This window comes from Brachypodium distachyon, chromosome 2 (assembly GCF_000005505.3).
Source record: "Brachypodium distachyon strain Bd21 chromosome 2, Brachypodium_distachyon_v3.0, whole genome shotgun sequence".
NCBI lineage: Eukaryota > Viridiplantae > Streptophyta > Magnoliopsida > Poales > Poaceae > Brachypodium > Brachypodium distachyon.
The window spans coordinates 2,107,707-2,173,555 of NC_016132.3; the positions used below are offsets into that span (position 1 = coordinate 2,107,707).

General features: G+C 45.1%; 12 protein-coding genes, 2 long non-coding RNA genes and 1 other non-coding gene across 18 annotated transcripts; 8 read left to right on the forward strand and 7 right to left on the reverse strand.

The window, feature by feature from the left end:
* The first annotated feature begins 6,465 nt into the window (after positions 1-6,465).
* Positions 6,466-9,163, forward strand: LOC100822228 (uncharacterized protein At2g39795, mitochondrial). Its single transcript, XM_003568448.4, has 3 exons — positions 6,466-6,759; positions 8,257-8,636; positions 8,743-9,163. Exons 1-3 carry the CDS (start codon positions 6,529-6,531, stop codon positions 8,900-8,902), a joined length of 771 nt encoding a protein of 256 aa, XP_003568496.1. The 5' UTR covers positions 6,466-6,528; the 3' UTR covers positions 8,903-9,163.
* A 704-nt stretch (positions 9,164-9,867) lies between these two features.
* Positions 9,868-12,844, forward strand: LOC100824595 (mitochondrial substrate carrier family protein B). Of its 2 annotated transcripts, none has more exons than XM_003568455.4 (7): positions 9,868-10,306; positions 11,139-11,315; positions 11,413-11,550; positions 11,641-11,742; positions 11,810-11,880; positions 11,981-12,048; positions 12,294-12,844. In XM_003568455.4, the coding sequence occupies exons 1-7, from the start codon at positions 10,124-10,126 to the stop codon at positions 12,539-12,541; spliced, it is 987 nt and encodes a 328-aa protein (XP_003568503.1). In that variant the 5' UTR covers positions 9,868-10,123; the 3' UTR covers positions 12,542-12,844. The 2 variants fall into 2 exon arrangements, with proteins under 2 accessions (XP_003568503.1, XP_010230446.1); XM_010232144.3 differs by having other exon boundaries at positions 10,123-10,306; positions 11,146-11,315.
* A 459-nt stretch (positions 12,845-13,303) lies between these two features.
* On the reverse strand, positions 13,304-15,348 carry LOC100824906 (uncharacterized protein At2g39795, mitochondrial). The gene is made up of 3 exons (XM_003568456.4): positions 14,894-15,348; positions 13,777-14,153; positions 13,304-13,679 (listed from the first exon to the last, which is right to left on the reverse strand). The coding sequence occupies exons 1-3, from the start codon at positions 15,176-15,178 to the stop codon at positions 13,523-13,525; spliced, it is 819 nt and encodes a 272-aa protein (XP_003568504.1). The 5' UTR covers positions 15,179-15,348; the 3' UTR covers positions 13,304-13,522.
* A 1,152-nt stretch (positions 15,349-16,500) lies between these two features.
* Positions 16,501-20,663, reverse strand: LOC100827884 (uncharacterized protein At3g49720). Its single transcript, XM_003568465.4, has 7 exons — positions 20,505-20,663; positions 20,132-20,347; positions 20,002-20,041; positions 19,498-19,539; positions 18,322-18,690; positions 17,327-17,382; positions 16,501-17,015 (listed from the first exon to the last, which is right to left on the reverse strand). Exons 2-7 carry the CDS (start codon positions 20,252-20,254, stop codon positions 16,869-16,871), a joined length of 777 nt encoding a protein of 258 aa, XP_003568513.1. The 5' UTR covers positions 20,255-20,347; positions 20,505-20,663; the 3' UTR covers positions 16,501-16,868.
* Positions 20,664-21,754: 1,091 nt separating this feature from the next.
* Positions 21,755-26,049, forward strand: LOC100842024. Its single transcript, XR_002964114.1, has 3 exons — positions 21,755-22,987; positions 23,379-25,085; positions 25,667-26,049. It is a non-coding gene; the product is annotated as an uncharacterized LOC100842024 (long non-coding RNA).
* Positions 26,050-27,506: 1,457 nt separating this feature from the next.
* Positions 27,507-30,758, forward strand: LOC112271167. 2 transcript variants are annotated; one of them, XM_024460238.1, is made up of 2 exons: positions 27,507-29,028; positions 29,865-30,758. In XM_024460238.1, the coding sequence occupies exon 1, from the start codon at positions 27,698-27,700 to the stop codon at positions 28,544-28,546; it is 849 nt and encodes a 282-aa protein (XP_024316006.1). In that variant the 5' UTR covers positions 27,507-27,697; the 3' UTR covers positions 28,547-29,028; positions 29,865-30,758. The 2 variants fall into 2 exon arrangements, with proteins under 2 accessions (XP_024316006.1, XP_024316005.1); XM_024460237.1 differs by having other exon boundaries at positions 27,843-29,028; positions 30,541-30,758.
* A 1,717-nt stretch (positions 30,759-32,475) lies between these two features.
* On the reverse strand, positions 32,476-34,390 carry LOC100832450 (thylakoid lumenal 15 kDa protein 1, chloroplastic). Its single transcript, XM_003568480.4, has 7 exons — positions 34,082-34,390; positions 33,911-34,006; positions 33,648-33,720; positions 33,459-33,520; positions 33,051-33,132; positions 32,855-32,915; positions 32,476-32,734 (listed from the first exon to the last, which is right to left on the reverse strand). The coding sequence occupies exons 1-7, from the start codon at positions 34,256-34,258 to the stop codon at positions 32,683-32,685; spliced, it is 603 nt and encodes a 200-aa protein (XP_003568528.1). The 5' UTR covers positions 34,259-34,390; the 3' UTR covers positions 32,476-32,682.
* Positions 34,391-34,546: 156 nt separating this feature from the next.
* On the forward strand, positions 34,547-37,947 carry LOC100834309 (glucose-induced degradation protein 4 homolog). The gene is made up of 8 exons (XM_003568486.3): positions 34,547-34,704; positions 35,752-35,813; positions 36,311-36,454; positions 36,922-36,995; positions 37,115-37,169; positions 37,246-37,308; positions 37,406-37,533; positions 37,632-37,947. Exons 1-8 carry the CDS (start codon positions 34,653-34,655, stop codon positions 37,708-37,710), a joined length of 657 nt encoding a protein of 218 aa, XP_003568534.1. The 5' UTR covers positions 34,547-34,652; the 3' UTR covers positions 37,711-37,947.
* On the reverse strand, positions 37,802-40,096 carry LOC100835532. The gene is made up of 4 exons (XM_010232147.3): positions 39,960-40,096; positions 39,340-39,738; positions 38,555-39,178; positions 37,802-38,463 (listed from the first exon to the last, which is right to left on the reverse strand). Exons 1-4 carry the CDS (start codon positions 40,030-40,032, stop codon positions 38,432-38,434), a joined length of 1,128 nt encoding a protein of 375 aa, XP_010230449.1. The 5' UTR covers positions 40,033-40,096; the 3' UTR covers positions 37,802-38,431.
* LOC112271168 lies at positions 39,652-42,265 on the forward strand. Of its 2 annotated transcripts, none has more exons than XM_024460239.1 (3): positions 39,652-39,794; positions 40,043-40,132; positions 40,634-42,265. In XM_024460239.1, the coding sequence occupies exon 3, from the start codon at positions 41,258-41,260 to the stop codon at positions 42,008-42,010; it is 753 nt and encodes a 250-aa protein (XP_024316007.1). In that variant the 5' UTR covers positions 39,652-39,794; positions 40,043-40,132; positions 40,634-41,257; the 3' UTR covers positions 42,011-42,265. The 2 variants fall into 2 exon arrangements, with proteins under 2 accessions (XP_024316007.1, XP_024316008.1); XM_024460240.1 differs by having other exon boundaries at positions 40,043-40,122.
* Positions 42,266-42,446: 181 nt separating this feature from the next.
* Positions 42,447-42,527, reverse strand: TRNAL-CAG. The gene has a single exon. It is a non-coding gene; the product is annotated as a tRNA-Leu (tRNA).
* Positions 42,528-42,552: 25 nt separating this feature from the next.
* Positions 42,553-49,066, reverse strand: LOC100842636 (actin-related protein 5). Its single transcript, XM_003565280.4, has 12 exons — positions 48,863-49,066; positions 48,689-48,759; positions 48,077-48,204; positions 47,469-47,510; positions 46,499-46,601; positions 46,080-46,189; positions 45,309-45,418; positions 45,122-45,212; positions 44,494-44,925; positions 44,221-44,339; positions 43,402-43,729; positions 42,553-43,294 (listed from the first exon to the last, which is right to left on the reverse strand). The coding sequence occupies exons 1-12, from the start codon at positions 48,967-48,969 to the stop codon at positions 42,797-42,799; spliced, it is 2,139 nt and encodes a 712-aa protein (XP_003565328.1). The 5' UTR covers positions 48,970-49,066; the 3' UTR covers positions 42,553-42,796.
* Positions 49,067-49,828: 762 nt separating this feature from the next.
* On the forward strand, positions 49,829-50,744 carry LOC112270978. The gene is made up of 2 exons (XR_002963713.1): positions 49,829-50,292; positions 50,448-50,744. It is a non-coding gene; the product is annotated as an uncharacterized LOC112270978 (long non-coding RNA).
* Positions 50,745-52,031: 1,287 nt separating this feature from the next.
* Positions 52,032-53,430, reverse strand: LOC104583017 (ubiquitin recognition factor in ER-associated degradation protein 1). The gene is made up of 3 exons (XM_024459867.1): positions 53,310-53,430; positions 52,708-53,165; positions 52,032-52,617 (listed from the first exon to the last, which is right to left on the reverse strand). The coding sequence occupies exons 1-3, from the start codon at positions 53,310-53,312 to the stop codon at positions 52,110-52,112; spliced, it is 969 nt and encodes a 322-aa protein (XP_024315635.1). The 5' UTR covers positions 53,313-53,430; the 3' UTR covers positions 52,032-52,109.
* Positions 53,431-53,809: 379 nt separating this feature from the next.
* On the forward strand, positions 53,810-56,388 carry LOC100838897. The gene is made up of 5 exons (XM_003568501.4): positions 53,810-53,984; positions 54,077-54,207; positions 54,922-55,003; positions 55,095-55,177; positions 55,806-56,388. Exons 1-5 carry the CDS (start codon positions 53,940-53,942, stop codon positions 56,056-56,058), a joined length of 594 nt encoding a protein of 197 aa, XP_003568549.1. The 5' UTR covers positions 53,810-53,939; the 3' UTR covers positions 56,059-56,388.
* Positions 56,389-65,849: the final 9,461 nt, after the last annotated feature.

Genomic DNA, 65,849 nt, shown 5'->3' on the forward strand with positions numbered 1-65,849 from the left:
AGCGAACGAGCTTCTAGCGTAATGCGTAGAGGCTCTGACAGCACCCTTTTGGTTTTAGTGCTGTCGTGGAGGATTTAGGGCGTTTTTCAAGCCGATTAGAATTTTGTTTACCACATTTTTTACCAGATGACATGGCAGGGGCGGTTAAATGCCTGACCTGTTTACTTCCTTGGCAAAAATTAAGTCCCCTTTCTACAAATCGAAATCCACGCGCGGCCCCTGTTTCCCCAATCTGCATTCGTGGAGAGGCGTCTGCTGCACTCTGTCGAGTAGCCATTGTGGTGATCCCGCCACAGCCAAGGAGAGACAGTAATGGGGGAAGAAAGTTGGTCGTGCTTTTGCACGAAGGGGCCTGATTGATGATTGCAGAACAGTCCGTGATTCAAATTAGCCAGAACTGAATCTTTATCGGTACTACCCCATTCCTTTTTGTGTTGTAGTAAACAATGGTGTTAAGAGTGCTTACTAAGATAATGTTAATTATCACTTAACTAGAAAGTAATTACATAATTTGGTAAGTAAAAGAAACTACATAACGATGTGGGGATGTAATATCTCCCCATTACTTGTAAGCATTCAGCTGCTGTTGCATGCATATGTTTGGAGGGAGATCCAGGAAGAATAAGAAGAACAGAGTGATTTAGCACCGGTTGAACCTCTCATCCAACTCAACACAGAGCACACGCACACGCTGGGCAAAATGTGCAAACATAGCAACGATCAGACTTTTTAGACCGGTTTCTCCTAAAAGCTGTCCTCACCTAGCTTCCTGAATAAGCCGCACCAAAAATTTAGCTAGACTTCCAAAATAGTTTAGACCAAACTAGTTTGGTAGCCTAATAAAATTTAGATGGCGGCTTTTATAAGAAGCTAGGAAAAGTCAGCTTCTCAGAAAAGCCGGTTCAAGAAGCCGAAATGAAGTGGCCTTAGTTTAGCTAGTCTTTAACACAGGGTTTGAGAGCCAACTGGCACGCCAAGATCGAATATATTGTTACCGATGAACAAATACGGGGCAAGTGGTGGTATGCTTTGATAGTTTTCTCCCATTTCCCAGTGCCTCCTTTTCCTATACACATACGATTGGTTGTATGTGCATACAGTTCAATATTCATCCGCTCTCATGCGTATGGATGGTAGCTAGCAGTTGTCACTGTGCGTACTAACTTGGATGAGTTTTTTATATGCCGTCTTCTGCTTATTGCTGTAGCGCGCCAGTTAGCGTGTTTGTGTATATATATATGTAGCTAACAAGTGTGCTAAATAAAGTAGCTAGGGAGTAGTGTGGAACTGTGAATGCCATGCATGTGCAAAATAACTCTTCCTAAACCAATTGTATTTAAATATTGAATAAATTCACCTTCGCGGAATATTTGTTGCTAGTCGCCTATATTAGCAGCACCATTAACATCACAAATGAGGATTAAGTCTAAGGATGGAAGTATGATCCCACCTATGTCCCGCTTTTAGGTTATTGAAAATTTTGTACAGTAGGTAAAAATTTCGGTCTTAACGCATTCTAGCTGGTCATTAAACTTGAAGGCATTGATTCTTTGTCTATCTATAGTCTATATCCTTAGAAACTAAGTTTTTTTTTTGTCATCCTAATCAAAGTAGGTTGAGTTGATTCCGGATGACTTCCCTTAATTTCAAAAGCATCAAACTGATGTCACCACACACCATGCCTTATTCGTGGATGCACACGTAGTGTTTAACAAATTCACCTTCTGGAATCTACTCCTCCAATAATCCTCGATTTTCCATAACCAGTCGTTGTCCTACTTAATTGCACCTGAACCAACTGTATTTTTAATCTCCGTTAATTTGCATGTTCACAACTTTTTGTGGAGAGGGTACCGACGTATGGTAGTTAAATAAGACACATCTCCAGTGTGAATAGATCGCGTCGGAGTCCTGAAATCATGCTAACTTCTTTAGACATGTGGAAAATAAACATGTTGCAGATAAATGTGCATATCCATCAGCTGAACCATTTTGATCTTTTACTTTGAGTTGTTTTGTACTAGAGTAAACATTAGTGCCAGGACTGCTTAATAAGATAGTGTTAATTCCCTCAAAAAACATGGCAGCAGCAGTGGCGAAGTTAGAGAATTAGGCTATTGGGTTCGATCCCTTTGATTACAGTGTAATTTTTCACTAAATAAACAAAGGAAAGACTAAATTAGTGAAGGGATTACTTTTTTCAATGGGAATGGATCTACAGCACCTCCACCACTGGGCAGCAGAAGAAACAATGGGTGCTTGTCTCAACAACCCGGTAGCCGGATTCGAACTTATGGTTTGAGACTCATGTGGTGCGCCAAGATGGAATGTCGTCACTGATGAACAAACACGGGGCGGCAACGCTCTCCAAAACTATCTGGCTTTGTCCCATTTCCTGGTGCCTCCTTTTCCTAAGTATACGTAGGATTGTTGTATGTGGATACATACAGATCGTCCACCCAATCTGACGCGTATGTACGGCCGATTTTTGCCGCTGATCTCTAACAAATTTACGTGCAGTCGTATACTAACTTGGATCGGATGTGTATGTCTTGTTCTGTTTCCTTCGCTATAGCCAGCTTGTGTGCTAGATAAACTGGGAAATGGTACTAAGAAGAACAGAGTGATTTAGCACCGGTTTCGCGGTTTTGCTTGATTTTTTACCCGTGGATCCCTCCTGTCGGACGCCATTTCGGTCCTGAAAACTTGCGAGGGTGAGAAGAAGGCTTGAGGTTTAATCGCGGGCTAACGGGTCAGCTCGGGTTGGGGCCTTGATTTAGGTTTTCTAAAGTAATCGCACGTTTCTCGACTATCTTTGCCTTTAGTAACAAGATAGTTTCCGGTCACGTCCTAATGGTTCCTGACCTGACAATCGGCGGCCAGCAAGATGGCCTTGGCCGGCGCACCAACCAATTAAGCGGCGGATTGGCCACTGACCATGGACATACAATCACTTAAATGCATCCGTGCAGTGTATAAGGGCATTTAGAATGCATAATATCTTATGTTGTATCATATGCATTAAATACATGTTTTAGACACAACCGCTCTAATGTTTTGTATCTAATACTACTCATAGTGCAAGTAACTTAGATAGTAATGTGCATGCCAACTAGGCATTTTGGTGACATGGCATAGTAATAAATGAAAAAAAAGAGTAAGTTGGTAACTAGATATGTTACCATAACATCATACAAATCAAGACAAAATGAATCTACACCATAATAGATGACACAATGCATGACATCACATGTAAGTTACTTCCCACTATGAAGGTAGTAATTTAGACTAATAACAAAGACATGTTATTAGTCTAAGTTATTATGCACTATGACCATCCTAATAGGCTCTCATTTATTATGTTTTGTGAGAGAGAAATTATGATTTTTCTTGGGTTTAGCGCTAAGAGTTATATCTAGATTAACATACCATGTCAATCTCTCTCCTCTTTAAATAACCTTCCACCTCAGCATTTTGATTACGTGGCAATTTTAGATACAGTACACGTCACTATATTGTAAGTGCCCTAACTACTGTGTATATAATCGTCGATTAGTTAGTGACGCAATTGGTATGTCTAAGAAGAGAGCTGCAATCATTCATGGTTATAAAAGCCTAAAATCCATCAATCAATCACACTCTAGAACGGATTCCGATATCTCACATGAATTATCAAGATTAATTGCTTAAACATGTTTTGGACAAGACCAACAAATTAAATTAAAGCTGCATGCATGTGGTGGGGTGCGTTGGCGTCCTTGCGAGCATAGAGTTCCTTGCGCTACCGAGCTGTGGACTCGCACAATCTTGGCGCCAAACATTGATCCTTGGCATCCCCGCGGGCAGATTCTCGCTCAAGCTCTCCCAGGGACTGGTATTGAGCGGGCCTCTATAGTAGAGGAGTTCAGCTATGCACCTAATCAGAGACCGAAAGGGAGATGTGCGATAGTGAACTCTATCGAGGGCTCATGGGATTGAAATTATCATGCTACCCTTGCTGCCCGGTTATTCTCCTCAGTCGCTCGGATGGACGCGACGGTACCCGAAGGGCAACCTAGCATCACACTTTTGATATATGCTCTATATCTAAAAGAGCAAGAATCAATGCTACCGATTTCCCCCGAATTCCCCAATTTCCTGCTGCCTCCTTTTCCTAGGTATACTTGCGTACGACTGAAGTCATGCAATCTCGTACGTACATATACAGTAGGTGTTCTTAATTTGCATTGGTATATATTTGGCTATGGAATACTCTTGGTTCTATTTATAACCGGCACAAGCGAACCAGCTCCAATTAATATATTTACTGGTAGGATGGCATGAGGTGGGTACGTAGGTAGCAATGCATGTACTTGCATCCGAATAGATAGAAGTGTAAAAGATATTGGTTCCTTTGCATCTGAATTTTAAAAACTGACGCAAGAAAAAAGAGAAAAGGGCCAAATTAAAACATGTCCATGTACGGAAAAAATAATCCTACAAGTCCTGCGCGGATGGTTTGTTTTTGAGGATGTATCAATTTTTTTTTTTTGCAGAGACACTGTGGTCAATTAGAAATGAAATGTCTTTGGAAAGCATATGCAAAGGCATCAAGATGTCACCACACCATGCCTTAGTCATGGATGCACACGTAGTGTTTAACACAAATTCACCTTCTGGAATCTACTCCTCCAATTATCCCCATTTAGTTTCCTTGGCTAGCCTTTTTTTTTTTTCCACACAGAAGCAACTAGCTTGGTCCTACTTTACTTAATTGCAACTGAACCAATTGTATTTTTTAAATCTCCATTTTGTATGTTCATGACTTTTTGTGGGGAGGATACGGTAATTAAATCGGGGTCCCTGCAATCATGCTGACTTCACTTTGACATGTGAAAAACGCATATGTTGCAAGTTTGCAATACAAATGTGCATATCGATCACGTGGACCATATCGAGCACCACCGCCCACCACATCTGTGCATATGAAGTGTGTAAACCTGACAGCAGCAGTGGCGAAGTTAGAGAATTAGGCTATTGGGTTCAGTCCCTTTAATTACGGTGTAATATTTCGCTAAACAAGCAAAGCAAAGACTAAAAGTGAAGGAATTACTATTTTCAGTGGGAATGGATCTACAGCATCTCCACCACTCGGCAGCAGAAGAAACAATATGGGTGCTTGTCTCAACAACCCGGTAGCCGGATTCGAACTTATGGTTTGAGACTCATGTGGTGCGCCAAGATGGAATGTTGTCACCGATGAACAAACACGGGGCTGCAAAGCTCTCCAAAACTATCTGGTTTTGTCCCATTTTCTGGTGCCTCCTTTTCCTACTTATACGTAGGATTGTTGTATATGTGGATACATACAGATCATCCACGTATGTACGGCAGTTTTTGCCACTCTCTAACACATTTACATTTTATATACGGAGTATGTAAGTTTGTATAAGAACTTGGTTCGGATGTGTATATGTCTTTTTCTGGTTCCTTCGCTATAGCCAGCATATATATACCCAGCTTGTGTGCAAGATAAACTGGGAAATGGTATTGATGCCATGTGCAAAATAACATGATTCATAAAAAAGAACGTCCTTCCTTCTAATTTTTCTACTAGTGCAAACTGCAAGGATGGTACTATATATTTATATGCTATATTTTTGCTTAGCTTCAGTTTAGTCATGTGCTGCTGTCAAATTGTACGAATCAGGTAAGTTGCTTAAAATTCGATGCTCAACTTTATGCATGCCAACGTAAATGGACTTTAAACTGCGAAAATCTAGTGCAAATATCCATCCTTAGGGCAACTCCAGCCACACGACCCATTTGGGACGGATCAGACAAAACGCGTCCTCCAGTGATGCAATCCATTTCGGCCACCATACGCTTTTCTGTCCGCCCCGCCCTACTGTCGGGACAGATTAGAGGATAACATCTTTACATTGCGGTTGTCTTCTCTTTGTTCCTTTTTCCTTCCGTGACTCGCATGTCTAATAAAACCGACCAAATGGGTGGCCGCATTAGGGACACTGGCATATCCAAATAGACGAATCTTCTAATCTCTTCAGACCGCGACCCAAACGGATCAAATTTGCGTCGGGACGCTGGAGTTGCCCTTTCAAAAGCAGGGAAAGTACCACTTCCATTTCCTCTCTCTCCGGAATCTGAAGTGTCGGATTATGGGCAAAGGTGTCTTTTTTCTCTTTCCATTTTGATTTTGGTTTGCTTAGGAAGAAGGATCAAATTAATTAAAGCGGCTGCAATTCTGTCAAGACGATTACTTGGATGACAATCAAGCAAAGAATGCGAACTTTTGTTTGAGAGTCATTCCAATGAATTTTAATTACCAGGAATATATCTAAAGGGTTATCTGAATGGATTTTAGCGATCAATTCCGAGTTAATTCGAACGATTTTCAATATACTCCAGTTCAGAGTACACGTGTCAGCTGCCTATAAACCCCGTCGCTCCCATCTCCAAAAATCCTGAAACCCCGAAAACCTAACTAAACCCTCTTCTCTCGCCGCCGCCAGCTCAACTCCAGCTGCCATGGCCCTCTTCGCCGCCGCCGCCGCGCGCCGCGCAGCCTCCTCCGCCCTCCCGCTGCTCCGCGCCTCCCGCGGCGCGGCGCTGCTCCGGCCCCTGGCGGCCGCCGCGGCGCGGCCGATGCCGTTCTCCTCGTCCTCGGCCAACGCGGTCAAGCCCAGCTCCGACGAAGAGCTCCTCCGCGTCATCAAGTCCGAGATCAAGTTCGCCGAGGACTGCGACGACCACGACCGGGTGCGTTTCCGCCGACTCCCCCACTGAATCTCACAGCCTTTTCTCGATCTGTCGTGGAACTGTCATTGCCATGCGCCTCGAATCCCTTTACATGTGTAGGCTTAGGATATACTGTACTATTCTCTAGGAGGAAGCTATTTTGCGTAATCTATCGCTGTGAGGTAGTTGAAAGTAGTTGAGCTTTCGATTGGTCTTAACCTGAAGCGGCAGGATTGGGAATGGGGGTATGATATTTTCCATCCAAAATGAGGGATTTTTTGCAGTGTAGTTCTTCTGGTCCTGCCTGTATCTTCCTGCCGCAATTAATAGTGTAGTTCTGTTTACTCTACACCCGAAGCTGCCCATTGATCTGTTTCGGGATAGTCTCCTCGCCAATTTAGTGTATTCTCTTGTTATTTCATTTCCTCCCTGTCCATGTTAAACTGCGACTTTTTCTGAAGGTTATCATGGACTTGAGTCTAGGTGCTTCTGCAGGTGCTACAGAACAGTTGTAACCGTCGATTAGTTTTCATGCTTAACTTTTACTACGTAAGGATTTGGATGTGCCTTCTCTCTGGCATGAGAACTCTATGCTTTCTGGGCCTCTTGAATTCTGTTAGTTTTGCTGGTTTTGTTTATGGTGGAGTGGCTGTTACTTGTTGACTCTTAGGTTATTGTATCTCAGTAAGATTTGTTGGCTGGAATGTGATTTGTTTCTCAATTAAAAACTCTTTCTTTTTATCTTATGGCTTCACAGTTCACATGCTTATCGTAACAATAATGTATCATCTGCTGTTCAAAATGATGTGTTGTTGAACATACTGCTTAGTCTTATATTTTTCTCTGAATTGTGTTTAAGTATTATATCATATATTCCGTATGTAAGATATATTTTCTGCATAAGTATTATGTCATATATATCTGTGCAGTTTTGGCCAACCTAGTGTCGAGTATATGGGCAAAAATTTGTGCTTTACTGCTTTAGTGATTTTCTGGTCATTTGATCAAGGTTCCAACCTAAAAGAATTTATAATTATGCCATCATGCTTCAGGATTTCTAGCTGGTCAGAAGGGGTTAAGAGTTACTACCTCCGATCCTAAATTGCAATGCAGTAGATGCTAACATACCAAGATTTACTTGCTTTACTCATACCTTAAATCCTAATTTGGAAACTAAGTTGCCACCTCAGGCTGTGTCAAATGTAATTTTGTCGGTCATGTAGAGTATTGCCATTTTGTAATGTAATCTTTGGACTTTGAGGCATTTCCAAAGGTGTAGTACATCGAACAGTTTGTTCTGATTATGCATCTAATCTATAATTTTGTACAAAATGACGCACACATGATGCAAGAGGGTAAACATGAAGGTTGGAAAAGAATTGAGTTGCCTGATCTCTTTTCTTGCAGCACAACTTTTTTTTTTACTTTTGAATTTACAGTGAGCAAGCTTCTTATAAATATTGTAGGAGTGTTGAGTTGTGTTATTGAGGCCCTCCTTTTCTTGCCATCTTGAAACAGGTTGAGGAGATTCCAGACAGCTTCCCTTTCAAAATCACCGACAAGAAGGGCCTTAATGATATTACTCTTACAAGAACATACCAGGGTGAGAAGATTGAGGTTGTGGTTTCCATGCCCAGCCTTGTCACTGGAGATGAGGCAGAGGATGACCAGGATGAGGATGACAAAGAGGGAGATGAGGACAAGGATGACGATGGTGAGAAGCCCCCCAAATCTACTATCCCTCTCACTGTCACGATCTCCAAGAGTGGTGGCCCAAGCCTTGAATTCTGCTGCACTGCCTATCCTGATGAGATCATGATCGACACCTTGTCCGTGAAGCAGCAGCCATCAGGCGAAGAAGATGAAGATCTGATTGCATACGAGGGTCCTGAATTCAAGTAAGAATTCAAAACATAGCCTGGCCAATGAATTTTGAGTAACTGAAAAAAAATTCATTATCCACTGCTTGCTGATGTTCTATACTTGCTCTTTTGTCTTGGGCAGTGACCTCGATGAGAATCTGCAAAGGGCATTCCACAAGTATCTGGAGCTACGTGGGATCACCCCCATGACCACAAACTTCTTGCATGAGTACATGATCAACAAGGACAGCCGGGAGTATCTCTTCTGGCTGACGAAGCTGAAGGATTTCGTCAAGCAATAAAGATATAACCATTCCTAGCATAAGATCAGCCAATGTGCTTTGCAAATTCTATTTTGAGAGCTCCGAGCCTCTGAACTGCCCTCTGTTCTGGAGAGTATCAGAGCAATACAATGACTAGTGTGCTTGTTAGCATGTTTATGATCGTTTTCGGCGTGATGATAACAACTTGTGGCAGTAGAGTTGCAACCAATTTAGGGCTTTCAATAGATACTTCAGTCAGTATTACTATTTTCGGAGAAATAAATTTTCTTCCTGCTGACATGTGTTCTCTATTATTGCTTTGCTTACTCCTGGTGCACTGTTGTCTAGTGTGTAGATGTATGCTTGTTTTTTGTTTGTTTATTTACATCGTTTCTCTCCATAAATTCCAGTGAAATTTCTATTGGCGCCATATGCGATGGATAATCAAATTTACAACTGTTTTTGAAATTCATTTGTCTATGGACTTTCTCTCCAAGTTGCAGGAATATAATAGAAAAGCCCGCATATGGTTTCTTGCATGAAATCTGAAATGAAATTACACGTGCAAATGCTCTAGTGCCTCATATTCTTTTTTCTTTTTTGTAAAAATAGAGAATTCCTGCGCCCTAGGAAAACATATTCGCTGCTCTCCTTAATTTCTCAACAACACAAATACTCTATTTTCGTAAAAAAATTACAAGCATACATGAGAGTAGAAGAGAGTATATACATTTGTAAAAATAAATAAAAAATACTTCTATTTAACTGTTTATTTATCTCATGCATACCTTGTTTCTTGTGAATGAAAAACCCATAAACAAGTTCAATGAGGAGAACTACAACACCAGCAAACTCTCAATTGTTTTGTTATGCAAACCCATAATTTCTTCCTAATTTCTTGCAATTAAGCTAGTGTCCCAATCATCCCTGTCATTCTATAAAAACGAGGTAGTAAGATGTTTAATCAAAACTATAATTTCCAAGCTTTCTCTAAAAACTTTCCAATGTTTTCGTTTCCAAATCGAATTTGGCCAATTTTGCAGACGCAAAGATTACAAAAAGAACAACTGCAAATACCAATTATTTAATATACTAGTAAAATAATAAATCTGTAGATTAAGGTGAGGCGAGTGGAGCAGAGAGCAGGCGTACGCGCCCCTCGCGGCTTCGAATTCCGAGGGAGCGGACGACCGGCCGCCCACGAACCCTAGCCGCAATCCCTCCCACCTATCCCATCCCAAACCTACTGATACTGTGCCGATGCAGACGGAGGCGCGGGTGGGCGTCGTCGTCGACAGCCGCGCCGGCGCTGCCACCATGGCCCGCCGCCAGGAGCAGCAGCGCCACATCGGCACGGCGGCGCACCTCGCCGCCGGCGGGATCGCTGGCGCCGTCAGCAAGACCTGCACCGCTCCCCTCGCCCGCCTCACCATCCTCTTCCAGGTAAAGATTTTTCTATTTTAGATTTTTCTAGTAGCTTTTCTTGTACGGGCGGCGAGGTGGGGATTGGGAAGCTCAGGGGAGGGGGAGGGTGAAAGAGCATTTTTTTTACTTTTGCGCTGACGGGAGAGGGAATTGTAGGATGCAGGAGCACCAGGGTAGTACTAATTAAGAAGGAAAAAATTGTTTTGGAAGTCTTAAGAGATTATTTGACCAGAAAGGGCAGGAATCTCCCTTCATATGTTCTGGAACTTGTGAGTTCTGTTTCGGCTGGTTTCAAGCGCATGTGTTGCTTTGGGATTTTGCGTGTCCTGGTCGAATTGGGACCTAAGAGTGCATGGGAGAAACAAGAATTTTTGGGGGTGTAGGGATTGATGCCACTTTCACTATATGAGTGAAGGAAGAATTTCTTCATTTTTGGGACGTCGCCGTGCTTTGTCCTGCTTTTGCATGAAGACTCTTGAAAGGGATTGGATGCTGATAATAGATTCACATTTGTGTTCTACTTACTGATTTTATACTCAATTTAGTTCCAAACTGATTGTTCCATACTATCTATCCCTGGTTGACAATAATGGGCAACTATTGTTGTTACTTTAGAATACGTTGCACAACTAGTCTCCCGTCACTCCTTTTCTTGAGTTCCGTAGGGCTCTGTTTGGCACTCAAGTTAAACTTGACCATAAATTCCTTGTACAACACTAAGTAGTTACAAAATCACAACCACATGAAAATGTGTTTGATTATGAATCCAACAGTATTAGTTTTGGGTCACATAGCCCGCATATCGATGATAAATTGTGTTATACGAGCTTGTGACCTACTGATCCGACAGGTGGCAGGTATGCATTCAGATGTCGCAGCTCTAAAGAAGTATAGCGTATGGCATGAGGCTTCACGTATTGTTCGAGAAGAAGGGTTTGGGGCATTTTGGAAAGGCAATCTTGTGACAATTGTACATCGATTACCTTATTCTGCCATCAGCTTCTATTCATACGAGCGCTACAAAAAGGTCAGCACTAAATTTTAGTATGTTAACTTTTAAGATCGGTTGTGACTTTCTGCGTTTGAATATTGTTATAATCTGATGATTTCAGTAATCATTGCAGTTTCTCAGAATGGTGCCTGTCCTCGATGACCCAAATTATGTTAGTGTTGTACGCTTGCTTGGCGGTGGTTTGGCGGGAGTGACAGCTGCATCTGTGACTTACCCGTTGGATGTTGTGCGAACTCGTTTGGCAACACAGGTATTGTTTTTTCTTCCCTGTCATGCTGATTTAGTCTGTAAGCATGTGTGATTTTGAGTTGCTTGTCTTTTCCCTTTCTAATTTCTGCAGAAAACAACTAGGTACTATAAGGGCATCTTTCATGCATTGTCTACAATTTGTAAAGATGAGGGTGGCAAAGGATTGTATAAAGGCCTTGGGGCCACATTATTGGTAAGCCGTGCACTTGTATTGAGATTTGTTTTAAAGTTGGGTTGCCAGTAACTTTTAGGAGTTCCAGGGAGTTGGACCTAGTATAGCAATCAGCTTTTGTGTATATGAATCACTGAGGTCTCATTGGCAAATGGAAAGGTGACCATCATTATTTCTCTATGTTGAATGTTATCATTTCGTTCGAGCTTTCATTTTTTTGTCTGATTCTGCTCGGTTGCTTTGGCCATCTGTGCATCAGGCCCAATGATTCCACTGCCGTTGTAAGCTTGTTTTCTGGGAGTCTATCTGGTATTGCATCTTCGACGGGTAAGTGGTCTTTGACACTTAATTTCCTTCATCTTTGTTTATCTTACGTGACTGAATAAACAAAACCATAGCATGTGTTGAAAATAATTAGCTGTTATCATATTTCTTGCATAAAATAGTTAGAAAGATCTATAGTGAAGGAGCAGCAAAAAATAATATAATATAAACAAGTCAAAATCATGTATTTTGATTACTAAATTGATCTGATGCCTCCAATGGTAAATGGTATATCTTCAATATTGCAGCTACGTTTCCTCTTGATCTTGTAAAACGGCGGATGCAACTACATGGGGCAGCTGGGACAGTGCCTATCGACAAATCAAGCATAGCTGGAACCATACGCCAAATTCTTCAGAAGGAAGGTCCTCGTGGCTTCTATAGAGGCATTGTCCCTGAATACCTAAAGGTTGTTCCTAGTGTTGGAATCGCCTTCATGACTTTCGAGGTGTTGAAAAGCTTGCTCTCCGGCATTGACAAGGATGATGATAACTAAGGTTTTCGATGTTGCAAGCCACGGTTAAACATGAGTTAGTTTTTCTTTAGGTTACTACTGTAAGTCTAAAGTGTATGAGAGTGGTTACATGCCCTTCCAGGCAGTTTTGTAGGTGTTGGTAGGATAAAGATTTACCTGAGATTATGTTGTACAATAGGTTAAGAGCAAACGATCGAATGATCACCATCTTTTGTTTTCCTCTGAGCATTATGCTCTGATTCCTTGTGTCACTGAGATGTAATGCCCTTATTGCAAGAAAAAAACTCTGAAGGTTTAATGGATCAAGTGTAGTTTTCACTGCCAGATTATGTTTTTTTTTTCTACTGAAGTTGCAAATGTTGGATACTGTTGACAATCTTTTTTAGTCAACTTGCAGGCAGCGCACATGCTTACATTAGCTATTTGCTAGCCGTGTTCATTGGTTCAAAGCTATGCAAAGATAGAATGAATATGTAATATACTCCTTTTTCAATGCCATATTCTCAGGTAAAGCTTTATCCTACCAAGCCTGAGATTATGTTCTAATGTTGTACCATCGGCTATGGAGCAAATGGTCGAATCTGTCTTCTTCTCTCAGCATTATGGTCTGGTTCGTCGTGAAAAGGAAAGAGATAATAATAACATAACACCTGAGTTTACATGAAGATGCTATTGAGTAGTACAAGTTGGTGCTTTCTCATGATCACTTGCTTTCACACTATTCAAAGCAACAAAATCATCAGAACGTATGTGTTCCAGATAAGCAGCAGGGTAACAGCAACATAAACTATTATCAAGCACTAAACTTTGTCATTCGTGTTACATTGCCAGCTCCAGCAAAGACAGGAGAAACTCACAGTGGCTGCTGATACAGAACTACAGATACACTCCTGATTTCCTGACGAGTTCACATAGTTCAGGTGCTCTTGTCGCACATGCTAAAAGGCTAAGCTACCAAAATTTGCTGCCAAAACGCGCAGCCAGGCCATCTCTCAGATCGCATTACCGAACCAAGTCCTTGAGCTTGGTCATCCACCGGACATACTCCTTGGTCTGCTTGGTCACCATGTAATCGTGCATGAAGTTGGTGGTCGTCAGCGTCACCCCTCTTAGCTCCAGGAACTTGAACAGGCCCTTCTGCACATTCACAGGAAGCTCACTGCAGTAGAAAAATGATCAAATTGATCAGCAATAGGTTGTCAGACCGTTATAAGATCTAACTGTGCAGAAGTGAGGATGTGAAGTGATATTCTTACGTGAATTCCGGGCCCTCGAAGGGGAATTTTTCTTCTTTGGATTCTGTTTCCTCCGCTATCATCATGTCGTCAATGGTGATCTCCTCGCGAAAGGCTGTGCAGGTGAACTCGAGTTTCGGGCTAGATCCCTTGGAGACTATGACCTTCATAGACAGGCTACTATCTTCGTCGCCCTCATCGTCATCTTCATCGTCATCGTTGGCAGCAGCATCACCGTCGGCCTCATCATCTTCTTCATCAAACTCAGGATCCCCTTCCATGTTAGGCATGCTCACAATGACCTCAATCTTCTCATCCTTGTACTCCCTTTTCAGAATGACCACGCTCATCCCCTCTTCGTCAACGATTTCAAAGGGAAAGTTGTCCGGAGCAGGTTCCTGTGAAAAGAATGAAAATTAAATCCAGCTAAACAGTCTAAATTTGAATTACCAAACCCTACAAAACTGAACCATCCTCTGCACTCATGTAAATCCATACTCAACAAGATCATTAGATGATCAGCCAACACACAGCAGCTGCTGAGAGAGAAAAAACAGTCTAGATATTCAGACTTGGTTTTTAGCACAATACAAGATCATGCTAAACCGTGATATATAAACAGATAGTTGTGCACCTTATACGCCGGCATGCTTAATTGATTACATTACATATGCGAATCAACACTAAACCAAGCTAAATCACAGTGCAAAAGGAACGGATGATTGTCCACCCAACCTGTATGCAAAGAATCACTACCACGGCATGCTTGCTTAACACATTATATATGCATTCAAAACAATTAAAAATCCCCCCCTTAGAAATGGGCAGCTCCAGGTTCATTTCCATGAACAGTTACCACTAAGAACCTATCTATCATCCATTCCACGCAAGATATATCACCAGAATTCGAAACGAAGATTCAGCAGAACCCGTATCCCCAACGACAAAAGACAAACCCCCTCTCTAATTCCGGCAAGACAAGGATTCTTGCATTCTAGCACCATGCGCCAAATCCATCAAGCTCAACGACGACATTGCCATCTCCAAACCCGACCGTACATACAAAGCGGCCGCATAACTAAAGCACGGCGCGTCCCCGTCCCGTCCCCCGTGCGTCATCTCTCAATCACTGACTCACCTCCCCGTCGGTGGCGAGGTACGCCTCGGCCTCCCTGATCTCGAGGTCGATGGCGGCGGGTAGCCCCCCTCCGCCGGACCCCTTTTTGTTCCTCTTCTTCACTTTGCTCTCCATCATCACCGGCGCCGAGTTGGCCGACCCCTTCGCCGCAGCGCGCAGGGGAGCCGCGAGCGGGCGCCGGGCCGGGGCCGTGGCCGCGCACGCGCCTCCTCGTACGGCGGACGGCACGGAGCGGAGCACGGAAGCGGCGGCGGCGGAGGAGGTGGAGGAGACGAAGGTCGCCATGGCGGTGCGGAGCTGAGGCACGAGGAGGAAGAGAAGAGAAGCAAATGAGGAGAGGGGATAAGGTGAGGGGTTTTGGGTTTATAATAAAGCCCAGGAAAATGTCGCGCGCTTTGCCAGTTGTTCTTGGGCAGGGCCCACACGTCAGTGGCATTAGAAGCATCGGTTCATGGGGTTTCAGAAGATAACCTGAAATTAAGCGTCAGATTTCTTGAAGAGATCCCCATTCTGAACACTCTCATTTCTGCCTTGATTTATTACAAGAAGAACAAGGATTGAATTTGAAGAAAAGATCCAGAAACATATAAATGAGAGACATATATTGATGTACAAACCGGGTGTTCTTCTCCTTCTCGAAAAAAAAAAAGCTACATCGACAGAATCACACCGTCGACGACCCATCACAGAAGCTGCTCGTCGTCGGCGTAGTAGCGCGAGGTCAACAACGGCGAGTCAGGGCCGCCCGTGCCGGCACGGGTCCGGCCGCCGTCAGCGTAGCTGAGGATGACCCTGTACAGGAACGGCAGCAAGCCCTCCATTTGTTTCTTCTGCTGTCTGTATGTATGAATGGGTGCAGAAGCAAAGGATAGAAGAGACAAACGGGGTGTGCATCGTTTATATAATAAACACTGGGCTGTAATAAGAACTCATGACTAAGATTTTTTTGGGCCTTTACTAATCAAGGTTAGTGGAGTTTGTGGGATGATAACAATTTGCTTTGCTTGCATACTGAAATGGTCAATGAAAGAAAAGGAGAGAGAGAGCAACGGGAGTTGATGAAGATGGTGATGGGGAAGGTGATGTTTGCATGTCTGTGGAGGAAATGAATTTTATGTGGGGAAGGTGATGTTTGCGCTCTCAAGGCAAAGACAAGATGCAATTCTCTATGCAACAGCTATGGAATATCAACATATTTGTTGCAAGAACAAACTAGGAGGAGGCAAGTATAGACAATCTGGAATATTAGCTCTGGTGGCTCTGGACTTCTGATCCAAGGAAGGAGTGGAAGAACCATACAAACAAGAAGAATACTATAGATATAAGATGCAGTTCGAATGAAGACAAGTGACATGTCATCTTACCTGACCTCATGACCCATAATCTAATGGGGTTTTGTTAGGCTCACCTGTTCTTTTTTCAGTGCTGTTAGAGAAGCTTGAAACTGGAACATCAACTAAACCTATCATTGCAATTTGCAAACATAAATATGTATATTCAACTAGAAGGTAGACCATCCTTCTCAAGTATCTGAACCAAAGGAATTAGGTCGACCTCAAGCATCATCCAGTCTATGACAGTGACATCCTACTTAAAAAGTCTCAGAATCACACAGAAGGGACAAGATATCATCTGCTTCTCTTGAGGAAATTTTACATTTGATGCTGCTCAGAGAACAACTGACACAGAACAATCGTAACATAGTACAACAGTGTAAAGTTCTTGCATATATTTGTCGCCTGGGCCGATCCGATTTGCGGTGCTTAATAACACATAATTTAGTCTCCAGAAAGAATGTCTAGCAACAGGTGGTAAAGCTTCTCTCTACATAAGCTACCTATGGCACAAGGCTGGCTCTTCGTGTCACAATTCCTCCACATAAAGTTGACGGGGTATGAGCAGAAGATATTGCTAACAAAAACGGCGACGGTAGTCCAAGGTGTCATGGATAGACATTGCCCTGATCAGTACAATCCTACGTGCTGAGGTGGAAAATTTGACAGTCCGGTTTGTAGTTGTTCTTCGAAGCAGCCTGCTCAAACTTCTTCAATGGCCCTTCATTCTCTGTCAAGCCAGTCTGTATAAAGTAGCGAGTCCACCATGAAGAACTTCGTAACTTTGCCTGTGACGAAACGCAATAGGTTTTGTCAGTGGAGGAACAGCAAAGTATCAGCAGAAATCCACAGCCTTCAGTCCGATACAATTTATTCTATAGGTTCTGGAACATATGAATATTTGCAAAACATCAGCTAAACAGTCAAATCTTCCATGAACTGCACGAATGGACTCCTTAACAGACTTGGCAATATACAAATTAGTATCCCAACTTACTTCCTTAACAGAACTGAAAACTTCGTCAATTTAGTATTGGGAAACTTAAGTAGGACATTATGAACTTGACTCATGCTGCAATTAGAAGTCATTTGTACGTACCGGTCTTCCAAATTTTGGTAGTTCAGAAATCTTAGCCTTCTGCTGGCCTGGATTGCCTGGAATAAGTGCAATGGAAATAAATATTAGCCCCGCCATTTTGCAGCATCCACCAAAACACTAGAAAATCATGTACATATACTCCACAATTAATGTTTACTGCACAAGACTGCAGTAAAACCAAACGCCAGCCCAACTACTATTCCCTGATCAGTAGCACTCGCAGAGAGTGATGCTTTGGGAACTGCAGTCAAACTTACTAAATTCGTTATAGATATCTTCACAAATATTTACTGTACATGGCTAGGTTGTATAAGACATGAGTTCAGGGTCGTAGGTAACATTTGCAATGGAGCCATCCTCAAACAACTTGTGACACCAAAGGAATGATACTCGAGCTGTTTGAGGTATATCTGTTCCAAGTCTGGTGCTCACCTAAAGAATTTAATCATGCCACCTACTCCAGAGACGTAGCACTATCACTGATTCCACTAGAACATCAAGCATTTAAATATGGTAACTGTCCCCTAGAGAATATCAACATTTGCTGTCACACTAGCCCCACCTAGAAATCCTCTGGGTTTTAGGTATGTTTGGCTTGAGCCCAAGCTTTCCGTACAAATTTTGGCGAAGCTTTTGTTTGCTCATGAGTTAGACAATGATGGCAAGAAAGAACTAGATTCATGTTGGAAAAATTTACTCTTTCAAGGCTCTTTCTTTTGGGTCTTTCAGTATGTTCATTCAGTAAAGAAACAATGTTTACAGTATAGAAACATTTTAAGGAATGGCAAGATATTGGCAGGCTCAGGAAATATGATCAAGTAACCATTCGTGCGGGTTTCTCTCTTTAAATGTCAGGTAAACAGTATTGTTTTCAACTATGATAACATTTTAGGAAGGGCATAATCTTTTACCACGACAAATATAGGAATGCATGTCAAACAAAGGTCCTTTTGAAGAAAAGAAAGTAAATATCTCATGTTGAAGGAAGGTCATACCAGTAAATATAACAAGGCCATCTGTGGAGACCCTTGCTAAATCAGGAAGTGTTTTGTTCAGATACCTTGGGGTCAGATAATCCAAAGCATCTGACACAACAACAAGGTTAAAAGAATCTGGGCGGTATGGAAGAGGGAACTTAATGTCAGACATACGGACAAAGCCCTTGCGCACAAGACTTTTGCAGCTACTATCAGCATCCTCCAAATCATAAGGCTCCACTCCCCATGCTTCAATCTTCCCTTCTTTCAACAAGTTAGAAACTACTGTACAACTATCAGGGCCTACATGGAGAACCTTTTGCATATCATTGCCATATGCCTTTTTAAGATAAGGAAGCGCCTGGATGACTTCTGATGTGCAAGAACCTGCACACAAATGCAAGACAAGGGAGGTAAAGGAGGAGCATTACCCACTAATATTTCAGGAAAGAAATAAAGGATCCCCAGTGCGTAGATACTTAAGGCATTAATTTTCACGGAACTATATAAAGTATATGCTTTGGCCTGTAACAACCTGAAAATTATCCATTTGTGATATATTTTATCATAATTTAGAGGATTTTGGCTACTTGGCTATACTGAAGATTATGATAACACAATGAACAAAGACAACTATTTTTCGGTACTACAATGAACTAGTACCACAAAACAAACCTATGTCAGTATGCTACAGTTTCAGTGTTCCACGAGGGTATTTTCTATTCACATTGGCATGTCCTAGTATAAACAAACATAAAGCCAGAACATTAAAAAAACAAACTAGGAAGCTAGAGAAACAAATATATAAATGTAGTATAGGCCCAGGACACTCCTATGATCAAATCAACACACATAATGTGAATGTGACTTGTCTAGTCAGCATTTACATGTTATCGTGCCAGTAAAGAATGGTAAGGCAACAGGACAAAATATCCTCAATGCATTGTATGATATTTGTAGCAAAACAGTTTGAAACAACAACCGCGGACAATAAAATAGCAAGAGTAATCTTGAAATAGAAAAGAATTATAACGTGCAATGCTAAACTAATTTTAATGTGCAATGCTAAAAACATATCGAAAATACAAATTCAGGTCGATATCTCAGAAATTTGTATCAGGATAACGTAAAAATGATAGTAGGAAGTGGTTTGATTTGACACACGAGTTAGCGATAAAAAAGAATTATATATACCTTCAGACCTGGTGAAAGCTTCTCTGCTATTAACAGTTACACCTGGCAATTGGAGAGAGAGCGAAAAATCAAACCAAGCCAGACCACAATACATCTACAGACTATCACTGAGACCAGACCACTGTTCAACATCACAAAGCATGTCCATAAAATTCCGTATCATAGAGAACCAGACCCCCAGTACTGTTTGCATATGTAACATGGAGTTTATTCTCAAATAACTGTTTTAAACTGATAATACATATTCACGACTAGTTCAGAAAAGGCAGGTACAATACTACAGTGCTACTGTACATCATTATCGAAATGACGCATGCACCTATACTCCGAAATTCGTTAATATGAGTTGCCACATTCTTTTCCCAGTTGGAACCAGAGCACAGAACAACAAAAACAGAGCTACTACATGTCACCGGTCACTCTCTGTGGTTATTTCACAATATATACATCAATTAAACAAAAAAAAACATGCAATCATGCTAAGAGTTTGAAACACATACACACCTGGGCCGCTGTTGAAGTAGGCGATCAGAACAATCACACCCTGTGGCAGAAACAACCAGCAAACATCATTAGCAGCAGCGAGACACGACCAAAGAAAATAACTTGGGCAAGCATCAGGAGGGGGGATTACCAGGACGAGGAGTGCGATCGTGAGCACGCGCGGCGAGCGGGACTTGGAGTGGAGCAGGCCGCCGACGGAGGGCAGGCCCCCGTCCGACATCCGGCGGCCGGGATTCACCGACCTCCTCGACATCCTCCGCTCCTTGAACGCCACCGTCCACACACAGCGTCCCCAATCCAATTCCACCAGGCCAAAAAAGGCTCAATCCCCTCTCCTCAATCGCAACTGCTCACACCAAACCAACCAACGGCGACTACTCAGCGAACAAAATCATCACACCACAATGCAGCCGCACACGGGCCAGATCGATCGGACGAACGAACCTCGCGGCGAACCGGAGCGAATTAACCCCCGCGAGTGGGAGGAGTGCGTGCATACGTACCTGTGATGGCGGCGTCGGAGACGGGGACGGCGGCGGCGGCGATGGCGCTAGGGTTGGGCCGGATCTGGGGCGGCGGCGGAGGCGAAGGGGGGGATCGGAGTGGAGTGGGGCGGGGGGGAGCGCGAGAGCGAGTGGGTGGCGATCCGACGAGATAGGGACGGACGGGGAATTTGGAATTTATTTCTTTATTATTGTTATTATTAAGAAAGAAGAGCCGTTTTTGCTGTCATTTGTGGTTGCGTATTTATATCCGTGGATTAGCGTTTTGGTTAGTGCGGGCTGGCCCGAATCACTATGCGCATTAGATTCGGGGATGTCGGTCGCTGTGGCCTGAGGCTGACGCTGACCGGTGGGGCCCGCACGTGCGATTTTAATTATTTGTTTTGTCTTTTTGTTCTTCGCGTCGCTGGCAGGCCGGTCGGGCTGACCTGGGAGTGGGGTGCGTCCCGGCCCAACCCAAAACAACCCGAGCGGTGTAATGGCTGGAATTTTCTTTTTGAAAAAGGAAAAAAAAAAGCAGTCAATGGTTGGACCTGGAATGACACCGGTCAAAATTGGATTATGGCCTGCTTTGTTCGTTTTCAACATGACCATGGCAGGTTTCAAGAAGCCGCACAATTAAAGTGCCACGTCGGGCCCTAAGCGGAGAAAAAGCGTGTTTAAAATATATATAAACTTATACGGCTTGTACTCCCTGCGACCTATATTACTTGTCGAAATATTACATGTATGATACATCCATTTGAGCAAGTATGAGACAAGTAATATGGATCGAAGGGAGTAGTATAAAATTATACTAAATCTGATATATTTCCTTTGTCTGCAAACAAATGTAATTCTAGATTTGTGCTAAGTCAACTTTTCTAGATTTGACTGTTGAAAAAGTAGCAACGGATATGACATCAAATGGGTATATTATGAAACTAATATAGTGTCATCAATAGTGTTATTTTTTTCCAATAAAATCGGTCAAATTTTGATATTTTTGACTTGGGACAAATCTAAGAGTACACTTATTTGTGGACGAAGAGAGTACTACACCCTTCGTCTCATATTAAATGACAAATTTGTCAAATATAAATGAATCTATACCTAAAAACCGTATAGATACATGTAACATTTCGTAACTCAACATGAGACGCAACTACTTATTATGGACCGAAGCAAGTATCATTTTTTTTAGAGCAGCAGAAGAGGTGCTACGAGCAATCTTAAGTGAGGTCCAATACAACTATGCTTGGCCCAATACCACTCGTGATTCGTGCAAAAAAGAGAAAAAAAGAGAGAGAGAAAAAACTTCCCCGTCTTCGCATTCTGCTCCCCAATCCTCAATCCAGATGAGCGAGGAGGGCGGCGGAACGACGCACCGCCGCGGCAGCTCGCCGCCGGCGGCGCCTGCCTCCCTGCCGGACGACGACGATCTCCTCCGAGAAATCCTCCTCCGCCTCCCGCCGCAGCCGTCCTCCCTGCCGCGCGCCTCCGCCGTCTGCAAGCGGTGGCGAGCCGTCGCCACCGACCCCAAGTTCCTCCAATGCTTCCGAACCCACCACCGGAAGCCGCCCCTCCTCGGCTACCGCGTTCGGCGACAAGGAGGGGATCGTGTTCAGGCCCACCCTGGACCCTCCCGACCGCATCCCTCCTGAACGCTTCTCCCTTCGCGGCTGCAGCCGCCGCCGCGAGAACTATGTGCTCGGGTGTCGCCGCGTCCTCGTCAATTGACCGGCGCAGAATGAGGTCGCTGTGTGCGATCCCATCTCCGGCGAGCAGCGCCGCGTGGCCGTTCCACCGGAGTTCAGGATTGGCTTTCTCAACGGGGCTGTGCTCTGTGCCGCCGGCGACCAGGGTCATGTGCACGGGGGCTGTCACTCGTGCCCCTTTAAGGTGGTCCTGCTGTCCATGCCCGAAGAAGGCAATCGACCCCTCGCCTGCGTTTACTCTTCGGAGACTGGCATATGGGGTGATCTCATCTCAACAGCTGCACCATGTGAGCTTGATGATTCTAGCTGTCCTAGTACCCTTGTTGGCAATGCCCTTTATTGGCTGGATGAGAGCAATGGTATGCTTGAGTTTGATTTGGATGGACAGGGCCTATCTATGATCACGGGGCCAGCCCCCATTACAGATGATTTCTGCCATGAAAACATTCAGATAATCCAGGCTGAGGATGGCGTTGTTGGCTTGGCCGTATTTTCTTACCCTAGCATCCAAATTTGGCACAGGAAGGTCAATTGAGAGTGGTGTTGCCACATGGTTGGTGCGCAAGACTGTCGACATGCATAATATTCTTGGGCTTCCTCCTCAGCTTGATGAATGGGAGACTGGGCTGGAAGCTATACTGGGATATGCTGAGGATACCGATGACATTCTTATATATGTTCGCTCCAATGTCTACATGGTTCAGCTTAAGTCAATGCAAAGCAAGAGACTTCATGAAACCCATCATTTCATGGACTACCATCCTTTTAAAAGTTTTTATACACCAGGTGATTGGTCATCCTTACTTCATTGTAGGAGTAATTCAATCCAGTTAAGTTTGATACATGCTAGCTCGAATGCTTTATTTTGCTCCTTAAGTCTAGCAATTTAAGCATATTTATCTGTTTCCGTTTGCTACATAGACAAATGTGTATCTGTATTGTTTTTTATTTTATGAATGAATGCATCTGTCTTCATTCTTGGGCAATGCCAAATCAAATGTCAAATTAGTAAAATCAGATGTCAAATGAGAAAGTCAGTTCGCCTGTTTGCAATGTCAAAGCTAGTTATATTTTTTTATCGAGTACTTTTATCTGTTTAATCTTGCTATTTTTTAACAACAACTTTGGCTGAATCCATACCTTCTGAAATAATTGTTTTGTTTGTCACTTTTTGAAGACCCTCCACCAAAGTAATGAGTACCGGCATGGGTGAGTGAGAGATTGGCGTTGGACGTGATTGACACAAGGGAGGAAAAGGGACCCCGGGGAGCACGCAATGCGGCGCATGGAGTCCGCGTCGAGCGGGGTGGAGAAGACGACGATGGCCACCAGGACGTCGGATGCCGTCTGGGCGTGGCGAGAGAGACTGCAGCAGGCCGAGGAGAGCGCGCGAGCGGCGTCGGCCCGCGCGAGGCAGCGACTGTCGCAGTCGCTGTCCCTGGCGAGCGCCATGGCCCTGGCCACGAGCTCCCGGCATGCGGCGCCGCCGTCTTCCCGCCGCGGAGGCGTCCAGGGCGGAGATGGGCACGCAGGGCGTGGGCGTGCGCTCGTCCTCGCGGCCGCTGGCGACGCACAAGCCCTAGATGAGCCGCCGTGTGGCGTCGTTGGGGACGAGGTCCTCGAGCCGCAGCGGCCGACCGGTGACAGGGCACGTGGAGCGGCCGCGATTCAGCCAGGCCTAGTGGCTCTCCCGGTCATACGTGATCCCCGTCGGCGCCGCCAGGGGTTCCTCATCATCTCCAGCGAGCTCGAGCACAGCAACTGCGCCGGCACCTCCTGCCCGCAAGGTGTTCGACTGACGGTCCCGGCGGCTGGGCATGCGCATGTGGCCGGCGCTCATGTGCGCTGTGTTCACGAAGCAGCTGCGGCTGTCCAGTAAGTCCCAGCGCGGCATTCCGTGGGCGAGATCGCCAACTACATCGCTCGGCAAGCTCCCCTTCTGGCTGCACCTGGCGTGGAGCATGCCGGTCCAGCTCACCCTCGCCATCGCGCTCCCAGGGCTCGCCCCATGGCCGCTTGCAGGCTAACGGGTCGGGTTCGACAGAGCTGACGTGTCTCCTGACATGCGGGCCCACTGGTCAGGGTTTGGGCAAAACCACCTAAACAAGCGGTTTTCGGGTTAAGTGAGAAGGATTGACGCAAAAAGTGTGGTTCTGCGGACGGTTTTGCGTTAAGTGTGGCTCCGTGATAGAGCTGCCCCAAAAAGTGTGGTTTTATGAAATTTACTCATTTTTTAACAACAACTTTGGCTGAATCGCCAGAAGGGGAGCTTGCCGAGCGATGTTTTCTTTGTCACTTTTTGAAGACCCTCCACCAAGTGATTAGTTCATCTGTAGCACACCTAATAAATTGCATTTCTTGTCTCTAATGGAGCTCCATTTATTTGAAACTGAATGCCAAAGATTACTTTTGTTGCTAGAGTTTGTTATTTTCAGCATGTTTTAATTTTGTCTGCCTGGCATGGCATGTGACGAATTTACATGAGAAAAAATAAATCTAAACATTGTTTTTTCTTGTCCACTAAAACCTTCATTATGACTTATGAGGTAGCTAAGTATATTGTTTTCAGGATTACATTCTTTGCATTTTACAAGAGACGTGGTTTTGGTTATCGATTGCTAGTTTAAAAGTGTTATAAAGCATCTACAAAAGTGAGCTATAAAATATTTATTGACAGTGAGTTGTTTTCTCAAGTTATATTTGTCGGTAACTGACCCACCGCATCTTTTCTATTATCCATTTGTGTTTTCCTTGGAACATCCATTTAACTGCTTGACTTTTTATGCTTCTAGGCATAGCCAATGCTGGTGGATGTGATGGATCTGAAATGTTGGATCATGTATAAGAAGGCTGTCTGGTTTGATGTGCTGACATCGTTTGACTGGTAAGAATTAAGAATACAATCTGAATATAGTTTGTGGGCACTGTTTGATGTTTTGTATAGGAAATATCCAGCTGCCAACATGTTTAGCGTGCACCTGCAGAGTACTTTCCACTCAGCTATAGGGACTCATGCATGAGTAACACAAAAAAAAAAAATTGAAATCAAGGTTGATGCCAAGGCAAAATGGCTCTCTTTTTTTTAATCATAAATGTCTCTAGATGATCCAGATGAGAGTTCTCCTTTTATTTACCTGTTTGACTGTTTCAGAAAGCTGAAAGCAGTATGTTAGTAGCCCATTTTGTTATTAACAAGCATCAGTCACAGCATTCAACTCCCCAACCATAACAAATTACAGTGTCAAAAGGCTTTCAATGATTTATTTGGTATTCATCGTTATTCCTAGGAGATGTAGCCAGGGATTTGATATCTTTTACAGAGCTCTTCTTTATGTTGCCAAGCTGACCATGAGTTTGTACCCCACATCTCATTCATTCTCTGTGTCGGATAGGTTGCTACCACTACTAGGTTCTTTCTGTATCTGTATCAGGTCACTAACCAATTGATGGTTTTGTTTTCTCTAGGTGAGGAAAAGCTGCAGGAGTTCTATTTGAGTTTGTCACATTGCATCAATGTGATCGGCATTCAGCAGTGTTTATATATTATCTGGAAAAGAAGACTTGCTAAGTGTGTACCTTAGTCTAGCTAAGTTTCTTATGTGCCAGGATGTACTTGGATAGCTAAACCAGGAGTTCCGAATTCCCCTAGTAATGTTTCAAGTTGATTTCCGCAGTACTTCAATTGTTGTTCTGCTTCTGTTTATCCTTTGGTTTATGCTGAAACTCACGAATGTGTTGCAAATGGTAACTACCTGTCGGTATGTCAATATCCGAATATCATTTCCATGTATCTATATTACCATGCAAATACATATATGGTCCATGTGTCATAGACACTTTTTTCCCCATGCTTTTGGCTTCAATTTTCTTAGCCACACTATAGTGACAGATCGTGCATTGCATAAACTTATCTGTAGCAAAATTAAAAATTAAACTTTGGCCAAACATACCGGGGAAGCTGACACCATCAGAGCGAGCATTTGATTTCCGGCCAACCATTCCCTCCATATATTCTCTCTACATGTTCATGGGAGATAACTTTCTCCACTCTGAGAGATAAGAAAAATAGAGAAAAAATGACAATAAATACATGATGATGCTGGAGTACTATTCAAGAACTAAATCAGCCTCTGAATTCTCTAATTTCTCCATTCTCCTTCATTCTGGTTCCTCATTTGCAGAATAGAGTCTCCTTTGTAGCATTTCCGGTAGTTGTGTTTACCCTGGCACACAGCAATTACAACCATTGAGAACATGCCAATTGTCATCACACACAAAAAAAATGCAAATTTGGAGATTAAGAGAATGAATGACAAGCTCCTGCATTATCTCCATGCTGTGAAATTCTCACCCGTCAGCAATTTCGCAGAGGTAGTCCCGTTGATCGTCTCGCAGTGAAACATCAGTAAAATCTGGACAGGGAAAAAGAAGAGAGCGTCCAGCAAGGGCCGGCAAGTCGGGGCGGCCATGGCGGGGGCAAGGGCCAGCGAGGTAGATGGGGCGACGAATTTGCTGGGCGTCTTGCGGGCGCCAAGTTCGTTGCTGGTGTTGCGGCGTTCCGGCCAGGGGACGTCGGGCTCTATGGCATCACTGGCGTCATGGAGCAGTGGTGGAGGGGGCATTGGTCAGGTCTCTAGTCTCTTGTTGGGATCACTACGATTTTTTATTCCTCTTGTCCGTGGTAGGTTAGTGGTGGTTGCAGGTGAAAGCCTTGCACCGGCGATGTCGGTGCCGGCGACGACGTCATTCTCGGACGTCGTTTTTCTTCTTGAAGACGTCGTCATGCATCCCTACTGCAACCTATCCTTGGCATTCGAGGTGTCCCTGAGTGAAAGCTCAGTTCCGGTTTTCTGGACTGGGCAACGGCGGCGGTTTCGAACGTCGTTTTCCTCCTTGGAGGCGTTGCCTTTGGATCCCTCGTCTGGCGGCAGTGGATGTGATGTGGTGAGTCTAGATGGGTTGGCCAGGGAGTGCGGCTTCAAGTAGCACGGGCTCATCGATACGCGAGTGTACCTGTCGAGATAACCTCTTCTTCGCTCCGGTCGCCGGAGAAGTCCGGCTTTGCGTACCTTCTTCTGGCGTTAGGAGTCGTTCCCTGTCCAGTGTCGTTGGAGCGGGCGGCGGTTTGCTTTGCAGTTGTCACTTGTTCGTCGATTTTGCTTTGTAATGCTTGTAGTCAGGGTTTTCGTGCGGATTTCCTTGAATAAGCCGTGCATTGTTTGGTTTTCGGTTCGGTTTCCCTTATAAATGGAGCCATTCTATTCTTCTTAATGAAATGCAGGAACACTCTGCCCTCTTGACGAGGTTCCATCAAAAAAGAAGAGAGCAACATGTTTGGGTAATGCTGACAATACAAGAACCTACAATGTACTCCAATCGTGTCCATAGTCTTGAACTGAAGCTGCTCAAATATCATTTTTGCTCATTTTGATGTTTGCAAACATTAAATTCGCCGTAGTGAAGATCAGCTTTATAGATTATCTAGATTATAGGTGAATGTATTGTGGCTGTGAGGCTGTGCGTTTGTATTGTGTTTGTCAGAAAATAAATGTTTTGAGGGAAATGTCGATGAACAAAAGAGGTGTCAGCGAGCAATCTGTTGGGCTCTTAACGAGGCCTGATGCCACTATGCTTGGCCCAATACTACTCGTGATTCACTTCCCGTCTTCGCATGCGCACTCTGCTTCCCCAATCCACATGAGCGAGGAGGGCGGCGGAACGAAGCGCCGCCGCGGCAGCTCGCCGGCGGCGCCTGCCTCCCTGCCGGACGACTACGACCTCCTACGAGAAATCCTCCTCCGCCTCCCGCCGCAGCCGTCCTCACTGCCGCGCGCCTCCGTCGTCTGCAAGCTGTGGCGAGCCGTCACCACCGACCCCAAGTTTCTCCAATGCTTCCGAGCCCACCACCGGAAGCCGCCCCTCCTCGGCTACTTCGGGGCCGCGTTCGGCGACAAGGTGGAGATCGTGTTCAGGCCCACCCTGGACCATCCCGACCGCATCCCTCCCGAGCGCTTCTCCCTTCGCGGCTGCAGCCGCCGCGAGAACTATGTGCTCGGGTGCCGCCACGGTCGCGTCCTCGTCGATTGCCCGGCGCAGAAAGAGGTCGTTGTGTGCGAGCCCATCTCCGGCGGGCAGCGCCGCGTGGCCGTTCCACCGGAGTTCAAGAATGGCTTTCACGACGGGGCGGTGCTCTGTGCCGCCGGCGACCAGGGCCATGTGCACGGCGGCTGCCACTCGTGCCCCTTTAAGGTGGTCCTGCTGTGCATGCCCGAAGAAGATAATCGAGCCCTCGCCTGCGTTTACTCTTCAGAGACTGGCATCATGCAAGCTTTATGCTCGTTATGATTGTGGCTATCCTAGTATCCTTGTTGGTGATGCCCTTTATTGGTTGGATATGAGCAATGGTATGCTTGAGTTCGATTTGGATGGACAGAGCATATCTGTGATCACGGGGCCTCCCATGACAGATGATTTCTGCCATGGCAGCATTCAGATAATCAAGGCTGAGGATGGCGTTGTTGGCTTGGCTTCATTTTCTTACCCTAGCATCCAAATTTGGCAGAGGAAGGTCAACTGCAATGGTGTTGCCACATGGTTGGTGTGCAAGACTGTCGACTTGCATAATATTATTGGGCTTCCTCCTCAGCTTGATGAACGGGACAGTGGGATGGAAACTATACTGGGATATGCTGAGGATACCAATGACATTCTTATATATGTTCACTCCAGTGTCTACACGGTTCAGCTTAAGTCAATGCAACCCAAGAAACTTCATGAAACCCATCATGTCATGGACTACCATCCTTTTACAAGTTTTTATACACCAGGTGATTGGTCATCCTTACTATATTGTAGGAGTAACTCTATCCAGTTATTTTGCTCCTTAAGTCTAGCAATTTAAGCATATTTAGCTGTTTCCCTTTGCTAGATAGACAAACGTATATCTTTATTGTTTTTTATGTTATGAATCAATGCAACTGTCTTCATTCTTGGGGGATGCCAAATTAGTAAAATCAGATGTCAAATGAGAAAGTCAGTTAGCCTGTTTGGAATGTCAAAGCTAGTTATATTTTTTTATCGAGTACTTTTATCTGTTTAATCTTGCTATTTTTTAACAACAACTTTGGCTGAATCCATACCTTCTGAAATAATTGTTTTGTTTGTCACTTTTTGAAGACCCTCCACCAAAGTAATGAGTACCCCCTCCGATCCTAAATTCTTGACTCAAATTCGCCCAAATATGGATGTATCTATTCTTAGAAAGCGTCTAGATACATGTAATATTTCGACAACAATTTAGGATCGGAGGGAGTACATCTGTAGCACACCAGAATAAATTGCATTTCTTGTCTCTACTGGAGCTCCATTTATTTGAAACTGAATACCAAAGATTACTTTTGTTGATAGAGTTTGTTAGTTTTAGCATGTTTTAATTTTGTCTGCCTGGCATGACATGTGATGAATTTACATGAGAAAAGACCTAAACGTTGTTTAAAAGTGTTATAAAGCATCTACAAAAGTGAGCTATAAAATATTTATTGACAGTGAGTTGTTTCTCAAGTTATATTTGTCGGTAACTGAACTGACCCACCACATCTTTTCTATTACCCATTTGTGTTTTCCTTGGAACATCTATTAACTGCTTGACTTCTTATGCTTCGAGGCATAGCCAATGCTGGTGGATGTGATGGATCTGAAATGTTGGATCATGCATAAGAAGGCTGTCTGGTTTGATGTGCTGACATCGTTTGACAAAGAATTAAGAATACAATCTGAATATAGTCTGTGAGGTTTAGAATGTTTGATTTTTTTTTATGGGGAATATCCAGCTGCCAACATGTTTAGCGTGCACCCGCAGACTACTTACCACTCAACTATAGGGACTCATGCATGAGTAACACAAACGACAATTAAAATCAGGTTGATGCCAAGGCAAAATGTCTCTCTCTCTCTCTCTCATAAATGTCATCTAGATGATCCAGATGAGAGTTCTTTCATTTAGCTGTTTGACTGTTTCAGAAAGCCGAAAGCAATATGTTAGTAGCCCCCATTTTGTTATACAAGCATCAGTCACAGCATTCAACTCCCCAACCATAACAAATTACAATGTCAAAAGGCTTCAACGATTGATTTGGTTTTCATCGTTATTCCTAGGAGATGTAGCCAGGGATATGATATCTTTTACAGAGCTCTTCTTTGTGTTGCCAAGCTGACCATGAGTTTGTACCCCACATCTCATTCATTCTCTGTGTCGGATAGGTTGCTACCACTACTAGGTTCTTTCTGTATCTGTATCAGCCTATCAGGTTACTATCCTATTGATGATTTGTTTTCTCTAGGTGAGGACTGGCTGCTGGAGTTCTATTTGAGTTTGTCACATTGCATCAATGTGGTCGGCACTCAGCAGTGTTTATATGTTATCTGGAAAAGAAGACTTACTAAGTGTGTACCTTTGTCTAGCTAAGTTTCTTATGTAACAGGATGTACTTGAATACCTAAACCAGGGAATTCCAACTTCCCCTAGTAATATTTCAAGTTGATTTCCGCAGTACTTCAATTGTTTTTCTGCTGCTGTTTATTGTTTGGTTTATCCTGAAACTCACGAATGTGTTGCAAATTGTAACTACCTGTCGGTATGTGAATATCCAAATAAGGTAGATCAAGTAGGTGGGTGGGTTTGCAGTTGCTCGACGAGTTTCCTCGCACAGCAGTATTTGCTCTGCTTGAATACCGTTTTGCTGCCTCCCAGAGCATGAAGCTTAGAGGCACAGTGCAAGCAATTGCTAGATGGTGCTAGCCTAGGGAGGTCGTAGTAGACCAGGGGACAACAAGAAGAACCAGTGGAGTAGTCTTTGAAGAAACTTCAAAGCTTTGCACGTTGAATCATCCAGTTGGCAACGATTGACAGCCTTAACACAGCAAATTGTAGCAAAAACTGTGTGATAGCTGATTAGCTGGAGATGGGACTCCTAGTGTGCACTTGGAGCAACTGCAAACTGTCGATTGGTCGTCGCTTTCGCCGTGAAACTTTACTGCTAGATTGGATCGCTTTATTCATTCGTCTGTGAGAATATGGCCGAAACATGTCTCGCTTGCGCGCAAACAATCCTGTAAGCTGAAGAATTACGATGTAGGTTGGGGTGGACTAAGGTGTGAGAGTCAGCTACAGAGCTCCCTGGATTCGGCGTCTGCTCTTTGTTGATGACTGCACTGTTTTTATGAAGGCAGTTGAGAGGAGTACAATGAGGCTAAACAGAATTCTGCAGGATTATAGCCTTGGTTCAGGCCAAAGTGCTAATAAACAGAAAAGTTCGGTGTTTTCAGACCAAACTGTAGTGAATTGTTAAGATCAGGGGTTCTTGAGACTCTGAAAATTGAGTGTGAGGTTTTGACTGAATAATATCTTGGTTTACCAACTGCTTCTGGAAGAGTGACCGAGCAACATTTTGAACACTTAGTGGAGAAGGCTCGATCCAGAGTCCAGTTTGAAAGAAGGCATGTTTGAGAAAAGATGGCAATTCTGTAAAGTGGTTTTGGCTTTCAGGATCTGGAAAAGTTTAATAATGTTATGCTTGCAAAACAAGCATGGAGCTGATAATGATATCTTTCCTTCTCCTCGAAATGTTCATTCAAAGAAGGCCAACCGATGTCATATTTAAGGATGGATTGAGCACTGTAAAGTTTACAGAGATCAACTACCGTAATAGGGTATTGCAGATTGCTGATCCCCAGCTGATACAAGAGTTGAAGGAACAATATCTAGGTTATCTGCTAACTATGGTAAACATTGGCCTTTGCAATCAACATGCAGGAGGTGGCTGCCAAGCTACATGGAACCAGGGATGCATATCTCAGAGGAAACTGAGGAAGCATGCAGTTCTGTTGCTTCAGTAGTTGGGACTCGAATCTGAAAATCGGCATCTACTATAGAGTTACTTACCTGAATAAGTTGCCACGTAATTGGCATCTATCATGTAGTTTGTATGTAAAGGAGCAAGGACCTGGATTTACGAATCCGAAAACCTTCTGTGTGTCACTGCATCAGCCAAGGATCAAGCTGGTGCACACAGAACACACAAAGATGGATATCATTTCCATGTATCAATATTACCATGCAAATAGATATATGGTCCATGTGTCATAGACACTTTTTTCCATGCTTATGGCTTCATTTTTTTTGCCACACTATAGTGACAGATCGTGCATTGCATAAACTTATTTGTGACAAAATTACACTTTGGCCAAACATACCAGAAAAGCTGACACCATCAGAGTGAGCACTTGATTTCCAGGGCTCCAGGCCAACCATTCCCTCCATATATTCTCTTTACATGTTCATGGGAGATAACTTTCTCCACTCTGAGAGATAAGAAAAATAAAGAGAAAAAATAACAATAAATACATGATGATGCTAGTACTATTCAAGAACTAAATCAGCCTCTGAATTCTCTAATCTCTCCATTCTCCTTCATTCTGGTTCCTCATTTGCAGAATAGAGTCTCCTTTGTGGCATTTCCGGTAGTTGTGTTTACCCTGGCACACAGCAATTACAACCATTGAGAACCATGTCATCAAACCAAAAAAATGCAAATTTGGAGACTAAGAGAATGAATGACAAGCTCCTGCATTATTTCCATGCTGCGACATTCTCACCCATCAGCAATTTTGCAGAGGTAATCCCGTTGATCGTCTCGCAGTGGAACATCAGTAAAATCTGGACAGGGAAAAAAAGAGAACAACATGTTTCGGTAATGCCGACCGTACAAGAACCTACTATGTACTCCATAGTACATAAACAAATATGTTGAGAGTTTGAGACAGGACTGAGAGATAAACAAGTAGCACTTGCCTGCTCCATATATGGTAGAACCTTTGAAAGAAGTGTTCCCTGTGACAAGTGCCCCTTCCAAGTTGGCATTTGTTAAATTTACCTGCAAGATGGACCAAATGACTCCAAATGAAAAGATTGCCGTAAAACCATATGCAGTGACTAAGACAGCATACTAATGTAATCATCAATCATGAATGCTCGATTTTGTTCTAGTGAGTAGTGACAGTCCAAATTGGTCTCACTGAGCTACTAGCTTGATACTACTCTGATGATCAGAAACAAACAAAGAGAGTAAGTTTGGTGTGATGCTCACTGAACCAAACAGATGTTTTCCAGCAAAATTCAAACTAGCACTAGCATGTTCGCTGCTTATTCTGAACCTAAACGACTACGGCATCCTTTGCTGCCTACATACTACCAATGTACCTTTGTCACGTTTGCCAGTGAGAAGTCGGCGTTTCTCAGGTCGGTGTCGGAGAGATCAGCACCTGAATTGACCATCAAACATCCAAAAAGACAGTAAAATGACCAGGTTCATTGTTCCAGAACTTGACACTTGATACCTGAGGGGTATGAAGAACAAGAACAAATGCCAACCAGTAGTAGGCTATATACCTGTCAGGTCGGCATCGAAGAAGCTGGCGCCGAGCAGCTTGGCCCCTTTGAAGTTGGTCTGCCGCAGTATAGACTGCATGCACCAAGGAAAAAACACGCGAGTTCAGAACAACAAGAACCACCAGGAAAACAAACACTCTCTCAAGTCCTCAACATTCAGAAAGTTCAGAGCTTGCACTGATGAACAGCCTCATTTCTTCTCTCAAATTAAGTCGATCCCCATTTCTTTGGTGTCGCATAAGTTGTTGTGGTCAGTTTATTACCGTCTTGAAGTCCTGCTTGATGAGCGTCTGGCCGCTAAAGTCCTTGCCCGTGAGGTCCTGCCCCCGCGTCACCTGCTGCCCGTACGGCCCTCCTCCCTGCTCACACAATCACACGCCATTAACGCCACCTCGATCTAAGGGGAACCTTAACTAACTAGCTAGCTAACTCACCCTGAACGCCAGGGCCGGGTCGGAGGCGAGGAGGGAGGCGGCGACGAGCGCGGCGGCGCCGGCGTTGGCGAGATGGAAATGCAGCGAGGAGGAGGAGGAGCGCCCCGGCTGCGGCCCCGCCGGCGGGGGAGAAGGGGCGGCGAGCTTTAGGGCGCCGAGGATGGCGGCCATGGCCATGGTGATTTGGTCGATGCAATTCTTCTTGGTTGTTCTGGAGTAGCTCAGCCTCAGCTCGGTTCGGCTGTGTTCATGGCGGCGGCGAGCTGCGTCGAGTTTATCCGGCTCTTATCTGGCCGGGGCAATCAACCAATTGGCAGCCGCCACGATGGCTAAACACAAAGAAAGGAAGCCCAAAAGTAATTATGTCTTCTTTCAAGGGGTGAAAAGAAATGCACTCTAATTATGACCCTCGTATTTGGAATAAAACATTTATGGGGGTGTTTTCGGTAAAATACTCGTAACAAAAGTGCCCCCATCATTCAGACTCAGACCAACCAGCGACTACTCTTCTCGAAACATCCAGCCTCGCCGCCGGCGACCTCACCCGCCGCCGCCGCCGCCGGCGTCGAAGATGCCGGTTAGGGTGGTCGACACCGCCACCCCTTCCTCCCAGCCCTCCTCAGGTTCTTTCCCCTTCCCCTCCCTCGCCCTCCAATACCATCTCATCCCTACCCTATGCATGCGCGCCTGTTCTGGCTCGTTGTGTGATTCCCAGCTGTAGATCCGATCGGAGCCCGATCTTCACCTGCGTAGAATTGATCCATATGGCCGTAAGCTGCGCAGGAGTACCGATTTAGGATTTGGTCCTTATGGCCGCGTAATTTAAGTAGGCCGCTGTAGTTTGGCCACTGGTCCAGTGCGTTCGTGTGGTTTGGGGGATACAGATGGTGCTGTGAACCTATAGACAGAGTGCTGGATGAGAGTATTGGGCTAGAACAGATTGGTTGCGACTTTCAACCTCTCAAATGATTGTGATTTTGGGTCAAGTGTTTAAGGAAGCCTCCTAGATAGGATCGCATCATTGTTAGAGGTCCTGAATGTAGTGAGCATGTGAAAAACTGTGTTCAGTACTGTTTGAAAAGTAAAAGCACAAAGATGGGCACGCTCGTTGCTGATGCTCTATCTGGTGGATGCTCTTCGCTTTGCATTTCCCCGGAGCTGATACTCCCTCAGCCGCTTCCGGGCTCCAAGCTGCCAGGACCTCAGCCTGGACCCCTCATCAAGCTGAAGATTCAGGAGGTGCTCGCTGGCTTCAGCGACAAAGCTGCCGAGCCAATCATCCCTGGTGAACCTGCTTGACTGATGTTCAGTCTCTGTGGAGTCCCTGTTAGAGCATTTCCCCTGTAGTAGCTATGTTCCTGTAACAGTTTTATTTCTCGCTGAACTTTGTTTTTTGATCTGAACTATGTACTCTGGTTTCATTTATCTTATAAATGGGACCGGGGGGCCTTTGGCCTCCTGATACTCTAAAAAAAAGCACAAACAATGGAGATCTTGGAATAATGAGTTAATCTGACATCAACTTTGCGAAATTGACATGGCTATTGTTTTTCCCTTTCCTAAAACCAGTCCACCACACCCCCTCCCAGAAAATGCCTCTGAGCTGTCTTTCTTATGCCTTTTTAGTCTGGTAGTTCATCAAATAATACTGATTGAACTTCTCGTTTCAGGTCAAGACACAAATGCTGTGCAACCGACTCCTCCTAGCTGTTCACTCTTAACTGCTGGAAGAGTAAGTTTGTTCTTCCATTATCTGAAACATTTTTTTGACCAAGATGGAGGCACTGGAGCTTGATTTTAATCAAAGCTCATTGTTCAATCCGTAGTTATCATGCAATTTACGGATTTTGGTTAACACCGTGTCTACTCATAAAGCAAAATGTGAAATTTTCCTTTGAATCTATCACTACTTATGACAATTACCGAAGCTCTCATTTCCTTTTCTGCTTCTTTTTTTTCTAGTGGAATTCACAGCTGTCCTTGTGCTCAACTTTTCTTTTAGAACACACATTGCTTGTATTTTAAGGCAAGGAATAACAGTGTCATTGCTCATTGGTTGGGTATGCTTTCAAATAGCTGGAGAGTGCCTGTCCTCGAGAGTGTGTGTCCCTGCAAAAAAAAGAGCTGGAGTGCTGTTTAGCCCCTGTTTTCTCTTTGCTATCCTCGAATATAAGTTGTTGTGTTCCTGTTACTGTGGATTGGTCAAATCTAACTGTATATTTCTTTCAGTGTTTTGCAGGAACTCAGAATGTTTCAAGTCTACAAAAGGATGAAGCGTGGAAAGTCAATGTGCGTATCCATGGCTGTGATCTTGAACAGGGTTATTTATGTGGAACTATGGAAGCACTTAATGTTCCCTTAGCCGATACACCTGTAAGAAACTTGTTCTTCTTCTACTTTGACTCTTAACTTTATATGTTACATCTTTTCCTTGAGAACATTTATGGACAGATCCAGCCATTTTTTCTATAAAATTACCAAATCCACTAGTTTTTCTTTGCTTCTTGTTATCATCCCTAAATCTGCAATGCCAGCATGCACCTAAGTAGAAATTGGACCACCATAGGCTTTCGTCATGAACTAGAAAGCAAATGTACTGCTGCAGTCTTCAGAGGCAGACAATTTTCGTTGAAACATTCTAAACAAAATTGCACCACTTGAGAAGAAAATTCTACAACCAGGAGATCAAGTATTGCCTGTATCGGGGTTTTAATGAAAAAAAAATCAAGTATTGTTTAAGAGAGTCGCTAGAAGTTGGTAGGTTTACAGTTGATGCATTATGCTTTACTCTCTGTTCCACTCACCAATTTTAACTTTGCTTATTGGCTCTCTATCCGTAGGTGGTGACATTCTGGGAGGGGGAAATAGTAGATGCTAAAAATTATACCTTTTTTACTGGCAAGTGGGAGGCATCGTGAGTATTTAGTTTTATGCTAATATGATCATTTACCTCTGTTCATATGTTTATGTCCTGGTGCAGGATAGCATTCCAAACTTACTACTGAAAATATAATTTCTGCTTCTATTTTGCAGACCAGAGGATGATGTAAGACACTGGTCCAAGTTCCCATCATTTACTCCTCTTCTGGTAACCAATTACCCAACTTGCTGTAGTCAGTCAACATGAGTTTGTGATTACATCTCTCATTATGTTCTTCTTGCAGAGTCAGGTCGAGATAGATGGTGGCAAGTCGGTGGACCTTAGCAACTATCCTTATATATTTATGGTACTGCACTACTACATTATATGTTCATGTACCAATCATATCTTAAAATGCTGAGCTCTTACATTATTAGTTTCCATTCTTGTGATGCTAAATGCAGAGATGGAAAGAGCAGTACTTTGTGAATGTTGGAGTTGACTGTGGTTTGACCATAGCTGGTTTCTACTATGTCTGCTTTTCATGTAGCGATGGATCTATTAGTGGCTTTTATTATGACCCAAACAGCAGGTAATGAATATTTTGCTGCTGCGTATTTAGTTCCATATTAATCGGATTTTGTTGATCAAGAAATTGTCCCAAACATCTTCTGTTCTCTTTATGTGCAGTCCATTCCAGAAGCTTGAATTGAAGTGCACCAATGAGAAACAATCTGGATTTACCTTTTCTTCATATGAGCTGCAGTGACAGGTATAATGCTATTATTTGAAGTGGCAGGGATTACACGGGCGAACTTTCTGCGCGTGCCAATATTACATATAGCGTGTTTGTACTGAACTCATAGTTTCTGTTAAAGAGTTGAGAGGTCATATATGTATGGATGTACCGGTGAATTGTTGCAAGACCAAACAATCATGTAACTCGGTACTTTTGTAATCTGAATGAATATATTCTGAAGAGAAGCTCGCTTTTTATTGTCCAAAATTGACACGTGTATTTTCTTGCGCCTACATATATGTGGCTGTGTCCAAATTAAGTGTGAAATGAGTGTTGCAGTTTCTTATTTACAGGCATGAGATATGCCTGTTTCCATAAATATCTCTACACTTGAGGATGTTTCCATAAATATCTCTACACTTGAGGATTTCTGATTCTTTTCCAATGCTGCAATGTTGTGGTTCCTGATAATTGAAAATGTAAATCTCTGACACAATCATGGTACTGAGGTTTATCCGAAGAGAAACTCAATCAAGATTGCAGTCTTTTTAAATTTTGTTTCTTGTACAAAGCTGCAGAAACGTCCTTTTGGTTAACATGCAAGACGTTCTTACTGTACTGTTAATTCTATGAACAAAGTATACTTGGGGCATGCTCTTCATCTTCGCCTCCAGCGTCTAGATATTGTAAGGTGAACAACTCTCTACTGATGCCGTGTCATAATGTCTTGGTCTCTTGCGTCAAGCAGTGGTTAATTCTCTAATGAATAAAACTCTTCTGCATCTGCATGTCATAAGTTTCCAGTTAGCTAATATAATGTTCAGTGATAATGTTTTGCAGTTAAGACTATCCTTGCACACTTTGGGAAGCTTACCTTCATAAGCAGAGGGATGTGTAGACAGTGGAATAGGAGGTAATTCTTCTCTCCCTTCTTGCTGGAACCAAGAAGATATTTCCTTTGCCCTCTGCATCAAAGGCCTTTCAACATTCTCGCTCCAGGCATCTAACAAATTTAGGACAGCCTCGGTAATAGCTTCTGCGAGGACTTTATCATCTTCTCCGGGCTCCAGCTTCAACATAAGGTATCTATAGACTGATATTAGCTTCTTTACCATGTGCCTTCTGTCGATGTTATATGATACCATTGTGTCTTGGATTCTCGAGACCATCTGGAGGGCAGCTTGATATATTGTAGCAAATGCATTTCTGAATATATCAGTTGCTACTTCAGACATTTCCTGGTTGCTCCAGCCTTTGTTTTCATTTTCTGACCCGCATTCTAATATTGGTGCAAATGTCACAGTCTTCTGCTTGGATGTCTTGACACGGAGCTGCTTTGATTCCATCAGCATTTCATTGGCTTCCTTCATTTCTGACTCGAACCTGCTGCTGACCTTGAAGTATGGTTGTTCCTGGCGTGCATTGGGGCTCGGTGCTGGCGTATTCTGCCTTGACGATGCTTCCACGTACACCTCAGGTTCGTCCGCCAACTCAGCAACTACAGTTCACATAGGAAAAAAACATTTATCGCACTTCATCGTAATGAAATTATATTAGAATCACTGGTATCTTGCTTCAATTGAAGTATGAGATATATAGACAGGTGATGTCGTTTCAACTGAACAACTGAATCGTGATAATTCTGACAGACATACATACATGAAGGTGGGTGTAGTGCTGTGCTTGGGGTTCCAAGGTGCTCTTCGGCATTTTGTAGTGATGGGCCCGTGCCGTAGTTGTCGTCCAAGCTGGGCCCGATCCGTGGCGTCCACATCATCATCTCCTCATGCGCGGGCTTCTTCTTGTGATGCAGAAGGTGCATCCATTTCTTAGCCTTGCTCTTTACCTTGCCCAGCACCGGCTTCTTCTGGCTTCCGCCAGGGGTCCGCGGTGTCCCTGTGGGGCTCACCGGCGGCGCCTGTGGTGAAGGGCCCACCTGCAGCGTCCTCAGTGAAGGGCTCACCAGCGGTGCCCGTGGCGATGGGCTCACCAGGGGCGCCAGCAGTGGTGAAGGCCAATATCGCTGTTGCTCCTCCCATTCATCAAGCGGAATTGGGCCTGCAGACGAACGGTCACCTCGATTAACTTATGTGAGACTTTGGAATTGTAAGCAGGTAAGCACCCAAACATCTTTGCACAAGCACTTTCAGAACAAAATGGGAAAATAGTCAAAATATTGATCAAGCCAACTCGTATTTTCCAAGGTAAAATCACCATAAGAAACTGAAAAACCATGTCTGTGAAGATGAAATCCAGATGAAAACCAAGAGATGTCTTACTATGTTGGAGGACGAGGTGGTCGCCTCCACGCTTGGTGCTGATTCCACGCTTTAGTTTTCTAAGCTCGTTCATGTTTGTGCAGGAACTGGGGACCAAAAATCCAGAAATTCTTGAGAGGAGGAGCCAAAACGCTGCTTTGCAGGGGTTGGTTGTGCTGGTAAGGTATGGTAAGGTAAGAGATGGGGATTCTTCGGGGGCTATATCCTAAAGTTGGTAAAGTTGGGTTTTCCATTTGGAAGTTATAGTGGTGGCAGGGGTAAAATCTGGGAGAGCGGTTGCGTTTCGCCATGCTATTTTGGGGGGCGGGTGTTTGGTGGTCAGGACTCAGGAGGCTTTTCGTGGGAAGGAGACCTCCAGAGCTCTCTTTTCATATGTTCCATAAGATCATTGCTTTTACCTCATGCTTAACTGTCCATCGCCTTTTCAGGGTTACAACTCTTTTAATCGTTTTCTTTTCTTGCTCCTCTCGTGGCTAGATTTTACTCTTCATACATATATAGTTGCCCCGAAGTTCCAGTTACCCTTTCATGTATACAGAAAATTTCTAGTACTATAGCTTAGTTCGAATACAACATGTACTAGTGCGGGACTCCTTGTATGTATATACCGGGATATATATGCTCATGATATCGCCGCTAGGTACCTTATCCATCGATCCTTGATTAAATCGCAGATAGTAGCAGGCCGACGATGCTGAAAGACAATTAAGCAAAAGATTGATCCATGGCGACGGCGATGGAAACGGAGATCAACATGCTCTCGGACGATCTCGTCCGTTTGATCCTCATGCAGGTCGACGTGGCCACCCTCTTCCGCTGCGCTGCCACGTGCAATCTCTGGCGCCGCCTCATCGCCGAGCCCTCCTTCCTCCGCCGCTACCCGTGGCCGCCCCCTCTCGCCGGCTTCTTCGCGCAGCAACGCCACCAGCTTCTACCAGGGTTTAACAACGTTAGCTGCTGCAGCGGCCTTCTCACGTTCCTCCCGTCGTTTGGATCGTCGTCGTCGCCTCGGGTGCTCGGCAGGTCGCCGCCTGAGCTCCTTCTTCAGAGACGCCGCCATCGACGACCTCCTGCTCGACCGTGCTCTTCCACTGGCCTCGCACAGCGGCCTCCTGCTGCTGCGCCTTGGGGGTCCCAACGAGCAGGTCGTCCGACTGGCTGTGTGCGACATCCTCGCTGGCGCATGCCACGTGCTGCCCGGCCTGGACTGCCACGGCAGAACCGGGTTCAGCTTCTTCGAGCCTAGCGGCTGTGCCATCGTGCCGGACGACCCGGCCAATGCCGCCTTCAGGGTGCTCATGATCGGCATGGACAAGCATGAGTTGCAATTCAACCTCCACGTCTTCTCCTTCTCCGGCGGCGGTGCCGAGCGGAGCAGCAGCTGGAGCGCGCCTATAAAGTGCTTGGACATGATTGAGCACAAGGTGTGTCTCCTGGAGCACGAGAGCGCCGTCGTGTGCAACGGGACGGCACACTGGCTCTTTGGCGGCTGGCGGGACGAGGACGGCTACTTCTTCCACGTCCTCGGCGTCGACCCTGCCGCCGATGACCGAGACGGCCGGCCACGTGTGACCCTGACGAAGCTCGTGAGGCCAAACAAGCAGGAGGAGGGACGGGGTACCGAAGTGCGGCTCTACGACGCCGACCATCTCATCACCACCGCTGCCGCCAGGGCACCATCATCGGGGACGAAGACCGCGCTCTCGAGATGCCTGTCGCTCTGCGTGTACCGCCATGAAGGCCACAAGCTAGAGATCTGGACTCCTGGAGATGACGCTGCAGCAGCTGACGTGTGGGTCCGCACCAGGGTGGTCGAGCTGGAGCAGATGGTCCGGCGGCTTGGACGTCCGACGTGCGTGCACTTGGGAGAGAAGAGCGGCATGCTGCTCGCCGTTCATGATCGCCGGGGGCGGCGCATGTACATTGCCGATCTGGAGACGGAAGCAATGGAGGAGGAGGTGACGGAGCACTTTGCCGGCTTCAGCCGCTTTGTGCCCATGGAGATTGATTGGCCGGCCTTCTTCGCGTCCAGGCTTGGTGGCAGGTTTTAGTAGTTAATGGCACAGCCACAGCTTGTGTAGTTTCTTTAATAAAAACAGTGAGTCTCCGTCAATTTATATTACCCGTAGTAGTATGTGTTTGGATGTGGACATTGACAATTGGTATTGGACATTGGCATCGTGTGAGGATTGAGGGTGATTAGACGGTCTAGACACTTATTCTGGCTCAACATTGATCATTCGGCGGTCCGGATGTAACAAGCTGTGCCCATAGTTTATATCCAATATTGAACACTCATTATTCCACATCCCTACATGCTTTGGGGAGTTGCTAAGATCGAAACTTTATATCCAAAACGCAGCAGATTATATATGTATAATCCAAGCTAGACATGCTTGTTAATTATTTCAGCTGTTGCCTGTTACAAAAAAATGTTCACTTTTTGCCTGTTGTTATGAAAAAATGTTCAGTTATGAAAAAATGTATTGTCAAGAGTGGGATTTGAACCCACGCCCTTTCGGACCAGTACCTGAAACTGGCGCCTTAGACCAACTCGGCCATCTTGACACTTTGTGAGAATGGGGCTTGCTCATCATTCCTAATGCATCTTAAAGCGTTAGGAAAATAGTCATTTTCTGTGACAGTTGAGCAAAAAACAGAAGGCCCAGATCAACCACGCGATCTTAAAGCTTCGCCGTATCAACAGGGGAAACACGCTAACTAAACACTAAAGAGCTTATGTTGTGAAAAAAAATTGATACTATCACATAGGGTTCAGAAGCAAGAGGCATCAGTGTCTCTAGGTTAGCTGCTCATCACTGCAAGAAAGAACGCTGTTACAATGTGTACACAATGTTGTACCGATGGAACAGGTTCTCGCCATGCTCTCTGTAATCCTCCAAGGTGAACGTCTGCGTCCCAAACTTGCTGGAAGCCGCGAAGGCAGCAGCACCCCGCCAGGCGTCCAGAATGGGGTCGGCTGCTTTGATGAGCTTCAGCCGCGCAAGGTATGGCCTGAACTGCCGGATCCCTGATTCCAGCCGGGGAATCATGCCGGGGAACAGTGAGGTGCCCCCGGTGACAAGGATGGATTGGCAGAGGCGCTCCTTCACAGACTCATCCTCCATTAGCCTCCTGAGCGAGATGCTGACCATCTCATCAATGCCTGCCTGGTCGACTCCGATCATGCCCGGCTGGAACAGTACTTCAGGGCAGCGGAACCTCTCAATCCCTATGGCGATTCTGAAATCTTCGGCAGTAAGAGGTCGGACTTTATGAGGGTCTGGAGTTGGTTCAGCAGCTTCATGTTTGTTCACAAATGTAGGGTCCACCTCCTGCACAGGGAAGCATCATATTTAAAAATAAAATAATAAAATAAGTTTTGGCTTGAATATGAAAAAGTGGTTATCATGGATAAAGAAGCCAGAGAGTGGACCCTTACCTGGAGCTTCGATGTGATTCGAGCAAGTTCTGATTCATCATAATCGTTCTCATCATCATCCTGATCAGTGTCTTTGCTCATCTTTTTGTATACCAACCAATCTTCATCTCTCATTCCGAAAGTGTCCTCCCCTTTTCCCCGATCAAATGCAGCAGTAGTGAGCAGCCGCATTCTTTCTTTCTGGGCGGCATTTAGGCGCTCGCCACGGCCTACAGCACCAGATGAATTATTGTTGCCGTTAACTTTTTGTCGCTTCCTTTGATCAATTTTCTCAGAAAGATCTGAATATCGGGCACGGAGCTCTTCAAAGTATAACTCTGGGTTCTCCCTGTACAGTTAATACCAAATTAGGACGACTAAATCTTTAACACAAGAGCCACCACATATTATCATGAAAGGTAATTAACTAATAGTATTACATGGTGAATAGCAGCACTCATTTTTATCCTCAATATAGACAAAGGGGTAGTGCTTTGCTCCTCATAAAAGGGTTATACGTAACTTGTACAAAAATTTGAAACCATTGCAGCTCTGAGCTCAGTGATAAGTGGTTGCTACAATTTGCCCTAAAAAATAGGTAAACAATATCTGGTACTACAAAAATGTAGATTGTCCTTTGCTCCTACATTTAGACTTCAATGAACATGGAATGTCTGGAAAGAACAAAAAGCTATTAAAAATGGCTTTGGAATAACTACTTTGTCAACAACACACATGCCACGTTATTTCACAAAGGAGGACCTTATCATTTAAGACAATATAAAACAAAGTATGAGAAGCATATGGATGATGAATTTCAGACTTAAAATAGTAACTTACGTGCGCCTTTCTTCTTCTTGCTTCTCCCTCAATGCTTCCTCCTCAGCACGCCTCTGCTTGGCGCGCAGCCGACCCTCTGTTGTGGTTTTAAGCAGTATCTGTTTCTTCTTTTCCTTTAACTGGTAAAATATGCAAAAGTGGAACGCATCAATGGTTAGTGGTTGAAAGTCTCAAACCTTGGGAGATAGATTTATCCTAACAGCATGGAGGTGCAAGGAGATCCCAAAAGCACATCAAGGAACATAACAGTATCAAATGATAACAAACACACACCTGCTCTGGTGTCAATGTCTCATCAGGGACAGATACAAGTGGATACTTATCAGCTTCTGAAACATCTGCTTTCTCCTCGTTGCCATTGGACTCCCCCTTTGCTTTTCTTATGGACTGTATTTTCTTCAAAATAGCAGACTTGATTTCCTGCCGGGAAAGATATCCAGCACTAGCTAGAATAGATGTTGCTTCCGGTTCCTCAGCTTCATCAAGTTGTTCCATTAATTCTTCTAGGTCTGAAAGTTCTTTTTCCAATAACTGTATCTTCTGAGACCTCTTTGTAGCAGCAAAGTCTCGCAAACGTTGACCAGCCCTTTCCTTCTGAGCTGCTTTCCTTGCAAGTTCTTCCTCAGATGGCGGCTCATCTACCGGCGGGGGTACCCATGGTAGCTGCCAATACCTAGTTTTCTTCTCAGCTTCTTCTTTGTTGTTCTGCAAACTGAAGTGATCAATTCATGGTGTTGCAAGAATATATTCATATAATTGCCAAAATATACTTCTAGAAACATAAGATAAAAAGATAGTCAATTACAATCAAAAGCACTGTCCATTCTATAGAAATACATTGGAAACTGGAAACTGATAATTCTGAGAATTGATAACAAAGAAATATATACAAGTTTCGTACTTTGAATATCTGCAACTCCGACATATAATCAGGAGCTATATAACAATGTTCCTTCTTTAGCTCTTCAGCCTTTTCCCATGTAATGCTTGCTCTATTGAAATATTAAAATGGCTACTGTTAGACATGCACATGGTAGGGAAAACAAATAATATGAAGTTCTTCAGAAATATGTGCTGCTGATACGTACGCATGATAGGGATATTTAAGAGAGAGAAGCTGCCTCAGGAAATCAGTAATATGAGATCCACCAACATTTGTTCGGCAGCATGCCCCCAACACAGGCTGCCCTTTTAAGAACTGAAACCAAATCCAACAAAGCATTTTAGTTTACAGAGCAACAACTATTTGAAATATACATATGGATAATGAAATTTACTGAGACTTTTTCTTGAAAACGTGGTCTCTGAAATAGTCAACGACACAGCTAATATACAGCACATCCCTAGCAAACAAATAAAGTGTTGTACATTTGCTTTGCTTCTTGACTATTTCAGGGACAATGGTCAAGAGAAAAAAAAATCCTTTCTGTGGTTACTGATTAGTGAACCATGGAATGGTGTCTAGCATGGAAAACAAGGTAAGCAGAGCCACATGGACAAAGTACTGGAATAATATTATTGGCTAAAGCTTTTCACAATCTCCCAATATATTAAGGTGTGCTTTTGACAGAAGTTGCGACACCGGGAGCAGGAAAAGTGACAGCAGGCATGGAGATCAACAAACAATCTTATGGCAGTATCTCTTTCTTTTCTTTTTACGTTTAGTCTAGCACCTGATCTGCAAACAGTTACTGTTTATCTAAGTTCAGAATTAAAAATATTCAGCAATATTTCCTACTACACAGATGCAACTGCACTCATGTTCGTGGTTGGTATGACAAAATGAATCAATGGAATGTAAAAAGAATTGTATGTTTCATAAAGTTGAAAAAACCCGTGTCTTAAGAACATAGACTTACTGGAACAACATGGCATGTTCCAAATTCACATGAAATAGCCAACCCATCTTCTCCACAGTTTCCAAGCTTCTGATTGTACTTGTAACTAAATGCATCATCGATGCCAAAAGCTGAAATACAGATAGTAAAAGAAAGCATTAAAACGACATATTTATGTAAAGATAGTTACCAATATTACCACTACTGCTAGATGCAGTTCATAAGAATGGCACAGAAAGAGAACCAAGCTCCGCTTGGGTAGTCAGCCCAGCGAGGTATGCAGGCTGCCCACCAGGGTTCGACCACCAAAGGTCACATTCTGGTGCCTCGCCTTGTGAAAATTAATATATGTATCTATACTTTGTAGGAATGCAATCACGCATCTCTTACAGTTCAAATTTAAAAAAACAATGGCACAGAAAGATAACAGAACACATTACCGACAGATGGCACACCGTATGTCTCAAAAAGAAGTTCTGACATCCGTGCTCGAGAAAAGGATGGATTGCACTCGCACTCTGTCATAAGAATGGGATGGCCCACCTGCCCAGCACCATTGTTAGATTTCAACAGTATTCAACCAAATTATAGTTATATGAAAAGGCAGAAAGATGTGAAGTTCGAATATACATGCAAATATAGAAGCTACTGATAATTCAAATCAAGAACTATCAGATTTAGAATTATAAAGCTAACTGAACTGATGTGTAGGGTTTTCACTTGATAATTCATTGCATACAACGTTAAGGGGGAAAACTCATTAATTGAGAGAATAGTTCATGCTCGGCATCTATCCAAAATGAAGTTGCATAAATGTTACTGGCTAACTACTAGTTCAAAAATGCCAACTCGTCATGAGTTAATCCTTACCATACAGTGTTCAGGAGAAAAACTCATTAATTTCCATGCTCGGTATCAATCTAAAATGTAAGTTGCATAAATGTCACTGGCTAGTCCCCACTTGTCATTTACCTCGCCTATGCTTGGAGGCTGAGACTAAAGTTTTTTCTCAATCCATTGGGAAACTGTTTGACTTTTGTTATCCAGAAAAAGACAAAGTTTGACTTGGAAATATCCATACTAAAATATATTCTTAAAGTGCTTCATTAGCAGACCATATGAATCTCATATGCTATAATATATTTCTGTTGTGGCTAGTCTTATCATCAGTTCAATATACACACTCCACTGGTGACTAGAATATAAATTGACATGCATAACCAACCCTTGATTCCCTCCTTTTCTTTCAGTTATTCTACGGAACTAACTAAGAATTATGGGACGGAGGGAGTAATAGTTTCTTATGTGTTAACTGCAATGAAAAACAAAGGGGAAAAGGAAATAATAAGTCTAATACAACACAAAAAGGAAAATATTCAGGAGGCAGGTGTTGACACCACATGTATTTACCTCTGAAGTGGCACCTAATCGATCAAAAGCATAGTCGAGAATCTACAGCAAAGAAATAATATCAGATCAAAAAGGTTAAAGAAGTACAAATTTGTAGTTGTGCCTTACAAATGTGTTACAGTCTGGACTTTCTTATGATCGATTCCCAACCACACGTGTCACGTAATTTATCTTTAAAAGTTGAATATGCATGATTCTGGTGTGTTTACACTCGTATGAATTTGTTTTAATATGATTTGTCATCAAGCATATACTCCGTAGTCAAGAATTAAGAATTGTGCATGCCTTAAATACTGGATATATATTGCTGGTCTAAAAATATATATTGAATATATATTGTTCTTTATCAGCTCACGAGAACACACATATAACTTATCCTTAAACTTTAATATGCACTTTTCAAGTTTGCTTACACTCATATGAATCATTTTCGCAACTATTTGTGCACCTAAATAATGTGAAAACTAAAAGAATACTCTGGATAAAGGATGATAGGCCACAATCATCGTCCAGTTATTCATTTGGAGCCCCCAAATACATAATAAACCATTAGCAGATCTTGCTGACAAGTCAAAAGTGAGGAAGATGTTGATTATAGGAGTACGAACATATTCCATGTACTCGAACTGATAGACCACATCATCATCAAATGGCGAGCGAATTGACGTCCGTGTGCAGTCGAAGAACTTCATTAGACCAGGATCAGTGTCTCCAACAACCGTGACAGTTTCACCAGCTGCGTAGGAAACAAGCTGCAGTCAGTTGAATCATCAGAACTTTCTCCAATCCTACTACAAGTCCATCAGCTGACGCGAACATAAGGGATCCAAACAAGTAAACTGCTACCGCTTTTGTTTGTTCAGATAACCATGAACCCTGCAGCACACAGGCATAATCGCAATGATAATTCTACAGACATCTGTCTTCATAAAGTTTTCAGATGCACTCGCAGTCGCAGCAAGGCATGAACCAAAGCACACCATCGGAACCGTCCTACCAAACACTAAGCATCGAAGAATTTCTCAATGGATCGGAAACAAAACAAAGTCTCATAGACAGCACCCAGTTACCAACGGAACGCCACAGTGATCTTCCGAACCCGCGCAGCAAAGCAGGCACTGTCGGATTGCAGCACCGCAAAATCCACACACATTCGCAACACAAACGTAGCCGTGAGATTTCTAAGCGTAAGAAATAACGCGGGGGGGCACGTCACGTACCGGAGCTGCGGTGGCGCGGCCGCTGCACGATGTTGCGGAAGGCGACGCGCGGCTCCTTCTCGCCCGCCCACCTGCACGGAGGAGAAGCGACCACTCGCGTTAGCGTTACAGAGTTCCGCCTAGGGTTAGGGTTTCGGGGGGGAGGAGTGGTGCCGGGCGGCGGGGCTTCGGTACCCGATGCGGAAGGTGGAGGCGCCGTTGTCGATGACGATGGGGGTGGAGCCCGGGATGCGGTCGAAGTCCGTCTCCCGCGGCGGGCGGTGGGCCGATGACGACGACATCCCGCGGGCGGCGCCGGGAGGGTCGGTCGCCGGAGACGGAGGGGATTTAGGGGGGCTTTGCGATGCTTCGTCCTCTTCGCGAGCTCTCTGCCTGTGCGTTTATGATGGCGTGGGAAGAAAAGAGGGAAAGGATCATTTGACGGAAAACTCCCACTACTCTCACTTAATTCGTAAGGGGTAAGACTGTTTTGTGTTTCCATCCTCAACTGTTAAATCGGTGACTTCTGTCTTTTGCATAATCGAACTTTCAAAACATGTTTGAATTTCAAAACGGGAACCTCCCCGCAGACTTCACTTTAAAGCCATTTTCTTTCGAAAAATTTAACTTACTTCGACGGCTCGTTTCCCCTAAATCGAGCAACACATATTTATGTGACTTGAACTCGTCGAATAGGACTTCTGACGAAGAGACCCCTATTTATGGCCATGTATAAATTCAACAACAAACTCAATGTCGTTTTATTCTCGTGATGAAATTCACTGTCCTTGGTGCCAATATGAAATCAGAAGTTACGATATGATATCACCGGTATGATTAGTTGGAAAATTAGTTTCACCCAACTTTATAGTTTGGCGGTGATTGGCAAATATCACTATACCCTTTCACATTCTTATGACTTAGTCTTTTTAATTGTATTTAATGTCTTCTTATTACTCTGTAGTTCCAATTTATATACACGGCAATTATATATATTTTGCGCTTATACGGTTGTCTTTTAAGGCATTCTCTAGCAGCTCGTTTGGACCTACAATTCTAGAATTCATTTTGGATTTTAGAAATCAACTTGGTTGGTTTGAAACGAAAATGCCTAACACTGTGTTTGGATGTATGCATTGAAACCTAGATATTAGACATTGGTATTAGACTAAGTACCGAATACTACGATTTGGATTGTTTGGCTGGTCAACTATTCGATCCGGACATTCGGGCTCGATATCGTGGGTTTGGTCTCATAGTACAAAATCGCGATGGCACAATTCCGAGGGGTAAGCCTCGACACCGCTGGGCATTCGGAACTGCTCGACGACACCCGCGTTGGACCCTCGCTCGAAGCAATTTCCCCCTTTTCCCCGCCTGTTCCGTCCCTCTTCCTAGCTCCCGCACGAGGTTCCAGCGGCTGCGGCCCAAGCAGGAAGCAGCAGCGCCCTTCCTCCCTCCTCCTCCTCCGGCGCCGGCGCTCTTCTCCCGCGACACCGCATCCCCGCACTAGACCACCTTGCCATCCCTTCCCATCTCTCTCGTCCGCGCCCGCCCGTCCCCGCCGCCGCGCCCTCCTCGTCGGCTCGTCGCTCCCGAAGAAGAGGACCGTGCGTACTGCGTAGGTACGGTGGTGCCGCACCATCTGGAGCGGTGGCGCGTGTCCTAAGGAGCAGCTCTGCCTTCCTCCGACTGGGCACGCCGCCGGCGGCCTCCCGCCCCTCCTTTCCAGTAGCCCTCCCTTGGGGCGTCCACCCTCTCATCTCCCTTCTCTCTGCAGGTTCGGGGGGCCATCTCGACCGAGCTCGGCGCAGGTCCAACATCGTGTGCTGAGCAAGCAAATTTGGATTCCAGCCACGATGATTAATTCTTCTCATCTTACTGTAAGTCTGTTCTTCTGTCTTCTCTCTGACCTGACCACCCTCTATCTCTCTTTTCTCTCTGCAGGTACATTGGATTACCTCTTTTCTATCTACAATGTTGTGGCTACAATGTCAAGATTACAACGTTGTGTATATTTTCCAATGTATTTTTCATTTTTATTGTCATCTGATATATATATATATAGTTATTCAAATATATTTCAAATGTTATACGGAGTATATTTTGAAATGTGTATAAAAACTGTATATCGATCATACTCATACAACCACAATTGATAACTTTGACCATCCAAACAAGATTTGGTATTCAATCTCAATATCAAGTTTGGGTTCCGAATACCCAAACATCCAAACAAAAATATTGTCATTCAACATCAATATCAATATCCTGTGATATTGGCATTGGAGCAAATGCAATGCCAAGTCTCTCAATGTCTACATCCAAACAAAGCCTAAAAGTATTCAATCCGAAATTCCATGAAATTACATTATAACTAGAGTAAAATACACCACTAGTTTATGAACTCGGCAAAAATGAACATTTTAGTCCACGAACTCGGAAAACGCACGCTTAAACTCCTAAACTGAGACTACTATGTCACTTTAGTCCAAAAACGGTTCGACACGATTTAAACACGCCATGTGGCCACCACGTCGGCTTCTCTGACCCCTTCACCGGTGTCCTCTCATCAAAATTGAGCGTTGTGGCTTGATAGCAACCTTAAGGCGAGGCGACGGCGGCAACGGTGTGGTTCTCAGGGCCCCAAGATCCCCGTCTGGGCACGGCGGCCTTGCCCCTCACGGGCGTTTCGGGCATGGTGATTTTGCAAAAAAAAGTACGTCCTGAGAAATCGAGTAGCACACCGGTCCTGGCCGAAACCGACGTGCCAGTCACTTGGCGTGTTTAAGCCTCACCGAACCCTTTTTGGACTAAAGTGACACAGTAGTCCCAGTTTAGAGATTTAAGTGTGCGTTTTCCGAATTCATGGACTAAAGTGTTCATTTTTACTGAGTTCATGGACTTGTGGTGTATTTTACTCTTATAACTAACCTAATTTCTCATTAAAAGATATCAGTTTTTTAGAATTGTCTCTCACTCTCCAAATCCATGTCGTAGACAAACATGATTTTTTAGCCCAGAATTCAAATTCAACAGAATGAAATCCTAGGAATTTTTTTAATTCATTTCGTTTATAAAAAATGAAATGAAACGAGGGATTCGTACTGGATGAACCTACTTGCATGCAATTCCGACAATCGAAATCTCAGAGAAACGATATCATGTGACTGAAAATTTCAACAATCAAACGTGCTTTGGTTATGCCAGTCAAACGTGCTTTGGTTGGACCTGCTAGCATGAAATTCCAACAAATCAAAATCTTGAGCTAAAGTTGTATCATCATTCAAAACATCCCACGCATTGACGTACAGGCAAACAAATCGCTGCTGGATCTTGGACTTCGTTCAACTGAAGTCGTCGGCTAGCTACACTGCAAATTTCACCCAGAAAACCGAACCTCGATCGGTTCATGGCTATCTATCTAATCTCTGCACGTAGTTCAGTCTTTGCTTTGGCTCTGCAGAGAGTACATCTTGCCGGTAAACCGGGCAGCAGCAGGCTTCTTCTCCTCCTCCTCGCCGCCGCCCACCTTCTTCCCTCCTGCAGCAGCACCACCAGCGGCGGCGGCCGACGCGCCTCCGAACTGAAGCACCCGCTTCCCCTGATCACCCTTCGCCGGAGCCGCCGGCGCCCGCTCCTGCTCCACCGGCTTGCCGTCCATCCGGAACCCGACGCCCGCGAACCGCCGCGGCCCCTCCGCCGCCTCCGCAGCCGGCACAGGCACCGGCGTCGCGAGCACCGGCTCCTTGTAGTCGAGCGGCACGGCGAAGTCGACCTCGCAGTCCGTCTCCACCGTCGACACGGCGCCCCCCGGCCGCGCCTCGATCACGTCGAACCGGTACACCGCCTCTCCGCCGCCGCGGCCGCCGAGGCCGTGGAGCTTCTCCCTGACGGCGATCGTGTCCCCCTCCGTCACGCACGCGTACCTCCCGAAGTTGTAGCTCATCCTGAAATCAAAACCCCAAAATCAAACATCTCGATTCAAATTTCAGATTTCAGATTGGGGAATTGCTCTCTTTGATTGATTTAACACTTACAGGTCTTTGAGGTCGCGGATGTTGAGGAAGGCGGAGGAGTGGGGCTGGAGCTTCAGGAAGGTGGCCTTGGGGAGCTCGGCGTTGCGCATCATCACAAGCCCGCCTTCTCCGGCCGCCACGCCCAGCTGCTCCATCATCTGCGTCGGCAGGTGCACGAACCCTTCCTCCGCCACGAACTCGTGCACGCCGCAGTGCGACCTCCCCCGCTCCCCGCCGCCCTCGTTCTCGATCGAGAACACCATCGGGAACTGCACGTTGATGGAGCTGAGCCTCTCGAGGGCCGACTGCGGCATGATGACCTTGTTGCCCTGGTCGTAGTCCTCGGCGTTCTTCTTGTCCAGCAGCGACATGGGCCGGCACCGGTAGAACTGCGCGAACCGCCCCGTCTGCTGCGCCTCCAGGAACGCCTCCCACCGCTCGTCAACGTCGGCGCCGTCCTGCTCCTTCCGCTTCATCTCCTGCCAAAGAAGAAACGCACGTATATATATAATCTGAATCTGAAGCTTGCATGCTACTGTACTAATCTGAGAACTGACGGCGTGATTAATTGGGTTCTGTTAAGTTGATTGAAGGAGTTTGCCGACTGGATCAGCCGTACGTACCATGCGATGATCAAGGTTGATCGTGGACGACGATTGATTTGATTCGCCGAAATCCACTGATCAATCTCAAGTTTTCTCAGCCGAATCGAAACGAATCGCCGTAAGGTTCGCGTTCTTCGCGTGCCGTGAAGCTGCAGGACAACACCGGAGGCTTTCCTGTATATCTATGGCGTGTGCTACGTAGGATCCCAAGCTGTACTCGGACACGGACGGCTCAGATCGACTCCCACACTGATTGATTGATTACGGCCGGGTTAGGAGGCAGACAGGGCGGGCCCGCATGGCAGCGAACCCGACATGGACAAGAAGAGAAACGCGGGACCGAGCCTGCGCCCATGACATGTGGGCCCCGATCGTCAGTCACGAGGCCCGCGTGGCAGCGAACCCGACACAGACAAGAAGAGAAACGCAGGACAGGCCCTTCTCCGGATGACGTGTGGGCCCCACTCGTCAGTGTCTAGGCCCAATTTGAGTTTGAGGCTTTGAGCCCGTTCTCTTTTTCTTTGACTACTACTCCTCCCGTCGTGCTCTGCTCCTCCTCCGTTCCGCGCCGGCCGCCTCTAAACCCTAACCCTAGGGTCAGGGGGTTCCGAGAGAGAGAGAGGGTTTGGAGCTACGGCGGCGGCGGCCATGGCGGCAAGGAAGGAGCTCTCGAGCACTCTCAGGAACCTCAAGGTGAGTACCAACTTTATCCGGCCCTCGGCTATTTCCCTTGCCATGGCTTCGGCCTCTCACGGGGTGTTCTGTTCTGTGTGTGTGTCCCGCAGTTTATGCAGCGCGCGGCGGTCGCGCAGAAGATCGAGGACAAAACCGAGGTGGATGTTGAGGTGGAGGCGGAGGTGCTGACGCCGGCGGCGAACGGAGGGTTTGGCTCATCGGCTCGAGTCGCCAGGAAGTGGTATGGGGATCGAAAGATTGGGTCTTCTTAGTTCCAGCTGTTTTATCTGTGTTCCGATAGTATTTGGTCGTGTTCTGTTCAGGGAATTGGTGTAGAGATGCTAGGTTTGTTGGACTGCACGATAGGGAATGCAAATTTTGTAATTCTGTATGCTATGGTGAAGTTTCTGACCACTGAATTTGTTTGATGAACTTCTTGACCATTTCGGTTGAAGGCTTGAAATGTTTGCTAGCGTTGCGTGTGACTGCATGATGTCAATGCAATTTTCGTAATTGTGTATGTTGTAACGGAGTTTCTGACCACTGAAAATTTGAAAGAGGATCGCACCGATATCCGTTGAAATGTTAGTGCGCTATTGAAAGTGACCGTTTCACTTAGACAACTAGACGCCAAATATGGTGGAAAATATGACTGGAAAAGATGCTTACAGCTGTACACAGCTATGTGATAACAGTTTGGCGGAGGGAGGCTGTTGACCGAGCGTTACAAGCTTGTATGTTTATCTTTGGCCTTAATCCTATGGAGTCTGATCATAAGCTAGAAATTAATCTGTATTTTCCATTAATTGTTTGTTAAGAGGGATTTTTCTTCCAGTTTCCTCTTGAGATGCAACTTTTACTTATTAGCTGCCTACTTATGGAAGCAGATCTTGATGAAGATGTGCGAGCTTTGATATGTCAGTGCAGACTAAATGATACTGTTTTACTTTTTCAGTGTAGTTGTCATGGAGGGTAATCCACACCCAGGAGCTGTGAAGGGTCGAATGTCATTCCAAAATTTCAATCCATCTATTGATGTGAGTTCTGTAGTGTTCCTTTTGTAACATGTCCTTCTGGCAGTTATTGTCCTTTAGACGTCTGTTCCCTTACACAAGTCTAGACCTGTAGAAACTAAATGAAGAGGCAAGTGGACACCAAACGCAATCAGCTTCACCTAGTAATTCTCAAGAAGACGGTGCAAATCCCAGCAGGTTAGCTATTGTCTTGACTCCTCTCTGCTCAGTTACCTTGGCATCCCATCTGTTGCAAGATATAACTTTAGCTAGTGGTCAGTATTGCATGTTGCAAATGTATTAAAAATATAGTTAGTTCAGATCTTAATGTGGACCACTGTGATAATCAACATATTCAAGAAACCTGTAGAATCCACTTTGTTGAGCTGGACATGTCTTTTGAAGTGCTGAAATATGAGCTATGTATTAAAAGGAACTGTATGCAAGTATACAAACTTGTATTTTCCATGTTGTATTACAGCAGCATGGTATTTTTTTTTAAAAAAAAGTTCTGGTTGCATGACATAAAAAGTCCAGAACTTGAATACATATTTGTAGAAGTTTTCATTTAGTTATGGCCAAGTATTTTTTTTTAATTTTGGGTTCAAACTGGTGCTCAAAATTCAATTCGCATTCTTGAAAATCTGTCAGCATGCCATACAGAGGGCTTTGCGGACAACACATTCACCAGAAGACTTCTTGCATTTATACATGTTATATGGCTGTAAGCATCATATCAGCCTTCCTTTGGCATATGTAATTTTGAGGCTTTCAAATGACTAACAAAAGGTATTTCCATGTGACACCATTTGCAATGGAATTGCAGAACAGATGATGTATCAGCATCAAGATTTAGAGGCTTCAATGTCGATAGTTCAGAAAGCATATCTCTGAATGACCTTAAGAGAAAAGAGCCCGAGCTTGAGATGGAAACACCACGATCTCAAAAGCTGCCCAAGACCACTGGCCAGAATGTCGATGGTGAATCGTCTTCCCAAAGCAATGGCCGTGGGTCCCGCAAGTCGAACAAACACGAGAAGCTTGATTGGAATCTTCTCAGACGTCGGAAGTCAAAATGAGCTTCAAGTTAGCGTTAGCCAAGACTCGCTCCTGTACTCCATCTTGTACTCTGTATCTGACCAGCTTTTGTGCGCTGTCTCCTAAATTATTATCTACAGTAGCAGGTAGCCTGGTTAATCCTGCAGTGCTATAGCTGTTGTTAACTTCATGAGAAGCGTAGTGCCGCATAGCATATTTTAGTTGGGGAGATTCTATGTTGGACAATTTCTCTCTCGGTTTTGATGTTGGTTTACACCTTTACTTTGCTGTAAGATGTAAGACTCTGTAACACAGCCGTGTGTATTACAGTTTTGGGAATGTGTTTCTGGTATACTGGTGCAATTATTTTATGATTGGCAGTGCAATTAAGTTTTGCTTCTGTACTACTAGAATCGAATAGCTCTCTCAGAAACACAGGGAATCAGCTGTCGCCTTGAGTATTATTTTTTCAGAATCTGGAGAACTTTGTGCGGTTGGCAGAGAAAGAACGGAATGCACAGGGTGAAAAGGTACTGCCACCACCATTGCTGCCACAACGGCCGTTGCCGCTGTAGCTACCCCTGCTGTTGTAGCAGGGGATACTTATCTATAGATAAGTACTGTAAGAGCTGCCGCAAATTAAGCCACACTTATCAAAACGAGTCAACGATGTCGTATTGTTTAGCAAAAAACTTATTGTAATTATTACAAATTATTACCAATAATAATTTGCTACTCTTAGGCAAGCATATGTGGGTCTATATAATAAACTCGCAGGATCAAAAGATCAACACAACGGAATAAATCAAGGAACCAACACTGTCCACAATCCTCGATCCCGATGTCGATCTCGAAGAAGAACACGGGTGCCCTATGCTTGGTGGCTCTCATGGCCATGGCGGCCGTTCTCATCTCCTCATGCGATGCACACAATGAGGTTAATTATGCGACGCCCATGCGTGCATCGATCCCTCTCTAGCTTAATCACTATGTTGTGTTACCTCCGTGAATTTCAGCATATGTTAGCTCCCTATTTTTTGCCAATGGGGCAATAGGTACTTCATTAACAGTGATATGTATACTTACATGATTCGTGCATATATATATGCATGCAGATGGATGATGCTCTTTCTGGCTCGAAGGTCAAGTGCTGGCTGAACGATTTCGAAAAGTGCACCCGTGAGAATTGCATCCAGTATTGCAGTATGCCCGGCAGGCCACTAGCCACAACAGCCTACTGCGTCAACTCAGACGCCTGCTGCTGCCCCATATAGCCCAGCAAATTAAACACCAGGTCGAGTTTAGGTCATTTGTGTTCTCTTTTGCACCATTTGTGTAATGATCTGAAGGAAATGACCTTAGCAGCTGGCTTTGGTTTCGAAAAAAATTTAGCAGCTGGCTTTTTTCGGAGTCATATTATTTCATGGTTTTGCATGTTGTGACATATATAGTTTTCGAACCATTTTCGGTTAAAAATGCGTGTGCTTACCCGCAAAAAAAAAATTAAAAAAACTGTGAGCATCTCGGAGTTGGAACATTCGCTTTGATGAGGTAGTCAAATCGTTTGGCTTCATCAAGAGCGATCATGATTCTTGTTTGTACAAGAAGTTTAGTGGGAGCAAAGTAAATTTTCTAATCTTATATGTGGACGACATATTATTGATGGGAAATGATGTCCTGATGTTGCAAGAAACCAAAGAATCATTGGAAAGGAGTTTCGCAATGAAAGATTTGGGTGAGGCAACTTACATACTGGGAATCAGGATCTATAGAGATAGATCTAGGCGGCTCATTGGATTGAGTCAAAGTACATATTTGGACAAAGTGTTGAAGAAATTCAACATGGAATCGTCTAAGAAGGGATTCTTACCGATGTCCCATGGTGTAAAGCTTAGCAAGACTCAGTGTCCTTCGACAACTGATGAGCGAAATCGGATGAGTGCGATCCCGTATGCTTCGGCAGTCGGATCCATCATGTATGCCATGATTTGTACTAGGCCTGATGTTTCCTATGCTCTAAGTGCAACAAGCAGATACCAGGCTGACCCTGGCGAAAGCCACTGGGTAGCAGTTAAAAACATCCTTAAGTACTTGAGAAGGACTAAGGACATGTTCCTAGTTTATGGAGGTGAGGATGAACTCAGTGTAAAGGGTTACACGGATGCGAGTTATCTCACCGACTCAGATGATTCTCGTTCGCAATCTGGATATGTGTTCGTGATGAACGGAGGGGCTGTGAGCTGGAAGAGTTCCAAGCAAGATACTGTGTCTGCGTCTACAACAGAGGCTGAGTATATTGCTGCCTCAGAGGCAGCAAAGGAAGCCGTTTGGATCAGGAATCTCCTGATTGATCTTGGTGTGGTTCAGGGCGCGTCCAATTCATTGGACGTATATTGTGACAACAATGGTGCTATCGCACAAGCTAAGGAACCTAGACAACACCAGAAGAACAAACATATACTCATGCGTTACCACCTCATTCGCCAATTCGTCGAACAAGGTGATATCAAGTTATGCAAGGTACACACGGATGCAAACATTGCAGATCCGTTGACAAAGGCGCTACCACAGCCTAAGCATGAGGCGCACATGAGAGGTATGGGCATTAGATGTCTAGACATATGATGTCAAGATGATTGACTCTAGTGCAAGTGGGAGACTGTTGGGAATATGCCCTAGAGGCAATCATGTATGATGTAATTCCCAATGTATTCATAAATATTATTAAGTTGTCCTTGTTTGAACAATCTGATATGTATCATTGAATATGTGATTTGATTGTGGAACTATGTATTCATGTTGTTCATACTAAATTGTCCTTAGTCATTGAGGTTGTGCTGGACACATAACCTAGACTAATGTGAAAGTTGGCTGATGACTCGGTTCCACTTGTCATGGGCATGGTGATGTCATTCCAGCTTACACGGACTCGGCTAAAGAGTTTAGCGAGTCGGACTGACCCATATTGAGATGCAACGAGTAGGTCGTCATTTGCATGTCTCAATCAATGTAATCCTTAGACCTGAGGTTATCGCACAATCCGAGTTGTGGATCACCAACTTAGGTTCTGTCAAACGTTGTTCCGTAACAGGGCAGTTATAAAGGCAGAGTTCGGGTTGACTGAGAATCAAGCTGTGTGATGTGGATAACCAAGATGGGATTTTGCCCCTCCGACTGGAGAGATATTCTCTGGGCCCTCTCGAGTGATATGATTCGGGAAGCATGGCCATGCGCGACTTGGTTAACTGTTAACCGGGTCGATCGACTAAGAGTTAGTCGGATGAATCATATATCACAGATCGAGAAGAGAGTTGAACTATTAAAGGGATGACGATTAATCGCCTATAGTTCGACAAGGTATATCGTGAGGCAAAAGGGACTAAGACGTATGTCACATTGGAAGGTACGTCGTCATGACTCGATGGTACTTGGGAGTCGGCACGTTCTGCTAGGAGCCGCTACCGATTGATCGATTGTGAGTCGGACTCCAATCGTGTCCAAGTCGCCATGAGCCTGTGGGGTCACACACTTAAGAGCGGGAGCAAGTATTTGGTCGGGTTGGACCCGAACTGGAATTGGGCTGACAATGCGAGTTGGACTCGCAGGGTGGATGGGCCACAAGGCTTGGAGCCCACTTCCACTCGATATATAAGCAGGGGCGTGGGATGCCTAAGGGGCAACGGTTTTTCCACTCTCATGCGTTGAGAACCCTAACCCGATTCAGTTCAACCGTCGCACCGGACCTAGCAGTCCGCCGCCGGAGCTCCTCCTCGCACGTGTGGATACCGGCAGAGGTGCTGTACGTTCAGCACTTCGACGATCGCGGGATTGGATCGGCTGGATCGGATCGAGGGACTGCACTGCATCAAGGCGCCCCATCAATAATCCGCAACTGCGCGTCTAGTGGTAATCCTCGTGGCCTTCTACCTCGGCTAGATCTTGGGAGTTCACGTAGGAAAAGTTTTTTGTTTATCTCTACGCGCCCCTTCATCGTCCGCCATAGCAGCACGCCAGGCGGGCTCATCCAGCGCATCACGATGTGACGTCGGTGCAGCAAAGAAGGCTCGACGACGGGGATCATAACGAACCGTCCCGTCCGTGTACGTCTTCTCCTTCCGCGTAGCGTCGCGGTTACGCGTCACCATTGAGTGAGCAACAGCAGAGACATCGGGCGACCCAGCCGGAGGTGCCGCGACCGGTGACACGGCAGCAGGCGACACGGGCTGGGCCGAAGTGGCGGGCGACGCGTAAGCATCGGGCGCCAGGGGTGACGCGGCCGCGGGCGACGTCGTGGGCTGGCCCAACACAGAAGGGGCCGCAGCGCCAGTAGGCGCAGGGGCCGGCGGCGCAGGTGCTGGTGCGTGCCCCGAGGCATGCACGCCATGCACGTCGAGCGGCCGAGGGCTGGCCGCGCCGGGCACGTCGATCACCTGCACAGGAAAAACTTCGCCTACTACGGGCGGATCAGCGGACAGGTAAGTCAAGTCATAATTTCGCATAGGTACACTCGTAACCGGTTCATTAGAAGGAAAAGCGATGGAATCTGCAAGAGTGGACACATCAACAGAAACACTGGGTGTAGCACAAGGAACACGGATTCATCGAAAACGACATCACGTGAGATATAGATTCTACCTGTAGTGCGATCTAAACACTTGTACCCCTTATGCATGGGACTATATCCGAGGAAACACACATCTTAGAACGAAAATCTAGTTTGTGTGAGTTATATTTGCGGAGACTCAGCCAACACGAGCATCCAAAAACGCGGAGAAAATCATAGTTCGGCTGAACATGAAGCAAGCGAGAGATCGGTGTATCTTTATTGAGAACCGGAGTGGGCATGCAATTTATCAGATAGCAAGCCGTCAAGAACGCTTCATCCCAATAATGAAGGGGAAGCGAGGAGTGTGCAAGTAGGGCAAGCCCTGTTTCGACTATATGTCGATGTTTACGCTCAACGACCCCATTCTGCTGAGAAGTATGTGGACACGAGACACGGTGAACAATACCCGTGCGCTGGAAGTAGCGATTGAGACGATGATACTCACCCCCCCCCCCCCCAATCGGACTGAATGGCCTTGATTTTAGTATTCAGAAGGCGTTCAACATAAGCCTGGAAAGCATAAAATACTTGTTCAACGTCAGACTTGTGTTTAAGAAGATAAATCCAAGTGAATCGAGAATAATCATCTACGAAACTAACATAGTACTGATACCCCCCAGAGGACGTACATGCTTTACCCCAAACATCAGAATGAACAAGTTCAAGAGGGGCAGTAGAAACACGAGAAGAAGCACTATAAGATAGTTGGCGGCTCTTAGCACGCTGACAAGCATCACAAACCAAAGATGAATTATCCGAAGTACATGAGATTTAACTACGGACTGAACTACATTATTTGTAGGATGACCAAGACGCTGATGCCACTGGGATGACGTGATAGAACTAGCGGAGGTATGACGCGACGACGATGATGCGCGAGCGAACGGGATGGGATAGAGACCTCCCCGGCTTCTACCGGACAGCAGGATTCTCCTCGTTACCTTGCCCTTAACAAAGAAAAAGTGACGGTGAAACTCAACAAACATGTCATTATCCCAGACAAGACGATAAATGGAGAGGAGATTTTTGCTAAGATTAGGAACATGAAGGACATTGTTCAATTTGAGAGATGAACCGGTTAAAGTCGAATGACCAATATGCGAAATAGACAAACCTGCACCATTGGCCACCTGGACCTGATCCTTGCCTCCGTAATGCTCGTGGACGTGGAGGCGCTCGAGGTCGCTCGTCAGATGATCCGTAGCCCCGGAGTCCATGAACCAGGGCGGGATCGAGTTGGAGGTCGTGGTGGCGGCGTTCCCCGCACGTGAATTATCTGCGCGGTAGTCCTGGTCGAAGCGGCTGGGGCACTCGTATGACCCCAGTAGCCACATATCTGGCAGCGCAGCCTCCACTTCTTGCCGTTACCGCCCCCGTTGTTGCGGCCGTTGCCGCCGTTGCGGCCACTGCCGCCATTCCGGCCATCCTGGCGGCCTCCTCCGCCGTTGCCTCCATAGTTGCCGCCATTAGGGCGGCCCTACCCTTGCTGGCCACCATTGCTAGGAGGACGATTCCCTCCACCTTCATGCGGTGGAGGATACTTTGGCGCACGCTGGCGGCCAGGGTTGCCGTATGGGGCGCCGTAGCCACGCTGGGCAGTGTTGGCCGAGGAGGACCACCCGCCCTCGGCCTGAGCCTGGAGAGACTCGTACGAGAGGATGGCGGAGTAGAACTCGTCGTACGGGATCGACTTGTTGCCGAAGGTGAGCGTGGCGGCGATGGAGTTGTACGCAGACCCGAGCCCGATGACGATGTAATCGACAAGCTCGTTGTTGGTGACGGGGACCCGGGGGCTGCCATGGCATCCGTGAAGAACTTCATCTTGTGCATGTACGCGGTGGCGGAGAGATCCTCCTTACGCGTGGAGGACAGTTGACGGCGGATGACGGCGGATGTGACGGCGGATGTGGCTGCCATGGCACCGTTCATGTTGTGGATGCCGTTCCACACCGCAGCAGCGGTCTTGCAACCGAGGAGCTGGTTGGCGATGTCGGGCTCCATGGAGCCGAGAAGATAGCCGATGACCTTCTGATCGGCAGACCACCAGCGCGCGTACTCCAGATTCGCGACGGTGATGGCCTCGTCCCCCTCTCCTTGGGTGATGGTCTTCTCGGGCGCCGCGACGGTCTTGTCGAGATGATGGTGAAGGCCGGCGCCGGCGAGGTTGGGGAGGAGGAGGCCCTTCCATAGGGCAAAGTTGCCCGCCTCCAGGCGGCCGGAGACCGCCGGGAACACCACCTAAGATCCGACGGAGGTGGAGGCGGTCGACGACGAGGAGATGGCCCCCATGGACTGGGAGAGGGAGAGGGCGAAAGACGACATCGTGGCCGCGGAGGAGAGGACTCTCGGCGGCGGCGGACAGATCGCGCAGCGGCGGCGGAAGGAACTCGCGGCGGCGGCGACTAGGCTCTGATACCAAGTTTGAAGAATAGGTTTAGGGTTTTCGTGGGGTCTAAGCCTCCACCTCTTCTCAATTTATATACTCAGACAGGTCAATATAATTACAATACGATACGGGTACGTAACCACATGCATACGTAATGGAGTCCGTTTCTAACATCCAGCTCTGCAGTACTCCCTCCAGGCCAGTCACACAAGCCTACTGCCTCGACTCAGACACCTGCTGCTGCCCCATGCCCTAAGCTAGCTAAACAGATGGCTTCCGGGTCATTTGACATTTGTAATGGATTCTATCAGTTGACTGTTTCACATTTTTCATCAATATTTTCTTGCATGAGTACTCTTCATGCTTATCAATATTTTCATCCCTCTCTTATATATTTCAGCACTTTTTTTTTTGCCAATAGGCACTTAATATGGGGGCCGGCCTCACCACGTACGTGTTATTTCTAGGTACATGTTTATCACTATGAAGAAATCTCAACCCTTGGTTTGTATCTATACCAATATATTAAATTAGAGTTGGTGGTGATGATACGGTCGCCACCGTAGGTTAATTTCGTTAAAATTATAACCAATATGTCACTGCCCGTTATTTTTTTTTCCTCCAGTTGTTTGCACGATTTCTCCTACTCCATCTTACAACCGACGCCACCACACCCGCATGCCAACCTCAACGGCGCCATGAATTGCCTACACAGAAAATGAAAATAAATAATTTGTGATTTTGTTGACCCGTAGCAACGCGCGGGCACACCTGCTAGTAAGCAGTAATATCCGAATCAAATCTTACATAGGAGCATATATATAATTAATTAAATCGCCACATTAATATTCAAATTAAAGCCACACCAAAACAATACAACATCTTTAAAGATCATGTAATTATTACTATTAATAATTTGTCAATCTTGGGCATGTATCCGGTCTATATAATAACGAAGTCACAACACAAAAGATCAACATAACAGAAGAAATCAAGTAATTAGCAACTCTCCGCAATCCTCGATCCTCATGTCGATCTTCAGGGCCGTCTCCAGTAATTTGAGGCCCCGGAGCGAATGCAAAAATAAAATCTTATTTTTTTAAAAAGATCACATAACTAAGTGACGATCTCGAAGAGAACACAAGTGCCCTGTGCTTGACGGTTCTCGTGGCCATTGCCGTGGTTGTCATCTCCCCACGTGATGCACACAATGAGGTTAATTATGCGACGCACATGCATCCCTCCATCTAGTCGGTCTCTAGCTTATGCATGAATTTCAGCATATATTTTAGCATATGTTTTTTTTGCCAATAGGTTAAAGTTACTTAACAATGATATAAATACTTATATAATGTGTGCATGCAGATGGATGCTGTTGCTGATCTTTCTAGGGTGAGACCGTGCTGGCCGGCCTATCTCCGTGACTGCAACCTGAAGGATTGCGCCGACCTCTCCAAGGACTACGGGCATGTGACACCAGTCTACTGCATTGACTCAAATAATTGCCGTTGCTGCCCGTAATGACCCGAATATTAATAAAGGATTGATTCAATAAGCATGCGTCGTGCCATCATTTACTTATTTTGAGTATTGCATCGATCTAAAACTTCGCGGTCACTGTTAAACCCTGTTTCCAAACTCTCTGTGATAAATCCTATTTCCACATGGTCCAGAGGCCATGAAACTTTTTTGCACAGGCTCACATATATGTAAGATGAGCAGCCCATCAGAACTATTTTAATACCTCTTTGGATTTAAAATGGTTTTGAATCCAACAAATCCCAAAATTTCAAACCTGCTCCAAAAAACTTGAAAATTTTATTGGAGGTGGATAACACCATTCTAAACTTACCCTAAAGTTTTTTTCCAGTTTGAAGCCTCAAACCGGTTTAAAACTGCAGAGCAGCTAAATAAAGGAGAGAAGAAGAGACGCCGGAATTCCTCCACCGCAGCCAGAAACTCCGATGCCGAGCGCCCGAGCGCGTCTTCAAGGACATCTTTGTTGGAGTGAGCGTCTGCCTTTTTTTTTGAGCGTGTGGCTGTGTCACGTCTTCGTCCCCATCTTGACTGGGCTTTGCCCCAGTAGCCGTGCTGCTTCGCCCTACTAGGCTTTGCCCAGCCGGCCCAGCTTCCCATCTGAACCACGGTTTCTCCTTCGGCTGGCCCGAGATCACAGACCATCTGGGCCAAAGCAAGCCGGCCCAAGCCGCAAACCTCCTCCTTCTTTCTTATTTCGAGAAAAATAATTAATAATTAATCATCCTGTAACCTATCTTGTAAACTGGATATAACATCACAGGGAAAATGCTAAAAATGTGAAACTAGTGCCATCAGCTAGATCCGCTGCAGAACCTCGCCGGAGCTGGCAGGAAGAGGCACGGAGCCCGGCACGTGCCCTAGGTGCCCTCACGCCTGCTCTGCATGTGCGTTTATCCTACCAAGAAATCTTGGTTCGTATAAGCATGATATCTCAATAAAATCTTACACGGGGACATATATATACAGTCAAATCACCGCATTAATATTCGAATTAAAGCCACATTTACCAAAACAATGCAATATCTTTGAAGATTATTTGTATTGTTTCGCAAGATTTTTGTTTTAATATTACCATTATTAAGCATATATCTGAATCAAATATTACACGGGAAAATATACATTTAATTAACCACCAAATTAATATTCGAATCAAATCTTTGACATATGCACTCCCTATCTTCATCACATTAATTCACCGTAGTAATGCGCATATCAACGTCAATTAATTAGTTCCGTGTATATACACGCCAGCCTCTGTATAAATACCTTGAGGCCAGCCTGACCGCATGGCAAAATCAGAA

Bases quoted from the DNA above. Each gene is read 5' to 3' on its own strand.
- LOC100842636 (XM_003565280.4), bottom strand. From the start codon at position 48,969: ATGTCGTCGTCATCGGCCCACCGCCCGCCGCGGGAGACGGACTTCGAC. The intron at 46,602-47,468 runs GTAAATACATGT...GGTGCTGGGCAG, and splicing joins GATTAGGTGCCACTTCAGAG to GTGGGCCATCCCATTCTTAT. The intron at 44,926-45,121 runs GTACGAAACTTG...TTCAGTTTGCAG, and splicing joins CGGAGTTGCAGATATTCAAA to AACAACAAAGAAGAAGCTGA.
- LOC100835532 (XM_010232147.3), bottom strand. From the start codon at position 40,032: ATGAACGAGCTTAGAAAACTAAAGCGTGGAATCAGCACCAAGCGTGGA. The intron at 39,739-39,959 runs GTAAGACATCTC...GTTCGTCTGCAG, and splicing joins CCACCTCGTCCTCCAACATA to GCCCAATTCCGCTTGATGAA. The intron at 38,464-38,554 runs GTAAGCTTCCCA...TATGACATGCAG, and splicing joins ACATCCCTCTGCTTATGAAG to ATGCAGAAGAGTTTTATTCA.
- LOC100824906 (XM_003568456.4), bottom strand. From the start codon at position 15,178: ATGGCGACCTTCGTCTCCTCCACCTCCTCCGCCGCCGCCGCTTCCGTG. The intron at 14,154-14,893 runs GTGAGTCAGTGA...TTCTTTTCACAG, and splicing joins ACCTCGCCACCGACGGGGAG to GAACCTGCTCCGGACAACTT. The intron at 13,680-13,776 runs GTAAGAATATCA...TTTCTACTGCAG, and splicing joins TTCGAGGGCCCGGAATTCAC to TGAGCTTCCTGTGAATGTGC.
- LOC104583017 (XM_024459867.1), bottom strand. The intron at 52,618-52,707 runs GTAAGTGTTAAA...TTTTGATTTCAG, and splicing joins ATCCGCGACCTCAAAGACCT to GATGAGCTACAACTTCGGGA.
- LOC100824595 (XM_003568455.4), top strand. From the start codon at position 10,124: ATGCAGACGGAGGCGCGGGTGGGCGTCGTCGTCGACAGCCGCGCCGGC. The intron at 11,551-11,640 runs GTATTGTTTTTT...TAATTTCTGCAG, and splicing joins GAACTCGTTTGGCAACACAG to AAAACAACTAGGTACTATAA. The intron at 11,881-11,980 runs GTGACCATCATT...TCTGTGCATCAG, and splicing joins TCTCATTGGCAAATGGAAAG to GCCCAATGATTCCACTGCCG.
- LOC112271168 (XM_024460239.1), top strand. From the start codon at position 41,258: ATGATCGGCATGGACAAGCATGAGTTGCAATTCAACCTCCACGTCTTC.
- LOC100832450 (XM_003568480.4), bottom strand. From the start codon at position 34,258: ATGGCCATGGCCGCCATCCTCGGCGCCCTAAAGCTCGCCGCCCCTTCT. The intron at 33,521-33,647 runs GTATATAGCCTA...TGGTCAATTCAG, and splicing joins CTTCGATGCCGACCTGACAG to GTGCTGATCTCTCCGACACC. The intron at 32,735-32,854 runs GTGAGAATGTCG...GCTGTGTGCCAG, and splicing joins CTCTGCAAAATTGCTGATGG to GGTAAACACAACTACCGGAA.
- LOC100822228 (XM_003568448.4), top strand. From the start codon at position 6,529: ATGGCCCTCTTCGCCGCCGCCGCCGCGCGCCGCGCAGCCTCCTCCGCC. The intron at 6,760-8,256 runs GTGCGTTTCCGC...ATCTTGAAACAG, and splicing joins ACTGCGACGACCACGACCGG to GTTGAGGAGATTCCAGACAG. The intron at 8,637-8,742 runs GTAAGAATTCAA...TGTCTTGGGCAG, and splicing joins TACGAGGGTCCTGAATTCAA to TGACCTCGATGAGAATCTGC.
- LOC100838897 (XM_003568501.4), top strand. From the start codon at position 53,940: ATGGCGGCAAGGAAGGAGCTCTCGAGCACTCTCAGGAACCTCAAG. The intron at 54,208-54,921 runs GTATGGGGATCG...TTACTTTTTCAG, and splicing joins GCTCGAGTCGCCAGGAAGTG to TGTAGTTGTCATGGAGGGTA. The intron at 55,004-55,094 runs GTGAGTTCTGTA...CTAGACCTGTAG, and splicing joins ATTTCAATCCATCTATTGAT to AAACTAAATGAAGAGGCAAG.
- LOC112271167 (XM_024460237.1), top strand. From the start codon at position 28,248: ATGTGCTCGGGTGCCGCCACGGTCGCGTCCTCGTCGATTGCCCGGCGC. The intron at 29,029-30,540 runs GTGATTGGTCAT...TGTTTTCTCTAG, and splicing joins TACAAGTTTTTATACACCAG to GTGAGGACTGGCTGCTGGAG.
- LOC100827884 (XM_003568465.4), bottom strand. From the start codon at position 20,254: ATGTCGAGGAGGTCGGTGAATCCCGGCCGCCGGATGTCGGACGGGGGC. The intron at 20,042-20,131 runs GTAATCCCCCCT...TTTCTGCCACAG, and splicing joins CGATCGCACTCCTCGTCCTG to GGTGTGATTGTTCTGATCGC. The intron at 17,383-18,321 runs GTATGACCTTCC...CACTTATTCCAG, and splicing joins TGGCCTTGTTATATTTACTG to GCAATCCAGGCCAGCAGAAG.
- LOC100834309 (XM_003568486.3), top strand. From the start codon at position 34,653: ATGCCGGTTAGGGTGGTCGACACCGCCACCCCTTCCTCCCAGCCCTCC. The intron at 36,455-36,921 runs GTAAGAAACTTG...CTCTATCCGTAG, and splicing joins TTCCCTTAGCCGATACACCT to GTGGTGACATTCTGGGAGGG. The intron at 37,309-37,405 runs GTACTGCACTAC...TGCTAAATGCAG, and splicing joins ACTATCCTTATATATTTATG to AGATGGAAAGAGCAGTACTT.